This window comes from Ranitomeya variabilis, chromosome 5, assembly GCF_051348905.1.
Source record: "Ranitomeya variabilis isolate aRanVar5 chromosome 5, aRanVar5.hap1, whole genome shotgun sequence".
NCBI lineage: Eukaryota > Metazoa > Chordata > Amphibia > Anura > Dendrobatidae > Ranitomeya > Ranitomeya variabilis.
The window spans coordinates 445,378,387-445,450,475 of NC_135236.1; the positions used below are offsets into that span (position 1 = coordinate 445,378,387).

Genomic DNA, 72,089 nt, shown 5'->3' on the forward strand with positions numbered 1-72,089 from the left:
TCTATCTATCTATCTATCTATCTATCTATCTATCTTTCTGTTTGTGTAAACACTATTCTTCAATGAAGTATGTAAATGAAGAGGTTGGACAAGAAATAACATCACAATTCTTTTTTCTTTTTTTGTTAAATAATAGATATTTATTTAGCTTACAAAAACTCACAGAAATCCTCCTGAAAAAAAGGCATTAAAATCGGCATCAAAAACGCGTCAAAAATGCATAAAAAATGCATCAAATCCGTGCAGATTTTTACCTTTGTTTTCTGCCAAGAGATGCAGAATCTGAGCAGAAAATTCTACAGGCAAATCTGCAACTTGTGCACATACCCTTAAGGACAGGCATCAGTACAGAAACTCTTCCATATTACCATTTTAAAACAAACTGACCCCTTTCTACATTTGGACCTAACTATATGTCCATTTTACCAGTGACTTCCTGCAAACATGCAGAGTTACATCTAGTGAATGTCGACACTACCCAGTACAGATAATATACAGCCTATATGTTGCTGAAAAGATCACTATAATTATTGAAATTTAAGTCCCTTGGATTCGTCGGTCAATACTGAAGATGAGCGGATCGAGCTGTGGAGTCTGAGATTTTCCTGAAATTCACAGTTCCATACAAATTCAAACACTTTGACATAAAAAAGTCTCCTGGCATCATTTCCCTTACTGGCGAAACATCAGTTTACGTGGCCGACTGGGCTTCCCCATCATGTCCAGCAGCTATGACATTATATCCCTATCCCAGCTTATAAATTGGATTTATAAAATGGTGATCAGTAGATGGGAGATCAGTGGATCGCAGTTGAGCATAGTGGAGAGTTGGATTCCATCTTCAGATTCAATAAACTGATCACAGTGAAACAAAATGTCTTTCTCTCTGCTCCTTCTACCTATCCACCAATCCCCATTCCTGACCAGTACTGAAATCTGCACAAATTTATATGTTCCTTAGCATCTAAGAAAGCAGCTTTATTTCTGATTAAAAAGCTATGTTTTGTGAAAGTGGGTAAGTGACATTTATCATGGCAGAAAAAACAGGATGCCACAGGACAGTCTCCATGAACTCTATCATATGAATCTGCCAACAAATATTTCATGTGTGTTTCTTGCTTATGTACCAGTAACACATGTTCTGCCTACTTTCTCTCTACACTTGAGCTTCTATCTTGAATCTAAGGGGCTGATTCATCAAAACTGGTGTAGCAGATGCTCACGCTATGCACGTTTTTATTGGAATAGAAGAGGCGCCAAATTCAATAAGTGGCACCTACCACTTAAAGGGTATCTGACTGCAGATTTTTGTCGTAAAATCTGAGGGCAGTATGAGGTAAGGGCTGAAACACTGATTTCAGCGATGTGTTCCTTATTGGGCTGTATGCTGTTTATGTTTTAACAGCAGGAGATTAACACTACAGGACTACATCTCCCATGCATTTAAGTCCAACCACGTCCCCAGTACTGATAAGCAGCTCCCTGTCAATAGACAATGTACACAGAAAGCTGTGGTCAGAGTGGGGTTAACTTTCTGAGTTCTGCTTTATGCTGCATCTAAAAACTCTGTTTGTATCACAACCCCTGCACCCAGTAAACTAAGTGATGCATCAAAGGAATTAGGGTCTCTTTCTTTACATTATGCTGCTCTCAGTTGAGATAGAAAAAAATGATTATAGATTCCCTGTTTGTTAGGCAATCTCTGCATGTGCTCAGGCAGTCTAACAGCCACAAATCATGCAGCAGCAGGGCCAGGAACATAATATTTGAGCACTCCCAGATGCTCAGATAACACCCGAGTGGTGCGGCACCTCAGGGTCCTGGTCGTCCCAGTGGTATTACTTTCCTCTTGGGGGGAGTGATGCTATGTTTGGAGGCAAAGAAGGATAACTGCATCCAGGTATCACAAACATGCAACACATTTCATACTCCAGGCCACCAGGGGGAGCTCCTGACCCTATTTATTAGGTCACTCCCCACACGTATATAACTGGTAGTCTGTAGGAAAAGTTAGTGAGTTCCAGACCAGAGTCTGAGGAGGATGGAAGGGTAAAGGAGCTGTGCATGCCCTCAGAGATGCAGCTCCTGGGAAGAGACATTGAAAGGCAGAACTGTATTGCAGCGAGCGTGAAGGGAGTCGCAGCAAAGGAGACGATACCAGAAGAGGACCAGCCCTCATAAAGCTGTCTCCTTCTGATGCGCAACATCCCAGTAGCCAGAACACCGAGGGAGTAAAGACCGCTATGCCTTATTTCAGAGACCAAAATAGATCAATGGCCACATTCGTCTGTGCTAAAAACTAAGGAAATGTGAAATATGTGAAATGTGAATAGCATACTGGCTTATGAACTTTATGAAAAAACACATGAGATTTTTAGCACAAGATTTGCAAACGTTGTGAGCCCATTCACCAAAACGTCAAGGTAATCTCAGATCGAATGGGTAACTACACTGACTGCCTGGTGTGAACACTTACCTATGGTATCTGAGCTGACTGACTAATGTGAACACTTACCTATGGCTAATAACAGGATAAAGCCTACTTATATAGGAGGCTCAGAACCAACTGTGTTGAGATGTAATTAAAACCTGGAGAAGGGCGGGACGTTCAAGTCAGAAAATAGTATATAGTAAAATAGATCAACTGACCGAACAAAATATATATATATAAATAATTTGTAGCCAAAAAAAGTCAAATACAAAAATAGATCAATGGCCACATTTGTCTGTGCTAAAAACTAAGGAAATGTGAAATATGTGAAATGTGAATAGCATACTGGCTTATGAACTTTATGAAAAAACACATGAGATTTTTAGCACATTTTAACTACACTGACTGCCTGGTGTGAACACTTACCTATGAATAGGTAAGTGTTCACACCAGGCAGTCAGTGTAGTTACCCATTCGATCTGAGATTACCTTGACGTTTTGGTGAATGGGCTCACAACGTTTGCAAATCTTGTGCTAAAAATCTCATGTGTTTTTTCATAAAGTTCATAAGCCAGTATGCTATTCACATTTCACATATTTCACATTTCCTTAGTTTTTAGCACAGACGAATGTGGCCATTGATCTATTTTTGTATTTGACTTTTTTTGTCTACAAATTATTTATATATATATATATATATTGTTCGGTCAGTTGATCTATTTTACTATATACTATTTTCTGACTTGAACGTCCCGCCCTTCTCCAGGTTTTAATTACATCTCAACACAGTTGGTTCTGAGCCTCCTATATAAGTAGGCTTTATCCTGTTATTAGCCATAGGTAAGTGTTCACATTAGGCAGTCAGCTCAGATACCATAGGTAAGTGTTCACACCAGGCAGTCAGTGTAGTTAGCCATTCGATCTGAGATTACCTTGACGTTTTGGTGAATGGGCTCACAACGTTTGCAAATCTTGTGCTAAAAGTCTCATGTGTTTTTTCATAAAGTTCATAAGCCAGTATGCTATTCACATTTCACATATTTCACATTTCCTTAGTTTTTAGCACAGACGAATGTGGCCATTGATCTATTTTTGTATTTGACTTTTTTTGGCTACAAATTATTTATATATATATATATATATATATATATATATATATATATATATATATATATATATATATATATTGTTCGGTCAGTTGATCTATTTTACTATATACTATTTTCTGACTTGAACGTCCAGCTCTTCTCCAGGTTTTAATTACATCTCAACACAGTTGGTTCTGAGCCTCCTATATAAGTAGGCTTTATCCTGTTATTAGCCATAGGTAAGTGTTCACATTAGGCAGTCAGCTCAGATACCATAGGTAAGTGTTCACACCAGGCAGTCAGTGTAGTTACCCATTCGATCTGAGATTACCTTGACGTTTTGGTGAATGGGCTCACAACGTTTGCAAATCTTGTGCTAAAAATCTCATGTGTTTTTTCATAAAGTTCATAAGCCAGTATGCTATTCACATTTCACATATTTCACATTTCCTTAGTTTTTAGCACAGACGAATGTGGCCATTGATCTATTTTTGTATTTGACTAATTTTGGCTACAAATTATTTATATATATATATATATTGTTCGGTCAGTTGATCTATTTTATTATTTCAGAGACCGGCAGGACTGTTATGATCCTTAGTGGTTGAGGATCACGAATTACTCCAGCTAAGTAACAAACATAGGACAAGCTCTAGGGAGGTGGCATACTGGACTGACCGCAAATCTGAACCTATCGAAACACACTAGAAGTAGCCGGTGAACGTGTCTAAAAATCCTAGACGTCTCGAGCAAGCCTGAGGAACTAACTACCCCTAGAGAGAAAGAAAGACCTCTCTTGCCTCCAGAGAAATAATCACCAAAGATATAGAAGCCCCCAACAAATAATAACGGTGAGGTAAGAGGAAGGCACATACACAGGGGTGAAAACAGATTCAGCAAATGAGGCCCACTAATACTAGATAGCAGAAAATAGTAAAGGGGTCTGTGCGGTCAGTAAAAAACCCTTACAAAATATCCACACTGAGATTTCAAGAACCCCCGCACCAACTAACTGTGTGGGGGGAGAAACTCAGTCTCCTAGAGCAACCAGCAAGCGAGGAGATCACATCTTAGCAAGCTGGACAAGAAACATGATGAATGCTGATAATCAAAAAATGAACTGACAAAAACTTAGCTTGTCTTGGAGAGGCTGGGAACAAGGTAATCACAAGGAATCTGAAGAGCACTGAATACATTGATAGCAGGCAAGGAACTGAGTATCCAGGTGAGTTAAATAGGAAACCAACCAAGGATAACGAACCAGCTGATGCAGCCAACCTGCAGAAAGACAACACTACACAGTACCGCTTGTGACCACTAGAGGGAGCCTAAAAATAGAGTTCACAACACAGGACAGCTAATTGCAAGTTACCTGTCCACACTTACACCCAGGAGGCACGGTGACAACTACAGAGCCGGGTTATCTAAGAGACCCTATAAACAGGCTCAAGTCACCAGTCATACGGGTTTTGTCTTATCCTATATGGGGGACAGAGAGAGCAAAGCATTGCATTTGTGAGACCCTTATGTGAAGCCATAGGCAGTAAGGGACTACACCACTGCAGCGCAGAGGAAAGCTACTGATTTCCACCTGGACAAGGGAACTCTGGACTTGCCTCCAAACTTTATTATGATAAGTGATCATATATAATAATATGATAAGTTTGATCATTGTTATACATCACCCCAGCGGACCCCTTAAAGGAGCATCGGTCACCCTGACCGAATACCACAGGTGGCGTCACAAACATTCCCCTTAAAGACCTTTCCCCTTTTACACGGACGTCCCAGGGCCACGGACCGGGTCAGCCACTGTGAAATCCCCCTGTGAACCGAAGGACCCGGTACCGAGTACCCCACGGCCCCATGGGGGCACATCATATGCTTAACCCCTTAGTGACGGAACCAATTTGCAGCTTAATGACCAGGCCAAGTTTTACAATTCTGACCACTGTCAATTTATGAGGTTATAACTCTGGAACTCTTTAACGGTGATTCTGAGACTGTTTATTTGTAACATATTGTACCTCATGTTAGTGGTAAAATTTCTTCGATATTACTTGCTTTTTTTTGTGAAAAAATTGAAATATGGCGAAAATTTTAAACATTTTTCAATTTTCAAACTTTGAATTTTTATGCCCTTAAATCAGAGAAATATGTCACACAAAATAGTTAATAAATAACATTTCCCACATGTCTACTTTACATCAGCACAATTTTGGAAACAAAATTTTTTTTTGTTATGAATTTCTAAGGGTTAAAAGTTGACCAGCGATTTCTCATTTTTACAACAAAATTTACAAAACCATTTTTTTTAGGGACCATCTCACATTTAAAGTCACTTTGAGGGGTGTATATGACAGAAAATACCCAAAAGTAACACCACTCTAAAAACTGCACCCCTCAAGGTGCTCAAAACAACATTCAAGATGTTTATTAACCCTTTACGCGCTTTACAGGAGCTGAAGCAATGTGGAAGGAAAAAATTAACATTTAACTTTTTTTTACAAACATTTTATTTCAGAACCATTTTTTTTTTATTTTCACAAGTGTAAATAGAGAAGATGAAAAACAAAATTTGTTGTGCAATTTCTCTTGAATACGATGATACCCCATATGTGGGGGTAAACCATTGTTTCGGAGCACGGCAGAGCTTGGAAGAGAAGGAGTCCCGTTTTACTTTTTCAATGCTGAATTGGCTGGAATTGAGATCATACGCCATGTCGTGCTTGGAGAGCCCCTGATGTGCCTAAACAGTGGAAACCCCCCATAAGTGACACCATTTTGGAAAGTAGACCCCTTAAGGAATTTATCTAGACATGTGGTGAGAACATTGAACTCCCAAATGCTTCACAGAAGTTTATAACGTAGAGCCGTGAAAATAAAAAAAAATATTTTTTCCACAAAAATGATCTTTTCACCCCCAAATTTTTATTTTCACAAGGGTAACAGGAGAAATTAGACCACTAAAGTTGTTTTGCAATTTGTCCTCAGTACGCTAATACCCCACATATAATGGGTAAACCACTGTTTGGGCACACGGCAGACCTCGGAAGGGAAGGAGCGCTGTTTGACTTTTTCAATGCAGAATTGGCTGGAATTGAGATCAGACGCCATGTCGCATTTGGAGAGCCCCTGATGTGCCTAAACAGTGAAAACCCACCACAAGTAACACCATTTTGGAAACTAGACCCCCCTAGGAGCTTATCTAGATGTGGGGTGAGCACTTTAAATGCCAAAGTGCTTCACAGAAGTTTATAATGCAGAACCGTGAAAATAAAAAAAATAATGTTTAGCCCCCAATTTTTTATTTTCCCAAGGGTAGCAGGAGAAATTGGACCCAAAAAGTTGTTGTCCAATTTATCCTGAGTACGCTGATGCCCCATATGTGGGAGAAAACTACTGTTTGGGCACACGTCGGGGCTCAGAAGGGAAGTAGTGATGGTTTGGAATGCAGACTTTGATGGAATGGTCTTTGAGCGTCATGTTGCTTTTGCAGAGCCCTTGATGTGCCTAATCAGTAGAACCCCCCACAAGTGACCCCATTTTGGAAACTAGACCCCCCAAGGAGCTTCTCTAGATATGTGGTAAGCACTTTGAACTCCCAAGTGCTTGACAGTAATTTATAATGCAGAGCAGTGAAAATAAAAAATCTTTTTTTTCCACAAAAATGATTTTTTTATCGCCCAATTTTTTTATTTTCCCAAGGGTAACAGGAGATACTGGACCCCAAGAGTTGTCCAATTTGCTGATGCCCCATATGTGGGGGTAAACCACTGTGTGGGCGCACAGCAGAGCTCAGAAGGGAGGGAGCACCATTTGACTTTTAGAATGCAAAATTGGCTGGAATCAATGGTGGAGCCATGTTGCGATTCGAGACCCCCTGATGTACCTAAACAGTGGAAACCCCCCAATTCTAACTCCAACCCTAATCCCAACACACCCCTAACCCTAATCCCAACCTTAGCCATAACCCTAATCGCAACCCTAACCCCAACACACCCCTAATCCTAATCCCAACTCTAACCATAACCCTAATTAAAACCTCAACACACCCCTAATCCTAATCCCAACCGTAACCATAATCCTAATCTCAAACCTAACCCTAATCCCAAACCTAATCCCAACACACCCCTAACCCTAATCTCAACCCTAACCATAACCCTAATCTCAAACCTTACCCTAATCCCAAACCTAAACCTAATCCCAACCCTAACCCTAATCTCAACCCTAACCTTAATATTAACCCTAACCCTAATACAAACCCTAATGCCAACCCTAACCCCAATCCCAATTCTAACCCTAACTTTAGCCCCAACCCTAACCCTAACTTTAGCCCCAACCCTAACCGTAACTTTAGCCCAAATCACTTTAGCCCAACGGTAACCCTAACTGGAAAATGGAAATAAATACATTTTCTTTACTTTATTATTTTTCCCTAACTGGGGGTGTTATTTACTATTTTTTTATTTTGATCACTGTGATAAGGTCTATTACAGTGACCAAAATGAACCAATAGGAAAAATCTTCCTATTGTTGCTGGGTGCCGGCCGGCAGATCTCGGTGGGGGCACTGCGCATGTGCCTGCTATTTTCTTCCCAGAAAAAGATGGCAGTGCGCATGGAGGGAAGGAGGGCAGAGGAGTACCGGGAAGTACCGGGGGGAGATCGGGGACCCTCTTTCTGTCTCCTCTGATATGCGATCACATTAGAGGGGAGAGAAATGAAATTTCACATTGGGCTCTTTTTTGTTGCCGCCGCTAGGCGGTTAATAACGGTGATCGCAAAACCGGGATCGGTAAAAACCAACCTGAATCATGTTCTCTGGGTGTCAGGACTCTGAACATTTTTTACCTTTTGTGCATTACTGCCCTTTTCCAAGATGGCGTCTTTGGTCTCATGTGCACTGTGTCTTCCTGCTATAAAACTCCACCCCAGCCTTCAGTCTGTGCTAGAGTATTCTGCCTTGCATCCAGCTCCTGATCTCTGATTACTCCCTGGCTATACACCTGCTCCTGTGAACCTGTTTGGTGATCCTGCTACTCTGCTCTGAATTCCTGCTGCATACACAAGTTTCCAGTAATCCTCCTTCATCTGCTGCTCGTGTTTACTTCCACCTGCATTTGCTGGACATGTAAGCTGCTGCTGAGACTATTAACCAGGCCTCCCTGGTTGAGCTAAGATATGATTTGAACTGCCTATAAGCATATCTATCTGTGTCTGGACTAAGACAAGGATTTATTTGTGTCAAGTATCCTCAAGAATAACTGTGCTTCATAGACTTTCTGCTTGATTGCATTTTCCTCTGAAGTTTCCTATAGACTGCTAAGCTGCGTTTATTATTTGCACCAAGTGTTGTGGACTTGAGTTTCTCTCTGCACCTGTTTGAATCACCGTGTGATAATATAGACTTTACAACTTATAAAACTGTGTCCTGTAGTTGTTTTGTTCCACGCAAAGTGTCTCCTGAGTTATCCCCTATAATTATTACAGGATACTCTAGCCTAAAAAAAAAGGAGACTGCTGGAACAATGACTGCAGAAAGCAGATTAGAGCAGGTGTTTTCCATAATTAGATCACTGCAGAAAGATGTGGAAGGTCTGCAAAAGAAGTTTGGAAGCTTTGAACTCATTCCAATCAACAAGTGTTTGGACAGACTTTGCAGGACTTGAGCAACCACATGGCAGCCCAGGAAAACAAACTTGCTGGCATAGAGTCCCAGTATGGACGGGCTTTTCAGGACATAAGCACGCAAATAGCTGCACAAGTGACTTTACCCTCTGGGCAACCGCCACCAGCTAGCACACCTAAGTTGCCCCCATTCAGATTTAATGGTGATCGCGACAAATTTTGTGGCTTTGTGAATCAATGTATGCTATATTTTGATGTGCATGCTGACCGTTTTCCTACTGATAGATTCAAAGTATTGTGTGTAATAATGCTACTGACCTCACGAGCACTCGCCTGGGCGAATCCGATGATTGAGTCTCGTGACCCACGGTTAAATGACTTGGATGATTTCTTGGCCGCTATGGCATTAATGTTTGATGACCCTAATCGCTGTGCAACCGCAGAATCTGCTTTGTTGTCTTTACACCAGGCTAAACGTTCTGTTATTGAGTATGCCACTGAATTCAGGAGATTGGCGGTAGATACCAATTGGGACAGTTATGCACAATTGCCTATTTTTAAAAGGGGTCTGTCTAGTATTGTAAAAGATGAACTAGCCCGCTCTGAGTCACCACAAGAGCTAGAGACATTTATACAGCATTGTGTGCGCATAGACATTCGCCTTACTGAGCGTAGGCAGGAGAAATTTGCTACATATAACCGTGTGTCTAACTTTTCCCTTCCTTCCAAAGAGCCTGCACGTAAAACCTCTCGGGAGGTGGAGGAGGTGCCCATGCAAATTGATTCCGTTCAGAGGTGCGAGATCAATGAGCGCTGGGAGCATCGCCTTCGCGAAAGTCTATGTTTCTACTGCGGGCAGTTTGACCACTTCTTGATCAATTGTCCTAAGTGTCCTAGACGGCCTAACAAGGTGCTAGCAGCAATAGGGGAGTATGACAACTGTGATGATGAATCTGACATCTCTGAATGTAGCCTGCCTTTAAACGCTGTATTCCATTCACTTTCTATTACTTTACCCCCCAAGGAGCTAAAGGAAAAGAACTCTCACTGTTCTCTCCCTATTAAGATCCTGTGTTCAGGACAGTGGATTTCCAGTTCAGCTATGATTGACTCTGGTGCAGGTGGCAATTTCATGGATATTGCATTTGCCAAGGAACATGGTATTAAAATTCAGCAAAGAGCTTCTCCAATTACCATGGAAACAGTGGATGGGTCACCTTTAATCTCTGGGCCTGTGGATCAGGAGACCGTACCCCTTGAAATTTTGTTGGAGCCTAATCATCAGGATCAACTTTCTTTCTTGCTAATTTCTTCTCATTTTCCTGTGATTTTAGGCATTCCTTGGTTGCGTTCTTAGAACCCAATTATCAACTGGGAGACCAAGGAGATTATCTTTCCAACAAGGAGCAACTCAGCGTTAACAGAAGCTGTCCCTGAGTCCACAACTACAGAACCACATGTACAGGTATTTTCTTTACCTCCAGCTTATAAAGAGTTCTCCGACATCTGTGACAAGAAGAATGCAGATCAGCTTCCTCCACACAGGCTTTATGACTGTCCCATTGAGCTGCTTCCCGGGGCAGCCATTCCTTTTGGTAGCGTATACCCTTTGGTGGCACCTGAGTGTCATGAATCCCAATGGATAGGGATAGCAAGGGACAAGCAAAGTAATACAAAATATCGGACGAGCTCTAGGGTGATGGAACCTGGGCTGACCGCTGCCCTACGCCTGACAAACGCAACTAGAGATAGCCAGGGAGCGTGCCTACGTTGGTTCTAGACGCCACGCACAAGCCTAAGAGCTAACTAGTACTGCAGAGAAAATAAAGACCTCACTTGCCTCCAGAGGAATGAACCCCAAAAGGTACAGTTGCCCCCCACATGTATTGACGGTGAAATGAGAGGAAGGCACACACATAGAGATGATATATATAGGTTCAGCAAATTGAGGCCCGCTGTAAACTAGAAAGCAGAACGATACAAAAGGGGTCTGAGCGGTCAGCAAAAAACCCTAATCAAAAACCATCCTGAGATTACAAGAACCCATGTGCCAACTCATGGCACATGGGGAGAACCTCAGTCCACTAGAGCTACCAGCTAGCATAGAGACATAATAAGCAAGCTGGACAAAAAACCAAACAACTGAAAATCAGCACTTAGCTTATCCTGAAAGATCTGGGAGCAGGTAGGCAGGAACCAAACAGAGCACATCTGAATACATTGATAGCCGGCAAGGGAATGACAGAAAGGCCAGGTAAAATAGGAAACACCCAGCCTCTGATGGACAGGTGGAAACCAAAGGCCGCAACCCACCAAAGTCACCCAGTACCAGCAGTAACCACCAGAGGGAGCCCACAAACAGAATCCACAACAGTACCCCCCCCTTGAGGAGGGGTCACCGAACCCTCACGAGAACCCCCAGGGCGATCAGGGTGAGCTCTATGGAAGGCGCGGACCAAATCAGTCGCATGAACATCGGAGGCGACCACCCAGGAATTATCCTCCTGACCATAACCCTTCCACTTAACCAAATACTGGAGTTTGCGTCTGGAAACACGAGAATCCAAGATCTTCTCAACAACATACTCCAATTCTCCCTCCACCAGCACCAGAGCAGGAGGCTCAACCGAAGGAACAACGGGCACCTCATACCTCCGCAACAACGACCGATGGAACACATTATGAATAGCAAACGATGCTGGGAGATCCAAACGAAAAGATACAGGGTTAAGAATCTCTGAGATCCTATAAGGACCGATGAACCGAGGCTTGAACTTAGGAGAAGAGACCTTCATAGGGACAAAACGAGAAGACAACCACACCAAATCCCCAACAAGAAGTCGGGGACCCACGCGGCGACGGCGATTAGCAAACTGCTGAGTCTTCTCCTGAGATAACTTCAAATTGTCCACCACCTGGTTCCAAATCTGATGCAGCCTGTCCACCACCACGTCCACTCCAGGACAATCCGAAGACTCCACCTGACCAGAGGAAAAACGAGGATGAAACCCCGAATTACAAAAAAAAGGAGAGACCAACGTGGCAGAACTAGCCCGATTATTAAGAGCAAATTCGGCCAGTGGCAAAAAAGCAACCCAGTCATCTTGATCAGCAGAAACAAAACACCTCAAATAAGTTTCCAAGGTCTGATTAGTTCGCTCCGTCTGGCCATTCGTCTGAGGATGGAATGCAGACGAGAAAGACAAATCAATGCCCATCTTGGCACAAAACGTCCGCCAAAATCTAGACACAAACTGGGATCCCCTGTCAGAAACGATATTCTCCGGAATCCCATGCAAACGAACCACGTTCTGAAAAAATAAAGGGACCAACTCAGAGGAGGAAGGCAACTTAGGCAAGGGCACCAAATGAACCATCTTAGAAAAGCGGTCACACACAACCCAGATAACGGACATTTTCTGTGAAACCGGGAGATCAGAAATAAAATCCATGGAAATGTGCGTCCAAGGCCTCTTCGGGATGGGCAAGGATAACAACAACCCACTGGCCCGAGAACAGCAAGGCTTAGCTCGAGCACACACTTCACAAGACTGCACAAAGGTACGCACATCCCTAGACAAGGAAGGCCACCAAAAAGACCTGGCCACCAAGTCTCTAGTACCAAATATTCCAGGATGACCAGCCAACACAGAAGAATGGACCTCGGAGATGACTCTACTGGTCCAATCATCCGGAACAAACAGTCTTTCTGGTGGACAACGATCCGGTTTATCCACCTGAAACTCCTGCAATGCACGTCGCAAGTCTGGGGATACGGCGGACAATATTACCCCATCCCTAAGGATACCAGTAGGCCCAGAGTCTCCAGGAGAGTCAGGCACAAAACTCCTGGAAAGAGCATCTGCCTTCACATTCTTTGAACCTGGCAGGTATGAAACCACGAAATTGAAACGAGAAAAAAACAACGACCAACGAGCCTGTCTAGGATTCAAACGCCTGGCAGACTCAAGGTAAATGAGATTCTTGTGATCAGTCAAGACCACCACACGATGTTTAGCACCCTCAAGCCAATGACGCCACTCCTCAAATGCCCACTTCATGGCCAAAAGCTCCCGATTACCCACATCATAATTGCGCTCGGCGGGCGAGAATTTTCTAGAGAAGAATGCACATGGCTTCATCACCGAGCCATTAGAACTTCTCTGTGACAAAACCGCCCCCGCTCCAATCTCGGAAGCATCAACCTCAACCTGAAAAGGAAGTGAAACATCTGGTTGACACAACACAGGAGCAGAAGAAAACCGGCGCTTAAGTTCCTGAAAGGCCTCCACGGCCGCAGGAGACCAATCAGCAACATCAGCACCCTTTTTAGTCAAATCAGTCAAAGGTTTAACAATACTGGAAAAATTAGCAATGAACCGACGATAAAAATTAGCAAACCCCAAGAACTTCTGAAGGCTCTTAACAGATGTAGGTTGTGTCCAGTCACAAATCGCCTGAACCTTGACGGGATCCATCTCAATAGTAGAAGGAGAAAAAATGTACCCCAAAAAAGAAATCTTCTGGACTCCGAAGAGACACTTTGAGCCCTTCACAAACAGAGAATTGGCCCGCAGAACCTGAAACACCTTCCTGACCTGTAGAACATGAGACTCCCAGTCATCAGAAAACACCAAAATATCATCCAAATACACAATCATAAACTTATCCAGATATTCACGGAAAATATTGTGCATAAAGGACTGAAAGACTGACGGAGCATTGGAGAGTCCAAAAGGCATTACCAAATACTCAAAATGGCCCTCAGGTGTATTAAATGCGGTTTTCCACTCATCACCCTGTTTTATCCGCACCAGATTATACGCACCGCGAAGATCTATCTTAGTGAACCACCTAGCCCCCTTAATGCGAGCAAACAAATCAGTCAATAATGGCAATGGATACTGATACTTGACTGTAATCTTATTCAGAAGGCGATAATCTATACAAGGCCTCAGGGAACCATCTTTTTTTGCCACAAAAAAAAAACCTGCTCCCAGAGGGGACGAAGATGGACGAATATGTCCCTTTTCCAAGGACTCCTTAATATAATTCCGCATAGCAGTATGCTCTGGCAGTGACAGATTAAATAAACGACCCTTAGGGAACTTACTGCCAGGAATCAATTCTATAGCACAGTCACAATCTCTATGCGGAGGGAGCGAATTGAGCTTAGGCTCCTCAAAAACATCCCTATAGTCAGACAAAAACGCAGGGATCTCAGAAGGAGTAGATGAAGCGATTGAAATCGGAGGTGCATAATCATGAACCCCCTGACATCCCCAGCTTAACACAGACATTGTTTTCCAGTCCAGGACAGGATTATGAGTTTGTAACCATGGCAGACCAAGCACTAGTACATCATGTAAATTATACAGTACAAGGAAGCGAATCACCTCCTGATGAACGGGAGTCATGCGCATGGTCACTTGTGTCCAATACTGCGGTTTATTCATAGCCAATGGTGTAGAGTCAATTCCCTTCAGAGGAATAGGAACTTCCAGAGGTTCCAGACTAAAACCGCAGCGTTTAGCAAATGACCAATCCATAAGACTCAGGGCAGCGCCCGAATCCACATAGGCATCGACGGAAATGGAAGACAGTGAAAAAATCAGAGTCACAGACAAAATGAACTTAGGCTGCAGAGTACCAATGGCAAAAGATTTATCAACCCTTTTTGTGCGTTTAGAGCATGCTGATATAACATGAGCTGAATCACCACAATAAAAACACAATCCATTTTTCCGCCTATAATTTTGCCGTTCACTTCTGGACTGAATTCTATCACATTGCATAGTCTCAGGTGCCTGTTCAAAAGACACCGCCAACTGGTGCACGGGTTTGCGCTCCCGAAAACGCCGATCAATCTGAATGGCAAAAGCCATCGACTCATTCAGACCTGTAGGCGTAGGGAACCCCACCATAATATCCTTAATGGCCTCGGAAAGACCATTTCTGAAGTTTGCAGCCAGGGCGCACTCATTCCACTGAGTAAGCACCGACCATTTCCGAAATTTTTGACAATATATTTCCGCTTCATCATACCCCTGAGAGAGGGCTAATAAAGCCTTTTCAGCCTGAATCTCCAGGTTGGGTTCCTCATAGAGCAATCCCAATGCCAGAAAAAACGCATCCACATTGAGCAATGCAGGATCCCCTGGTGCCAATGCAAATGCCCAATTCTGAGGGTCGCCTCGCAGGAAAGATATTACAATCTTGACCTGTTGAGTGGGGTCTCCAGAGGAGCGAGATTTTAAAGAAAGAAACCATTTACAATTGTTCCTGAAATTCAGGAAGGTAGATCTATCTCCAGAAAAGAACTCTGGAATAGGAATTCTAGGTTCAGACATGGGAGTGTGAACAACAAAATCCTGTATGTTTTGAACTTTTGCCGCGAGATTACTCAGGCTGGAAGCCAAACTCTGGACATCCATGTTAAACAGCTAATATCAGAGCCATTCAAGGGTTAGGAGGAGGTAAGAAGCAGCTAGACAGCAATTAAGGGCTAGGCAGCAAAACTCTGAAGGAAAAAAAAAAAAAAAAAAAAGTTCCCTTAAACACTTCTTTTTCTCCTGCTTCAGCCCAAACAATTAACACTTTGTGGGCCGGCTATACTGTCATGAATCCCAATGGCTAGGGATAGCAAGGGACAAGCAAAGTAATACAAAATATCGGACGAGCTCTAGGGTGATGGAACCTGGGCTGACCGCTGCCCTACGCCTGACAAACGCAACTAGAGATAGCCAGGGAGCGTGCCTACGTTGGTTCTAGACGCCACGCACCAGCCTAAGAGCTAACTAGTACTGCAGAGAAAATAAAGACCTCACTTGCCTCCAGAGGAATGAACCCCAAAAGGTATAGTTGCCCCCCACATGTATTGACGGTGAAATGAGAGGAAGGCACACACATAGAGATGATATATATAGGTTCAGCAAATTGAGGCCCGCTGTAAACTAGAAAGCAGAACGATACAAAAGGGGTCTGAGCGGTCAGCAAAAAACCCTAATCAAAAAACCATCCTGAGATTACAAGAACCCATGTGCCAACTCATGGCACATGGGGAGAACCTCAGTCCACTAGAGCTACCAGCTAGCATAGAGACATAATAAGCAAGCTGGACAAAAAAACCAACAACTGAAAATCAGCACTTAGCTTATCCTGAAAGATCTGGGAGCAGGTAGGCAGGAACCAAACAGAGCACATCTGAATACATTGATAGCCGGCAAGGGAATGACAGAAAGGCCAGGTAAAATAGGAAACACCCAGCCTCTGATGGACAGGTGGAAACCAAAGGCCGCAACCCACCAAAGTCACCCAGTACCAGCAGTAACCACCAGAGGGAGCCCACAAACAGAATCCACAACACCTGAGCTTCAAGCCTTAAACGAGTATATTGATGAAAATCTGGCCAAAGGCTTCATACTGTTACAACCGCTACTCACCTTCGTCGCTCTGCTCCTGGCTCCCGGCGCGCTGTTCCTGCTTCTCCAGCTGTGTCCCTGGCCGCTCTTCTTCCGGGTCCCGGCGCGCTGTTCTCCCTTCTTCCTCGGCGGCGCCGACTCCTTCCATTGCTGCTCGTCCCTGCTGTCCGGCTTCCGGGAGGCGGCACGCTCGTCCTCGGCGGGCTCCTCCTCCACATTCTGCTGCCTGCTCTGCTGGAGTTGTGCAGCATCTGCGCAGGCGCACAAGCTTCGGCTATGGACGCACTCATCCCAGCCCTGGATCTTCTGCTTCCGGATGTTTAGATCCGGAGAGCCTCAGCAGCCAATCCTGGTAAGGTTCACAGTATTTCAGGCCACTTCCCTGCTAGGAGGTGCCTGAGTGTCATTTGCATCTGCCTTTGCCTCCGGCCACTTTACGTTCTGTGTATAGTACCTCCGTACTAGCTCTGTGTTATTCACCTTTCCTCGCGTTCCGTGCTAGCTGTGTTCTACACCTTGCCTCGCGTTCCTTGTGCCTCTACTTACTCAGCTCTCCATTTCTCTCTCCTTCTCTACAGTTCCATCTCCGTCTCAGTTTTCCTTCAAGTTCCAGCCAGACGTCCATTCCCCGTGTCCTGCTGTTGGTTCCACCTACCCCGTTCCTATGTTTCTGTTTTGTTCTCTTCTTTTGTTCCCTTCCTTCTGAGCCGTCCGTCTTGGTATCTGCTACTGTGGATTGGTGATCTCTGGGCCTGCTCCTGACAGCCCCTGTATAGGGGTTGGTTAACACAAGGTCAGCTCACCCAGGGGTAGGTGTTATGGTTCTCAATGGCAAGAGAACATAGCCCAGCAAACATACGAACTAGCTCTTGGAAGGATGGAAACTAAACTGACCATGAACTAAACCTGCCGCACAACTAACAGTAGCCGGGTAGCGTAGCCTGCGTTTTATCCCTAGACGCCCAGCGCCGGCCGGAGGACTAACTAATCCTGGCAGAGGAAAATATAGTCCTGGCTCACCTCTAGAGAAATTTCCCCGAAAGGCAGACAGAGGCCCCCACAAATATTGGCGGTGATTTTAGATGAAATGACAAACGTAGTATGAAAATAGGTTTAGCAAAATTGAGGTCCGCTTACTAGATAGCAGGAAGACAGAAAGGGCACTTTCATGGTCAGCTGAAAACCCTATCAAAATACCATCCTGAAATTACTTTAAGACTCTAGTATTAACTCATAACATCAGAGTGGCAATTTCAGATCACAAGAGCTTTCCAGACACAGAAACGAAACTACAGCTGTGAACTGGAACAAAATGCAAAAACAAACAAGGACTAAGTCCAACTTAGCTGGGAGTTGTCTAGCAGCAGGAACATGCACAGAAAGGCTTCTGATTACAATGTTGACCGGCATGGAAGTGACAGAGGAGCAAGGCTAAATAGCGACTCCCACATCCTGATGGAAACAGGTGAACAGAGAGGATGATGCACACCAGTTCAATTCCACCAGTGGCCACCGGGGGAGCCCAAAATCCAATTTCACAACAGTACCCCCCCCTCAAGGAGGGGGCACTGAACCCTCACCAGAACCACCAGGGCGATCAGGATGAGCCCTATGAAAGGCACGGACCAAATCGGAGGCATGAACATCAGAGGCAGTCACCCAAGAATTATCCTCCTGACCGTATCCCTTCCATTTGACCAGATACTGGAGTTTCCGTCTGGAAACATGGGAGTCCAAGATTTTTTCCACAACGTACTCCAACTCGCCCTCAACCAACACCGGAGCAGGAGGCTCAACGGAAGGCACAACCGGTACCTCATACCTGCGCAATAATGACCGATGAAAAACATTATGAATAGAAAAAGATGCAGGGAGGTCCAAACGGAAGGACACAGGGTTAAGAATCTCCAATATCTTGTACGGGCCGATGAACTGAGGCTTAAACTTGGGAGAAGAAACCCTCATAGGGACAAAACGAGAAGACAACCACACCAAGTCCCCAACACAAAGCCGAGGACCAACCCGACGCCGGCGGTTGGCAAAAAGCTAAGTCTTCTCCTGGGACAACTTCAAATTGTCCACTACCTGCCCCCAAATCTGATGCAACCTCTCCACCACAGCATCCACTCCAGGACAATCCGAAGATTCCACCTGACCAGAAGAAAATCGAGGATGAAACCCCGAATTACAGAAAAAGGGAGACACCAAGGTGGCAGAACTGGCCCGATTATTGAGGGCAAACTCCGCTTAAGGCAAAAAAGCAACCCAATCATCCTGATCTGCAGACACAAAACACCTCAAATATGTCTCCAAGGTCTGATTCGTCCGCTCGGTCTGGCCATTAGTCTGAGGATGGAAAGCAGACGAGAAAGACAAATCTATGCCCATCCTAGCACAGAATGCTCGCCAAAATCTAGACACGAATTGGGTACCTCTGTCAGAAACGATATTCTCCGGAATACCATGCAAATGGACCACATTTTGAAAAAACAGAGGAACCAACTCGGAAGAAGAAGGCAACTTAGGCAGGGGAACCAAATGGACCATCTTAGAGAAACGATCACACACCACCCAGATGACAGACATCTTCTGAGAAACAGGAAGATCCGAAATAAAATCCATCGAGATGTGCGTCCAGGGCCTCTTCGGGATAGGCAAGGGCAACAACAATCCACTAGCCCGAGAACAACAAGGCTTGGCCCGAGCACAAACGTCACAAGACTGCACGAAGCCTCGCACATCTCGAGACAGGGAAGGCCACCAGAAGGACCTTGCCACCAAATCCCTGGTACCAAAGATTCCAGGATGACCTGCCAACGCAGAAGAATGAACCTCAGAAATGACTTTACTGGTCCAATCATCAGGAACAAACAGTCTACCAGGTAGGCAACGATCAGGTCTATCCGCCTGAAACTCCTGCAAGGCCCGCCGCAGGTCTGGAGAAACGGCAGACAATATCACTCCATCCTTAAGGATACCTGTAGGTTCAGAATTACCAGGGGAGTCAGGCTCAAAACTCCTAGAAAGGGCATCCGCCTTAACATTCTTAGAACCCGGCAGGTAGGACACCACAAAATTAAACCGAGAGAAAAACAACGACCAGCGCGCCTGTCTAGGATTCAGGCGTCTGGCGGACTCAAGATAAATTAGATTTTTGTGGTCAGTCAATACCACCACCTGATGTCTAGCCCCCTCAAGCCAATGACGCCACTCCTCAAAAGCCCACTTCATGGCCAAAAGCTCCCGATTCCCAACATCATAATTCCGCTCGGCGGGCGAAAATTTACGCGAGAAAAAAGCACAAGGTCTCATCACGGAGCAATCGGAACTTCTCTGCGACAAAACCGCCCCAGCTCCGATTTCAGAAGCGTCGACCTCAACCTGAAAAGGAAGAGCAACATCAGGCTGACGCAACACAGGGGCGGAAGAAAAGCGGCGCTTAAGCTCCCGAAAGGCCTCCACAGCAGCAGGGGACCAATCAGCAACATCAGCACCCTTCTTAGTCAAATCAGTCAATGGTTTAACAACATTAGAAAAACCAGCAATAAATCGACGATAAAAGTTAGCAAAGCCCAAAAATTTCTGAAGACTCTTAAGAGAAGAGGGTTGCGTCCAATCACAAATAGCCTGAACCTTGACAGGATCCATCTCGATGGAAGAGGGGGAAAAAATATATCCCAAAAAGGAAATCTTTTGAACCCCAAAAACGCACTTAGAACCCTTCACACACAAGGAATTAGACCGCAAAACCTGAAAAACCCTCCTGACCTGCTGGACATGAGAGTCCCAGTCATCCGAAAAAATCAAAATATCATCCAGATACACAATCATAAATTTATCCAAATAATCACGGAAAATGTCATGCATAAAGGACTGAAAGACTGAAGGGGCATTTGAAAGACCAAAAGGCATCACCAAATACTCAAAGTGGCCCTCGGGCGTATTAAATGCGGTTTTCCACTCATCCCCCTGCTTAATTCGCACCAAATTATACGCCCCACGAAGATCTATCTTAGAGAACCACTTGGCCCCCTTTATGCGAGCAAACAAATCAGTCAGCAGTGGCAACGGATATTGATATTTAACCGTGATTTTATTCAAAAGCCGATAATCAATGCACGGCCTCAAAGAGCCATCTTTCTTAGCCACAAAGAAAAAACCGGCTCCTAAGGGAGATGACGAAGGACGAATATGTCCCTTTTCCAAGGACTCCTTTATATATTCTCGCATAGCAGCATGTTCAGGCACAGACAGATTAAATAAACGACCCTTAGGGTATTTACTACCCGGAATCAAATCTATGGCACAATCGCACTCCCGGTGCGGAGGTAATGAACCAAGCTTAGGTTCTTCAAAAACGTCACGATATTCAGTCAAGAATTCAGGAATCTCAGAGGGAATAGATGATGAAATGGAAACCACAGGTACGTCCCCATGCGTCCCCTTACATCCCCAGCTTAACACAGACATAGCTTTCCAGTCAAGGACTGGGTTATGAGATTGCAGCCATGGCAATCCAAGCACCAACACATCATGTAGGTTATACAGCACAAGAAAGCGAATAATCTCCTGGTGATCCGGATTAATCCGCATAGTTACTTGTGTCCAGTATTGTGGTTTATTGCTAGCCAATGGGGTGGAGTCAATCCCCTTCAGGGGTATAGGAGTTTCAAGAGGCTCCAAATCATACCCACAGCGTTTGGCAAAGGACCAATCCATAAGACTCAAAGCGGCGCCAGAGTCGACATAGGCATCCGCGGTAATAGATGATAAAGAACAAATCAGGGTCACAGATAGAATAAACTTAGACTGTAAAGTGCCAATTGAAACAGACTTATCAAGCTTCTTAGTACGCTTAGAGCATGCTGATATAACATGAGTTGAATCACCGCAATAGAAGCACAACCCATTTTTTCGTCTAAAATTCTGCCGTTCACTTCTGGACAGAATTCTATCACATTGCATATTCTCTGGCGTCTTCTCAGTAGACACCGCCAAATGGTGCACAGGTTTGCGCTCCCGCAGACGCCTATCGATCTGGATAGCCATTGTCATGGACTCATTCAGACCCGCAGGCACAGGGAACCCCACCATAACATCCTTAATGGCATCAGAGAGACCCTCTCTGAAATTCGCCGCCAGGGCGCACTCATTCCACTGAGTAAGCACAGCCCATTTACGGAATTTCTGGCAGTATATTTCAGCTTCGTCTTGCCCCTGAGATAGGGACATCAAGGCCTTTTCCGCCTGAAGTTCTAACTGAGGTTCCTCATAAAGCAACCCCAAGGCCAGAAAAAACGCATCCACATTGAGCAACGCAGGATCCCCTGGAGCCAATGCAAAAGCCCAATCCTGAGGGTCGCCCCGGAGCAAAGAAATCACAATCCTGACCTGCTGAGCAGGATCTCCAGCAGAGCGAGATTTCAGGGACAAAAACAACTTGCAATTATTTTTGAAATTTTGAAAGCAAGATCTATTCCCCGAGAAAAATTCAGGCAAAGGAATTCTAGGTTCAGATATAGGAACATGAACAACAAAATCTTGTAAGTTTTGAACTTTCGTGGTGAGATTATTCAAACCTGCAGCTAAACTCTGAATATCCATTTTAAACAGGTGAACACAGAGCCATTCCAGGATTAGAAGGAGAGAGAGAGAGAAAGGCTGCAATATAGGCAGACTTGCAAGAGATTCAATTACAAGCACACTCAGAACTGAGAGAAAAAAAAAAAAAAAAAAAAAAAAAAATCTTCAGCAGACTTCTCTTTTCTCTCCTTTCTCTGTCAATTAATTTAACCCTTTCCGGCCGGTCAAACTGTTATGGTTCTCAATGGCAAGAGAACATAGCCCAGCAAACATACGAACTAGCTCTTGGAAGGATGGAAACTAAACTGACCATGAACTAAACCTGCCGCACAACTAACAGTAGCCGGGTAGCGTAGCCTGCGTTTTATCCCTAGACGCCCAGCGCCGGCCGGAGGACTAACTAATCCTGGCAGAGGAAAATATAGTCCTGGCTCACCTCTAGAGAAATTTCCCCGAAAGGCAGACAGAGGCCCCCACAAATATTGGCGGTGATTTTAGATGAAATGACAAACGTAGTATGAAAATAGGTTTAGCAAAATTGAGGTCCGCTTACTAGATAGCAGGAAGACAGAAAGGGCACTTTCATGGTCAGCTGAAAACCCTATCAAAATACCATCCTGAAATTACTTTAAGACTCTAGTATTAACTCATAACATCAGAGTGGCAATTTCAGATCACAAGAGCTTTCCAGACACAGAAACGAAACTACAGCTGTGAACTGGAACAAAATGCAAAAACAAACAAGGACTAAGTCCAACTTAGCTGGGAGTTGTCTAGCAGCAGGAACATGCACAGAAAGGCTTCTGATTACAATGTTGACCGGCATGGAAGTGACAGAGGAGCAAGGCTAAATAGCGACTCCCACATCCTGATGGAAACAGGTGAACAGAGAGGATGATGCACACCAGTTCAATTCCACCAGTGGCCACCGGGGGAGCCCAAAATCCAATTTCACAACAGGTAGGTCTCTTCCACGGTCCAGAGGGTCCACTCTCGTTCTTGCCTCTGAAACCGTAACACATACGTCCTTCTTCCTAACCAGCAGGGGCACCTAACTTTTTTGTAAAGAAGAAGGATGGGACCCTGAGACCCTGTGTTGACTATCGGGAACTCAATAAGGTAACCGTACGAAACCGTTACCCTTTGCCTCTGATTCCCGAATTACTGGAAAGAGTCCGCCATGCTAAGATGTTCTCTAAACTGGATCTTCGCGGGGCTTATAATTTGGTGCGTATTCGTCCAGGGGATGAGTGGAAGACAGCATTCAGATGCCGGTATGGACACTTTGAATCTCTTGTGATGCCCTTCGGGCTTTGTAACGCCCCTGCAACATTTCAACACCTTGCTAATTACATTTTCAGAGATTTGTTGGACCAGTTTGTGGTGATCTATTTGGACGATATACTAATCTTTTCTGACTCTCTACAGGTACATGAAGAACATGTCAAAACTTAAGACGTCTGAAAGAGAACCATCTGTATATTAAGCCAGAGAAATGCGAGTTCCATCGTTCTGAGATACAGTTCTTAGGTTATATCATCTCTCCCCAGGGGCTGAACATGGAATCTGGTAAGATTCAGGCTATCCTTGACTGGCCGGGACCCAAGAACGATAAGGAGGTCCAACATTTTATTGGTTTTGCAAATTTCTACAGACGCTTCATTCGAAATTTTTCTGATATTGTCCGTCCCATTACTTCCTTGACAAAGAAGGAAAATCCCTTTAAGTGGTCATCACAGGCTCAAGAAGCTTTTGATCGGCTAAAGATCTGTTTCACATCAGCACCGTTGTTGATACGCCCAGATCCAATACTTCCTTTCATTGTGGAGGTGGACGCTTCTGATAATGCTTTGGGGGCTATTCTCTCCCAAAGAACTGGAGAGAACGGTCTGCTACATCCTTGTGCTTTCTTTTCCCATAGACTAACCTCAGCAGAGAAGAATTACGACGTGGGAGACAAGGAATTGCTGGCTATTATTGCGGCTTTCAAGGAATGGAGGCATCATCTGCAAGGAGCTGCACAACAGATCATAGTGCTAACTGACCATCGCAATCTAGAGTTCCTTAGATCCGCTAGATGTCTTTCTCCTCATCAGGCTCGTTGGAACTTATTTTTAAATCAATTTAACTTTGTTATCTCGTACCGTCCAGGTTCTCATAATGGGAAGGCTGATGCTTTATCCCGAATCCATGCTGCGGATTCCGTACCTGGAGCCCCGTCCAAGACCATTCTATCTGATGCCAATTTCACCGGAGTTATCCATGATCAGGACTTGTGGAAGGAGTGCAGGGAGGCCTATGAAGGTGATGTATTTATGGCCAACCCACCTGTGGATATTAATCTTGTCTTTAAGGGTGGCATGTGGTTCAGAGATCGACGTATCTACGTCCCGGAGGTCGTCCGTCTGCAGATCCTCAAGTTGGTACATGACTCCAATTTGGCTGGTCACAGGGGGGTACAGAAGACACAAGAGTTCCTGAGCAGATTCTTCTGGTGGCCAAGTTGCCTGAAGGATACCAAGGACTATGTTCTCTCTTGCGAGGTATGTGCCCGTTACAAGACTCCTCATGTGGCACCTATGGGTCTTTTACAACCATTACCTGTTCCGTCCCGCCCTTGGGGGTCTATATCAATGGACTTTATTGTGGAGCTGACTACATCAGGGGGCATGAATGCAATCATGGTGGTAGTTGATCACCTGACTAAAGCTGCTCATTTTGTTCCGTGCACCGGCCTCCCCTCAGCTAAAGATACAGTGAACTTGGTTATACAGAATGTCTTTTGGTTGCACGGGGTTCCGGATGAGATCATCTCTGAATGTGGAGTACAGTTCACTTCCAGATTCTGGAAGGGGTTTTGCTCTGCACTCAATATTAATGTCTGTCTCTCTTCTGCTTACCATCCCCAGACAAATGGTCAGACTAAGCGTACCAACCAGACGCTGGAACAATATCTAAGATTCTATGTCAGCCATCTCCAGGATGATTGGTTGGAGTTGTTGCCGTTAGCCAAATTTTCATATAATAATTCTCAGAGCTAGTGTTGAGCGATACCGTCCGATACTTGAAAGTATCGGTATCGGATAGTATCGGCCGATACCCGAAAAGTATCGGATATCGCCGATACCGATACCCGATACCAATACAAGTCAATGGGACACCAAGTATCGGAAGGTATCCTGATGGTTCCCAGGGTCTGAAGGAGAGGAAACTCTCCTTCAGGCCCTGGGATCCATATTACTGTGTAAAATAAAGAATTAAAATAAAAAATATTGATATACTCACCTCTCCGGAGGCCCCTGGACATCACCGCTGGTAACCGGCAGCCTTCTTTGCTTAAAATGAGCGCGTTTAGGGCCTTCCATGACGTCACGGCTTCTGATTAGTCACGTGCCGCTCATGTGACCGCCACGCGACCAATCACAAGCCGCGACGTCATTCTCAGGTCCTAAATTCCTAGAATGAGGAGTTTAGGGCCTGAGAATGACGTCACGGCTTGTGATTGGTCGCGTGGCGGTCACATGAGCGGCACACGACCAATCAGAAGCCGTGACGTCATGGAAGGCCCTAAACGCGCTCATTTTAAGCAAAGAAGGCTGCCGGTTACCAGTGGTGATGTCCAGGGGCCTCCGGAGAGGTGAGTATATCAATATTTTTTATTTTAATTCTTTATTTTACACAGTAATATGGATCCGATACCGATTCCCGATACCACAAAAGTATCGGATCTCGGTATCGGAATTCCGATACCGCAAGTATCGGCCGATACCCGATACTTGCGGTATCGGAATGCTTAACACTACTCAGAGCGCCTCCACTAAATTTACACCTTTCTTTGCCAATCTGGGTTATCATCCGTGTATTTTACCTAGGTCTCCAATTAATTCTCCGGTTCCGGCAGTGGAGGAAAGGCTGACTGCGATGAGACAAAATCTGGAGGTTCTGAAGGAATCCCTGACCACAGCTCAAGAACGTTATAAGAGATCAGCTGATAGATTCCATAAACCTGCACCCATGTTCAAGGTAGGAGATTCGTGTGGTTAGCAACTAAGAATCTGAAGTTAAACGTTCCTTCACAAAAACTTGGACAGAAATTCATTGCCCCTTTCAAGATCAACGGTATTGTGAGCTCTGTGGCCTGCCGGCTGAAGCTGCCTAGGACAATGAAGGTACACCCAGTTTTTCATGTATCTTTACTAAAGCCTGTATCTCCTAATACCTTCCAGGGACGTGTTGTGCCACCTCCGCAGCCTGTGGTGATTGATGGACAAGAACAATTTGTGGTGGAGGAAATTATTGATTCCAGGATTTGCAGGAATCAGCTCCAATATCTGATAAGATGGCAGGGATATCCCCCTGAGGAAGACTCTTGGGAACCTGTGGAAAACATCAATGCCAACAGAAGATTTCTCGTTTTCATCAGAGATTCCCTGAGAAACCAGGTCCAGGATCATCCTGAGGCCGCTTCTAAGAAGGGAGTAATGTCAGGACTCTGAACATTTTTTACCTTTTGTGCATTACTGCCCTTTTCCAAGATGGCGTCTTTGGTCTCATGTGCACTGTGTCTTCCTGCTATAAAATTCCACCCCAGCCTTCAGTCTGTGCTAGAGTATTCTGCCTTGCATCCAGCTCCTGATCTCTGATTACTCTCTGGCTATACACCTGCTCCTGTGAACCTGTTTGGTGATCCTGCTACTCTGCTCTGAGTTCCTGCTGCATACACAAGTTTCCAGTAATCCTCCTTCATCTGCTGCTCATGTTTACTTCCACCTGCATTTGCTGGACATGTAAGCTGCTGCTGCTTTGCATTAACCTGAGACTATTAACCAGGCCTCCCTGGTTGAGCTAAGATATGATTTGAACTGCCTATAAGCATATCTATCTGTGTCTGGACTAAGACAAGGATTTATTCGTGTCAAGTATCCTCAAGAATAACTGTGCTTCATAGACTTTCTGCTTGATTGCATTTTGCGCTGAAGTTTTCTATAGATAAACTGCATTTATTATTTGCACCAAGTATTGTGGACTTGAGTTTCTCTCTGCACCTGTTTGAATCACCGTGTGATAATATAGACTTTACCACTTATAAAACTGTGTCCTGTAGTTGTCTTGTTCCATGCAAAGAGTCTCCTGAGTTATCCCCTATAATTATTACACTGGGGTCTCAGCTACCCCCGGCAGATACACTTAAACCACAGTGCCATTAGTTAACGTGGTTTAAGTACCCTTAATTGTCGCCATGAAAAGGCGTATCGGCGGTCGTTAAGGGGATAAATAAGATGTTATCCGAGCACGTTTGCTCATCACTATTCAAACTTTCTCTCACTTCCGGTATTTTTCCCTCCTCATTTAAGCATGCCATCATACATCCATTACTTAAAAAAAATCCCTTGATCAAAACTGTGCCGCTAATTATAGACCTGTCTCTAATCCTCCCTTCATCTCTAAACTCCTTGAATGCCTGGTCCACTCCCATCTTACCCGCTATCTCTCAGATAACTCTCTTCTCGACCCTCTTCAATCTGGTTTCCGCTCTTTACACTCTACTGAAACTGCCCTCACTAAAGTCCCTAATGACCTACTAACAGCTAAATCTAATGGTCATTACTCCATGCTAATTCTCTTGGATCTCTCCACAGTATTTGACACTGTGGATCATCAGCTCCTCCTCACTATGCTCCGCTCCATCGGCCTCAAGGACACCGTTCTCTCCTGGTTCTCCTATGTCTCTGACCAATCCTTCACTGTATTTTTTGCTGGTTCCTCCTCCTCTCTCCTTCCCCTTACTGTAGGGGTTCCTCAAGGATCAGTCCTAGGCCCCCTCCTCTTCTCTTTGTATACTGCCCCTATTGGACAAACAATCAGTAGATTTGGTTTCCAGTACCATCTCTATGCTGACAACACCCAATTAAACACTTCTTCTCCTGATATCACGCCGACCTTTTTAGAAAACACCAGTGATTGTCTTACCGCTGTCACTAACATCATGTCCTCCCTCTATCTGAAACTGAACCTGTCAAAAACTGAACTCCTTGTGTTTTCTCCCTCTATTAACGTACCTTTGCCTGACATTGCCATCTCCGTGTGCGGTTCCACCATTACTCCAAAGCAACATGCCCGCTGCCTTGGGGTCATACTTGATTCCGAGCTTTCATTCACCCCCCACATCCGATCACTAGCTCGCTCTTCTTATCTGCATCTCAAAAACATTTCAAAAATGTGCACTTTTCTTACTTTCGACTCTGACAAAACTCCTACTGTTTCACTTATTCATTCTCGTCTGGACTATTGTAACTCTCTACTAATCGGCCTCCCTCTTACCAAAACGCTCCCTGCTCCAATCTGTCCTGAATGCTGCTGCCAGGATCATATTCCTCACCAACCGTTACACCGATGCCTCTACCTTGTGCCAGTCATTACACTGGCTACCCATCCACTCCAGAATCCAGTACAAAACTACTACCCTCATCCACAAAGCACTCCATGGCTCAGCACCACCCTACATCTCCTCTCTGGTCTCAGTCTACCACCCTACGCGTGCCCTCCGCTCCGCTAATGACCTCAGGTTAGCATCCTCAATAATCAGAAGCTCCCACTCCCGTCTCCAAGACTTTACACGTGTTGCGCCGATTCTTTGGAATGCACTACCCAGGTTAATACGATTAATCCCCACAGTTGTAAGCGTGCCCTAAAAACGCATTTGTTCAGATTGGCCTACCGCCTCAACGCATTAACCTAACTATCCCTGTGTGGCCCATTCAAAAAAAAAAAAACTTAAACCATAATCAGGTTCCTCGTATCATGTTCTCATACACTGTATACAGTTAATAGCCCTCTGTGTCTGTACTGCTACATACTTAGGCAGTTAACTGGTTCATGCAGCTTTACATGAACACCCGAGCCTTACACTATGGCTGGTCCGAATAACTAAAGCAATTGTTACCATCCACCTCTCGTGTCTCCCCTTTTCCTCATAGTTTGTAAGCTTGCGAGCAGGGCCCTCATTTCTCCTGGTATCTGTTTTGAACTGTGATTTCTGTTATGCTGTAATGTCTATTGTCTGTACAAGTCCCCTCTATAATTTGTAAAGCGCTGTGGAATATGTTGGCGCTATATAAATAAAATTATTATTATTATTATTATTGATTACTTTTTGTTAAAACTCTGTTTCTTTCTTATTCCCCTGGTCAAACCAGTATGTTCCTTTGCAGTCTGAAACATGCAACACGTAACACAAGCAGATATATCCTTTTTAAATCCAGTTCACCTGTTGCTCAGTGAATGAAAAATGGTGCTAGCTGATTCTGTATTCCATCCTGGTATATCATTTGTGTATAGCGCCACTTACAGGCTGATATTGGTCACATATGAACTCTGTCAGTAAATAGACACTTCTCCTGGTTGCTAGGTTGCTCAGTGAGTATCTTACCTCTCATGCACATAGTCCCTGTGTTGTACAGAGTTGGAAAGAAAATGGTATTTTGCTGTGCAATTAGCCGTGTGCTGTTCCTCTCCAGGGTAATGGATCTGGAATGTGCTGTTGCTATGTAGTCACAGATTTACAGTAGCTGTAGAAATTGGTCAGTAAGTGACATGGCGAAGAGATATGTGGCCCCACGGCATCTTCATGGCACGCACTGTTGTTTTTCTTAATATTTGATATGTTTTCACCTTTTCGGAGGATAGGTGTAAGGGGAGCTAGAAGATAGTGATAATGGGAATGCCTATCCCCTTTAAATTATCGCAGCAAAGCTCTTCACGCTTGGCAGGATTGAAGTCTGAACAATACATCCCTAGGGCAACTCTGAAAAGGAATTTATTCATGATTGCAAACATACTAAAGGATGAGAATGAAAGAGAGTGGGATACACACAACAACATAGGTGGTGGGAGGGGGATGGGTAGCAGTGCTCGTAGACATAGGCAGCAGCATCTGTGCTGTCTGTGCCCTCTTCAGCCAGCTTTGTATATTTCTCCATGCTGACTGCAGCCAATCACAGGCACAGGTGAACAGAGGCTGGGCAGGCTCAGCTCTCATATACGCTTGTGTCTTGGATGCGAGCAGCCTTCACCAGTTGGGATAATGTCGCACACAGCACACAACCTGTTTCCCTTCCGCTTTCTTGAAAACTTCTTTGCTGTCAACCTTCACAATAGCAAACAATGAAGACAAAAAGGAATGGTCACAGACCAGGACTCCGATGCACTGGTGCAGAAATCAGCTAGTGAATGCTGCAAAATAGCAGGTAATAATATTTTACATCTCCCTTTATATTATGTATTAGCTTCATCCATAAATTCCTGATTTCTCGAAGGAGATGCAAATCATGTGCATCTGTTTCGCCGCTTGCTATGTCTTTTGAACTTTCAGAATATTTATCAATTTGAAATAGAACATTGCGGACATTTTATTTTATTTGGAATGATTAATGTCATTTTTGTGGAGCTGCCTTAGTTTCCTACACTAAATACAGTTTGTTTAATTTTCAGTGCCAGTGTGAATACTGCTACAAGATTTAGAATTGACGTATCATGTTCTCTTAAGATCCCTCCAAGACTTAATACATGATTTGTGGGAGTAGGAAAGCAGAGGCTGAGAAAGATCCATAATGCCTTTCTTTGATTCATCTTTGTCAATGGAGCTTGGAAACGTCCACACAAAAAGGAAAAGCATTGCCTATGTGTTTCTGCTTCTCATCATCAGCTTTGTTGGTGGTGCTCCTGGGGTGTGTCCTCCAGCCTGCATTTGTGCCAGTGATATAGTAAGCTGCACTAATAAGAACTTATCTATGGTGCCCAGGACAATCTTCAAGTTTATCAGAAAACTAGATCTAAGCTACAATAAAATAGGGTTCCTGGACCCAGACTGGTTCCCGGTCATGTTTGATAAATTGCACACTTTAATATTAAATCATAACACCATAAGTAGCATTTCTGGTGGAAGTTTCTCCACATTAAGAAATGTAAGACATCTTGATTTATCATCAAATAATCTACGAACCCTGAGCAATCCGGTTTTCCAAGAACTTAAAATGCTAGAAGAACTCCTTCTGTTCAACAATCAGTTAAGCAACATTGATTCTGGGGCATTTGGAGGACTCCATAATCTTCAGAAATTGTATTTGAGTTACAATGCCCTGGCACATTTCCCACTGGACTTGTATGTTGGCAGAAATAAACTGTCAGAACTTGTGTTATTGGACGTTTCTCATAATAACTTGCAATCAGTGCCTGTTCAGGACTTAAGTTTAATTTCAGCAAGGCAGCTTAGTGGAATCTACCTTCATGAGAATCCGTTTTTATGTGACTGCCATTTGAATACAATGGTAAACTTTTGGTATCGTAGACACTTTTCTCCAGTTGTGGATTTCAAAAGTTATTACACCTGCAATTCACCATTGGAATCTAAAAAATTGTTTCTTATTCAAGAGAACTTCCTCAACTGTTCCGAAAGTGCTGTGAACGAGTCATTTCATGCGTTCGGCCTGTTATATGAGGTTCAGATTGGAGAACGGCTGGTGGTACATTGTGACAGCAAAATCATAGATAAAGATACCCAATTTATTTGGAGAAGTCCAGAGGACATTACGCTCGAACCGGAGCAAAAGATGGACCATTTTCGTGTCTTTTTCAATGGAAGTTTAGAAATTGAAGAGACACAAATTGCAGATTCGGGTGTTTATTCCTGCACGGCTATGAACAAACTGATTAACGAAACCATAGATATTAGGATAACAGTGGGCAACTTTACAAGTCACAAGTCTCATTCGCATGAGGCATTTAACACGGCCTTCACTACACTTGCTGCATGTGTAGTCAGTATCATTTTAGTTCTTCTCTACCTTTATCTCACCCCTTGTAGATGCTGGTGTAAATCTAAGAAAAATAGAAAAAAACAGACCCCAAACAGTGCTCACTCCTCCATCTTAAGTGCCACGCCATCACATGAACCCCAAGGAGAAAGAAAATCCAGCACAGGAAAACGGGTGGTGTTCCTGGAACCAGTCAAAGAAACCGAGCAAGGCCAAAATGGGAAAGTCCGACTAATACCCAATGAGAATCTGACGGCAGAAAGCATCTTAAAGAATAGCCGACCAAAGTCTGACTCAGACTCCGTCAACTCTGTCTTCTCAGAGGCTCCTTTTATCGCACCAGTGAAACAATTTGCTTGAATCATTTTACTTACAGTCTGCAGATTTTACAGTGACTCCTAGCTGACTTGCAACGTACAGATGCCTTTGTAAAGCTAATATCTAATAAGGAAAATGAATGTACAGTTCTATATTTCACTGGTTACAAGCACATACAGAAAATTTGTTTGAGTCAGGAATTTAATAAGTTTTTATCTATACCTACCTGTCTTTTTTAACCAGTGATTCTTCTGTTTTAGGAAGACCAGTTTGTATTATTCAGCTCTGGAATTTGTTGTGGGCTTACAATTGCATTTGAGAGAATTGCAATTGGAGATGTTACCTGGACCTATCAACTGAATTAAGTCTTAGATTGTAGTAGAACAGATGGAAGGAACATGGGTGTAGGGTTTAATGTAGCAACATGTAGTGGTATGCAGTCATTTTTCGGGAATTTCATTCCTATTGTTGCTTATTTAGTGGAAATATAAGGACTACTCCACTATTTTCTACACGAACCCAACTTTCCTCACGTACTATGACAAAACTAATTTATTTACTGATATACAGAATATGGGCAGAGCTTAAGTATCCAGTGTGTTTTATGTAAAATTATTTCCTAAGGATAATTTTATAATCATTTTTATTTTTTCTATTTTAGGTATAGAAGGAATTAATTACAAAAAAATATAAAGCCTTTGCTGTGCAAAGTGATTATCTTAAGCTAAATGTTAGCCCAGGCAGAACATCATCCAAATAGGACTTCTTGTCTTGTGTCTATGATTACTACTGCAGATGTTCGCTTACAAGAGTTAATATTCTCGAGTAGACTGATATATCCCCTTAATCGGGCAAAGCTGATATTTAGACCATGACGAATGAATTTGCAATTGATGTTGGCTTTATTACATAATATTGTTTACAGACGTACTGGAATATATTTCTTATTGTAACATCTTTTATTGCGCACAGCTATTTTTTTGCACTACTTATTACAGATTAACCAAATATCTGGAAGCAAGTAAATTGCTTGTAAATCTTCATTTCATTTAGTTAAGAAGATTGTGGGATAACTATTTAGGTAGGGTATCTACATTTGATACCAGTGTAACATCTTAGGTAGAGTTTAGTGTTTGGTAGATGGTTAGTATCTGCCTTGGATATATACAAATAAATATATATATATATATATCAACTATTGGATAGCTTTACTCATTTTTAATGATATACTGTACTAGCAGCAATGTAATAGCCATAAAGCTAACTTAATGATGTTGGGTCATCATGTTGTCCTATTGAGAAGGCATTTATTAGATAAAATATAGCGTACCCCCTCATTATAAGATTACGTGTACTTTGCCTTCATATACCATATGTGTATTTTTCACTTTGAAGGACTTTGTATGTTTATATCTTGTATTGTTCTTTGACAAAAATTGGTAGGTTTATGTATGTTTGAGGCAACATCATCATAAAAAAGATGTCAATGTCAAAGTGGGGTGCAAAAGAAATGTCATTATTTCTGTTTAGCATAATAACATGCTAGAAAATAAAATATTGCCTGAATTTATTTAACATTGTGCTTATTAAATATTTTTTTCAACATGTATTATTAATGCATAGTTTGCAATACTAAACATTTCCTTAGAACTGAGGACGCCATACATTTTTCCATACTTTCTGGCCATAACATTTGCATTCTGCCCTTGGCTTTACTAAAATAACAGCGCAAATTTCCGCTTTCTTCTTGATTGCTGCTGTAAATACATATAATCCTTTACAAGGTACCTGCTATGACCGGAAGTACAGTACATTACTATACTGTTCTTAACACTTTAGACTTTATTATGTTGATGAAAAAGGGTTAATATTCCTAATACCATTTTCCTTTGTCCTTACTGGAAAAATAAAACCGTGATCTTCTTGTCATCGGTTAATCGTATTATAAAACGGCTATTATCTGCATTACAACATTTTATTGCTTTCATATTTCAATATTCAGCTGTTCTGTTTCTTGTTAATGAGGTTACAGGACATCAGCAGTGATCTTTACATTGTTATTATGCTCCATGTGCGCCACTCGGACAGCTCAGGTAACAGCAGCATTTAGGTTAACTCTACATGGTGTATACCTCTTTTAAGCAAAATACAGTATACCAGCAGATCAAGACACCAAGAAGGAACAAGCAAAAGGATAATATTATGCTGCAAACACTGTCATGTTTTTAAAGCAGACGGTGAGTGCTATCATTACTATCCCAGATCCCAAATAGATTTTTGTCTAGTTGGTAAAATCATTAATGTAATTATGCATCCAGAATGTGTAGCATAAATTAATCTTTGTAGGTGTATTCACATGATATGGCATCTTGTGGCAGAGTCTTGCACCAATATTGTTCCTGTGAACCTGTGCAAACACAATATATGGGCCCCAGCATACCCCTCCAGCAACAAACACTATCCCTGGTACTCTATGGCAATGAAGGGGGGTAATGGTTACATCCATTGTGATTTAGGGCATTAAATGGGTTAATAACATCCCAATAAAAGAGTACAGAGAAGGGGATACTTATAACATTTCTTGAGGTCTAAAGCAGTGGAAAAATTTAAAAGAGTTTACCACTTTCAGGAAAATGGCTACCAAATGGTCTAAAATATGTAAATGTAACCTGTCATGTTAAAAAAAACACTGTTATCCTGCAGATATGGGGTTAATCTGCAGGATATGGGGTTAATCTGCAGGATAATAGCATTCTTAACCTGCACCCGCAGAGAGAGTCCCGCTGCTGGGAGGAAATTAACGTTTTCCCTGCTGGCAGGCTCGGGTTTTCAGTCATAGGGGTGGCGACGGCACAGCATTAGTCATCGCTCAGTGAATTGTGCTGTAACCACCGCACTCCTGACACTGACCGACAATCGGCTATAATGTTGGGGCTCTCTGTGCGGAGTCCAGGCAGAGTCATAACACTATTAATATGTAGATTAATCCCATGACAGGTTTTCTTTAAACAAACAAACAGAGCTGGTACTCACCCTCCAGGGTTCCAGTGCTGACTTCCAGGTGTGGCTCAGGTCTTGGTGTTTTGGCTGCAGCGGTAGTATCACATTATCAGCACTCATCTCTGCTGTAGCCCCCTCAGAATAGCTGCTGAGCTAAGTAATTGGCTACAACAGTGATGCGCATTGTCGACATGACATCACTGCCACAACCAAGACATGGAGCAGCAGTGAGGAGTCGGCGCTGGATCTAGGAGGTTGAGTGCTTGTTTTGCTTCTTATTTTACGTACATTAGAGCATTTGGGGTTCACTTTTCTGAAAGTTAAAAAACTTCCTTTAATGGCAACAATCCCAAGTGGTTTAAAGTTAGTGAAGAGGGCTAATTACCAGTGCTGAAAGTGGTAAAATAAAACTAACCTCTTGCTCCTCCATCTGCGACTGTAGAGGAATGAGACACAAATACAATATCAACAGCTATCAGCCTAGCACTGACCAACTCAGACAATGTTAGAGTCTCGGTGAATGGCTGGCTGGGATGATACAATGCATGAGTAGGGCTAACTTCACATTGTGTTTGTAGTTCACCCAATAATAACTGCCAGCACACCCTCCAACCCATTACCAATATGTATAAGAAATAATACAACTAACACCAATTGATGGGTGAAGGCCGGTCACAGCTTTATTAACTTATTTAACTTGAACCAATAGAAAGGCACTTAAATTTAATTAAAAACCACGCTTGCCGCCAAATGCCCTGTTGCATATTCACAGGCAAGTCAGCCGACGAGCGGTACCCATGTGTCCTTTCTTTCTTTACCACTGTGACTTGGATTCTAGAAAATAAACAGAATTCAACATTAACATAAAACTTTAAAAACAGGGAGGGAGGGTGGAACAAGCACCTCCGGGACCCAAAACAGAGGGAGAAGATGAGGAGAGGGCGGCAACAAGCCACTATATATATATATATATATCTCCTGAAGAGGCTGTAATGTACTTTCCACCCCTTTCATTGGCTCTACAAATTTAAGCCCCGCCCCCTCGCCCCATTCGCTAGTTGGCAGGAGGGAACCTCAAGGGAATGAGTGGGAGGGGGCGCCGCAGTCAGAGGCAGCACCCTCCTTACACAAGACGGTGCCTGCCATTCTGGAAACTGCAAATACTTTTCTTTTTATTGTGGAGTATATAATTTTAATATAGGATTATTAGAGAGATGTAATCTCATCTGTCAGGGTTATAGGTCAGGAAACTCTCCCAACATATTCCTTTAATGCACAATGCAAAAAATGTAAATAGATCTTAATCTATGAGATACTGTTAGAGATGAAGAACATGGATACAGGGAGAGAGAAGGATATTTGTATTTAAGGATCTAGACATTAGATTGATTAGACCACAGGTAGAGCGCAGGCTTCTAGAGCTATTATTATTGTGAAGCCACAGCATGGGTAGGCATAGAGCATGACCAGTCTGTCATGTGCACAGGGGAAGGAGCGACCTGGAAATCAGCACAGAGCTGATAGTGCTGTTCCAAATGTGTGGTCAAGTTAGAGAAGCGGAGATAATCTCTGCCCATTGTAAAAAAAAAACACATAGCAGCAGAGAAAGGTAAAAAAAAACTATACAAACCCAATATCCAGCTGTTCTAGTAAAATATTACATATATCCACATGACCACTGTAGCCAGTCATACATATGGGCAACGTAGCCAGGCTCTGATTCATGCAGCCTGTGGTTTGGGCAACATTAATCTAGTGAGAGGTAAGAGTTCAAGCAATCTTTGTAGAGCAAAATTAGAATTTTAACATGCTGTATTGAATATGTCTTGAAATAAGTACGCTGTATCTAAATTATTCTGCTCCTCTGTTAAAGGGAATCTGTCAGTAAGTTTTGGATACCTCATCTGAGAGCAGCCTAATGTAGGCAAAGAGAAGCTCAATCCAATGATGTATCACTTAGATTACTGGGTGCAGCCGTTCTGACATAATCAGAGTATTTAGATTTATAATGAAGCAGAGCTGAGCAAGCTAACCCCGCCCACACCAGGCTCTCCATATACAATGCTTATTGACAGTGATCATCATTGGAGGGAGAGTTGCTGGACTAGGAGCCATGCTCTGCTGCATCCAAGCTATGCTAAGCTACTGGTGATAAAATAATTATTGCAAGCAAACAAAACCACTGAGCATGATAAAAGAGGCATTGCTGAAATCTATGTTTTAACCCTTACCACATGCTGTCTTCAGATTACATAGCAAAAACTTGCTGAAAGGCTCCCTTTAATTGTCCCCCAACCTCTCCCGCTTCAACATAAATTTATGAATAAATTGACAACTTGCCATTAAAATTGGACGGAGGTTTGGGCAGGTTGGTCCCGGGTTGGTCCCTCTACACTCTAACACCGTGCAATCAGTTCTGTCAATCTCAGACTGAATTTGACAATGATTATGCATACATTTCAAGGAAGAATAACAGAGGATTAACAGACGCACAGTTCTATGTAAAGATGCTCCATAGTTTTTTCTTTATGGGCAATATTTACTAAAACAGTATGCCAGGAGCGCTAATATATCCCATATAAAAGGATAACAATTATACAGCTATTACTAGCTTGCGCCTCTATAATGAATTTAGCATTTTTAAAATATATTGCTACACTACCAGAAATGTATGCCTTGCAGAGACTGAGGTCCTTTTCTGTCACAATTGATGCCTCATTTGTAACATAAAAAATGACTAATTTCTTGAATGCACTTGGCCTCACCTCGTCCTGTCTTAGCTTGGCAAACTTTTCAAAAACTTGGCTTGGCACCACTGGCAGTGTCACTTGCACCTGTGCAAGTGACATACACGTCTCTGCTATTCCCGCGCAGGCGCAGTAACAGCCACAACTGAGTGGTCTACCCGCTCTACCTGCACATGCGTGGTAATGACACGGTTGTTGCTGTGCCTGCATGGGGAATAGCGGTGACGTCTATGTTGTGGTGCAGTGACCCACATTACAGCTAGGGGGCGCTGTGTGTGTGCTTCAAGATGTGCTTGGAGGCATAAATGTGATGAGACAAAGTCCGGCAGGAGTGTAAATGGCCTGTGTGTGTGTTGCAGAGGAAGATACTGTGTGCTGTCAGTCTGAAGTTAGGTTGGTGTGCTGGGACCTGTAGTCTCACAAGTAATTATGTAATGCTAATGGAAGACTGGCAGGGCTAGCTATGAGAGATGGGAGGGTCAAACTAGCCACCCACACCCACACTCTCACCCAGGGGAGTGGTTACACCTAGATAATGTGACCAGGGTGTGGGTCACATGGTCAGACTGCATGGATCTTACATAGTTATTAATGTTGAGGGAAGACTTTAAGTCCATCTAGTTCAACCCATAGCCTAACCTAACATGCCCTAACATGTTGATCCAGAGGAAGGCAAAAAAAAAGCCATGTGGCAAAGAGTAAGCTCCACCTTGGGGAAAAAAATTCCTTCCCGACTCCAGATACGGCAATCAGACTAGTTCCCTGGATCAACGCCCTATCAAGGAATCTAGTGTATATACCCTGTAACATTATACTTTTCAAGAAAGCTATCCAGTCCCCTCTTAAATGTAAGTAATGAATCACTCATTACAACATCATACGGCAGAGAGTTCCATAGTCTCACTGCTCTTACGGTAAAGAATCCATATCTGTTATTATGCTTAAACCTTCTTTCCTCCAGACGTAGAGGATGCCCCCTTGTCCCTGTCTCAGGTCTATGATTAAAAAGATCATCAGAAAGGTCTTTGTACTGTCCCCTCATATATTTATACATTAAAATAAGATCACCCCTTAGTCTTCGTTTTTACAAACTAAACAGCCCCAAGTGTAATAACCTATCTTGGTATTGCAGACCCCCAGTCCTCTAATAACCTTGGTCGCTCTTCTCTGCACCCGCTCCAGTTCAGCTATGTCTTTCTTATACACCGGAGACCAGAACTGTGCACAGTATTCTAAGTGTGGTCGAACTAGTGGCTTATTCCCATACGGTATATACTGTGCACAGGTCCTATCCAGGATGCTAATAAACGTCTCCCATTTTCTTTGTGTATTTTTATGTCTCAGGATATCATCCCAGTTAATTGCACCAAGATCATCTCTCATCCGTTGGAAATTTGCCCTCCTGAAGTTTAGTGTCCTTGTCACCCCTCTACTACACATCTTATTAAAGGATACACGAAAACTTATTATTTTGTGATCACTAGTCCCCAAGTGACCCCCAACCCTTATATTTGATATGCGGTCTGGCCTGTTGGTTAATATTAGGTCTAGCAGTGCCCACCCTTCATGTTGGGTCCTGAACCAGTTGTGAAAGGTAATTGTCTCTCATAGTTGTCAAAAACCAATTACCTTTGCTGGAACTGCAGGTTTCTGTTCCCCAATCAATTTTAGGGTAGTTGAAGTCCCCCATAATAATGACTTCTCCTTGAGTCGCAGCTTCATCTATTTCCTTTACTAGGATATTCTCCATTGCTTCCATTATTTTTGGAGATTTATAACAAACCCCTATCAGTAATTTATTATTTTTTCCCCCTCCCCTTATCTCCACCCACAGGGACTCTACATTTTCATTAAATTCACCTATATTATCACACCGGATGGGTTTTAAGGACAATTTTACATACAGACACACCCCTCCCCCTAGCTTATCTGTATGGTCATTTCTGAAAAGGCTATAGCCCTGCAAGTTAACAGCCCAGTCATGGCTCTCATCCAGCCATATTTCAGATATCCCCACCATAACATAATTATGCTCCAACAACATTAATTCTAATTCGTCCATTTTGTTGGTGAGGCTTCTGGCATTAGTATACATGCACTTGATGTTCCTCTCTGTACCTCTATTCTTTCTTAAATTATTAACTGTTCTAACCCCCCCATGCCACCGCCATCCCCAACTTCCTTATTTGTGCCCAGGTCTTTATCTGCCCTATCTTCCCCTCCTATAAATTGAATACCCTCCCCCCCAATCCCTAGTTTAAACACTCCTCCAACCTTGTAGCCATTTTCTCCCCCAGCACAGCTGCAACTTCCCCATTGAGGTGCAGCCCGCCCCAAGCATAGAGCCTGTAGCCAACTGAGAAGTTGGCCCAGTTCTGCAGGAACCCAAACCCCCCCTTCCTACACCAATTCTTGAGCCACTTATTAAACTCCCTAATCCCCCGTTGCCTCTCTGGCGTGGCACGTGGTACAGGGAGTATTTCGGAAAATACCACTTTGGAGGTCCTTGCTTTCAGCTTGCAGCCTAATTCCCTGAGATCATCTTTAAGGACCTTCCACCTACCTCTAACTTTGTCATTTGTGCCAATGTGCACCATGACCGCTGGGTCCTCACCAGCCCCTCCCAGTAATCTGTCCACCCGATCAGCGATGTGTCGGACTCGAGCACCAGGTAGGCAGCACACCGTTTGATGATCCCTGTCTTTGTGACAGATTGCCCTATCTGTTCCCCTAATAATTGAGTCCCCCACTACCAGCACCTGTCTGGCCTGTACTGCTCTCCTATTTCCCTTCTTACTGTAGCAGTCACTCCTCCGGCTTTCAGAGGACATGCCTGGCTGCAGCAGTGCTACCCCTGTATTGGCACCCCCCTCATCTGCCAACTTAGCAAACTTATTGGGGTGTGCCAGATCAGGACTAGCCTCCCTGGCACTCTTCCCACTACCCCGTTTTCTGAATGTCACCCAGCTAGCTACTTCACTGTCCTGCAGCTCCATCCTACCATCCCTCCCCTCATCTATCCCATTGAGCGTCTGCTCAGTGAGCAGAAAACTCCTCTCCATATTGTCTATGGATCTCAGTGTTGCCAGCTGCACATTTAGATCCAGAATCTGGGCTTCCAAATGCTCAACGTACCAGGAGACAGGAGAAAACAGACAAGGTCTGATAACAACGAATCCAGGCACAATACTGAGTATCCAGGAAGTTAATATAGGAACACCCAGACCAAACGAAGCAGGTGAGTGCCAACCTGGGGAAAGAAACTCCAATTGCCATACCACTAATGACCACAAGAGGGAGCCAAGAACTATAGTTCACAACAGTACCCCCCTTTAAGGAGGGGTCACCGAACCCTCACCAAGACCACCAGGGTGATCAGGATGAGCAGCGTGAAAGGCACGAACCAAATCGGCCGCATGAACATCAGAGGCGACCACCCAGGAATTGTCCTCCTGACCATAGCCCTTCCATTTGACCAGATACTGAAGTCTCCATCTAGAGAGACGAGAGTCCAAGATCTTCTCCACCACATACTCCAACTCGCCCTCGACCAACACCGGAGCAGGAGGCTCAACAGCAGGAACCATAGGCACCACGTACCGCCGTAACAAAGACCTATGGAACACATTGTGAATGGCAAACGACACCGGAAGATCCAAACGAAACGACACCGGATTAAGGACTTCCAAAATTTTATAAGGACCAATAAAGCGAGGCTTAAATTTAGGAGAGGAAACCTTCAGAGGGACATACCGAGAAGACAACCAAACCAAATCCCCAACACGAAGTCGAGGACCCACTCCGCGGAGGCGGTTGGCAAAGTGCTGAGCCTTCTCCTGTGACAACTTCAAGTTGTCCACCACAAGATTCCAAATCCGCTGCAACCTATCCACCACGGAATCCACCCCAGGACAGTCAGAAGGTTCAACATGACCCGAGGAAAACCGCGGATGAAAACCAGAGTTGCAGAAAAATGGTGAAACCAAGGTGGCGGAACTTGCCCGATTATTAAGGGCAAACTCAGCCAGTGGCAAGAAAGTAACCCAATCATCCTGATTTGCAGAAACAAAACATCTCAAATAAGCCTCCAGCGTCTGATTAGTTCGCTCAGTTTGGCCATTAGTCTGAGGATGAAAGGCAGATGAAAATGACAAATCGATGCCCATCCTAGCACAAAAGGATCTCCAGAATCTGGACACAAACTGGGATCCTCTGTCAGACACGATATTCTCAGGAATGCTGTGCAAATGAACCACATTCTGAAGGAACAAAGGAACCAAATCGGAAGAGGAAGGCAACTTAGGCAAGGGCACCAAATGGACCATCTTTGAAAAACGATCACAGACCACCCAGATGACAGACATTCCTTGAGACACCGGAAGATCTGAAATGAAATCCATGGAAATGTGCGTCCAAGGCCTCTTCGGGACGGGCAAGGGCAAAAGTAACCCGCTGGCACGAGAACAGCAAGGCTTAGCCCGAGCACAAATCCCACAGGACTGCACAAAAGATCGCACATCCCGCGACAGGGACGGCCACCAAAAGGACCTAGCCACCAAATCTCTGGTACCAAAAATCCCAGGATGCCCTGCCAACACTGAGGAATGAACCTCGAAAATAACTCTACTGGTCCATTTATCAGGAACAAACAGTCTGTCAGGTGGGCAAGAGTCAGGTCTACCAGCCTGAAATCTCTGCAACACACGTCGCAAATCAGGAGAAATGGCCGACAAGATTACTCCCTCTTTAAGAATACCCGCTGGTTCTGCGACTCCAGGAGAGTCAGGCACAAAACTCCTAGAAAGAGCATCAGCCTTCACATTCTTTGAACCAGGCAGGTACGAGACCACAAAGTCAAAACGGGAGAAAAACAATGACCAACGAGCCTGTCTAGGATTCAGGCGTTTAGCGGACTCGAGGTACATCAGATTTTTATGATCAGTCAAGACCACCACACGATGCTTAGCTCCCTCGAGCCAATGACGCCACTCCTCAAATGCCCACTTCATAGCCAACAACTCCCGATTACCAACATCATAGTTCCGCTCAGCAGGCGAAAACTTCCTAGAAAAAAAAAGCACATGGTCTCATCACAGAACAACCAGAGCCTTTCTGCGACAAAACAGCCCCTGCACCGATCTCAGAAGCGTCTACTTCAACCTGAAAGGGAAGTGAGACATCAGGCTGGCACAAAACAGGCGCCGAAGTAAACCGGCGCTTCAGCTCCCGGAAAGCCTCCACGGCCGCAGGAGCCCAATTAGCAACATCAGAACCCTTCTTGGTCATATCCGTCAAAGGTTTTACAATGCTAGAGAAATTAGCAATAAAACGACGGTAGAAATTAGCAAAACCCAAGAACTTCTGAAGACTCTTAACGGACGTGGGTTGAGTCCAATCATGAATAGCTCGGACCTTGACTGGGTCCATCTCCACAGTAGAAGGGGCGAAAATAAAACCCAAAAAGGAAACCTTCTGCACTCCAAAGAGACACTTTGAGCCCTTCACAAACAAAGCATTATCACGCAAAACCTGAAACACCATCCTGACCTGCTTTACATGAGAATCCCAATCATCAGAGAAAACCAGAATATCATCCAGATAAACAATCATAAATTTATCCAGATACTTCCGGAAAATGTCATGCATGAAGGACTGAAACACTGAGGGGGCATTAGAAAGCCCAAAAGGCATCACCAAGTACTCAAAATGACCTTTGGGCGTATTGAACGCAGTTTTCCATTCATCTCCCTGCTTAATGCGCACAAGGTTGTACGCACTGCGAAGATCTATCTTGGTGAACCACTTGGCACCCTTAATCCGGGCAAACAAGTCCGACAATAGTGGCAAAGGATATTGAAATTTGACAGTGATTTTATTCAAAAGCCGATAGTCTATACACGGTCTCAAAGAGCCGTCTTTCTTGGCCACAAAAAAGAATCCCGCCCCAAGAGGGGAAGAGGATGGACGAATATGTCCCTTCTCCAAAGACTCCTTAATATAAGCACGCATCGCGGCATGTTCAGGTACAGACAGATTAAATAGTCGTCCCTTAGGAAATTTACTACCAGGAATCAAATCAATAGCGCAGTCACAGTCCCTATGAGGAGGAAGGGCACTGGACCTTGACTCACTGAATACATCCTGATAGTCCAACAAATACTCAGGGACTTCAGAAGGAGTAGAAGAAGCAATAGACACCGACGAGGAATCGCAATGAATTCCCTGACAACCCCAACTTGACAAGGACATAGCCTTCCAATCCAAAACTGGATTATGGGTCTTTAACCATGGCAGACCCAGAACGACCAAATCCTGCATTTTATGCAAAACAAGAAAACGAATCACCTCCCGATGTTCAGGAGACATGCACATGGTCACTTGTGTCCAATACTGCGGTTTATTCTCCGCCAATGGCGTAGCATCAATTCCTCTAAGAGGAATAGGATTTTCTAGAGGCTCTAGGACAAAACCACAGCGCTTGGCAAATGATAAATCCATAAGACTCAGGGCAGCACCTGAATCCACAAATGCCATAACAGGGTAGGAAGATAATGAGCAAATCAAAGTCACAGACAAAATGAACTTAGGCTGCAAATTACCAATGGCGACAGGACTAACAGCCTTTGATGGCCGTTTAGAGCATGCCGAGATAACATGTGTAGAATCACCACAGTAAAAACACAACCCATTCTGACGCCTATGATTTTGCCGTTCAGTTCTAGTCAGGATTCTATCACATTGCATTGAGTCAGGTGTCCGTTCAGACAACACTGCCAGAGGATTAGCAGTTTTGCGCTCCCGCAACCGCCGATCAACCTGGATGGCCAAGAGCCATAGAATCATTCAGACTTCTAGGAATGGGAAAACCCACCATCACATTTTTAATGGCTTCAGAAAGGCCATTTCTGAAATTTGCGGCCAGAGCACACTCATTCCACTGAGTGAGCACGGACCACTTCCGAAATTTTTGGCAGTACACCTCAGCTTCATCCTGGCCCTGAGAAATAGCCAGCAATGCTTTTTCTGCCTGTATTTCAAGATTGGGCTCCTCATAAAGCAATCCGAGCGCCAGAAAAAACGCATCAATATTTGCCAATGCCGGATCTCCTGGCGCCAATGAAAAAGCCCAATCCTGAGGGTCGCCACGCAAGAAGGAGATAACAATTTTAACTTGTTGAGCTGAGTTTCCAGACGAACGAGGTCTCAAAGATAGAAACAATTTACAATTATTCCTAAAATTCCCAAATTTAAATCGATCTCCAGAGAACAGCTCTGGAATAGGTATCTTAGGTTCTGACATAGGACTGCTAATAACAAAATCCTGAATGCCCTGCACACGTTCAGCAAGCTGATCCACACTAGTAATCAGAGTCTGAACATTCCTGTCTGCAGCAGAGCTTCAAGCCACTCAGAGATAAAGGGGAGGAAGAAAAGGAAAAAAAAACAAAAAAAACTCAGACTTCTTTTCTTATAGTCCCGCTTCAGCAATGCACTTTTCAGGGCCTGGATTACTGTTATGATCCTAATGGCAGAGGATCTCAGGAGTACCAGCTAAGTCTGCAAACACAAAAACTGGCTCATAGGGAAGTGGTAACTTGACTGACCGTATACCTGATCCTAGCACAAACAACTAGCAGCAGCCAGGGAACGTACCTACGTTGGTTCTAGACGTCTCGCGCCAGCCGGAGAACTAACTAACCCTTTCAGAGAAAATAAGACCTCTCTTGCCTCAAGAGAAAGGAACCCCAAAGTTAAAATACAAGCCCCCAACAAATAATAACGGTGAGGTAAGAAGAAATGACAAACGTAAGAATGAACTAGATTTAGCAAAGAGAGGCCCACTGACTTAATAGCAGAAAATAGAAAGATGACTTATACGGTCAGCAAAAACCCTACAAAATATCCACACTGAATATCCAAGAACCCCCGCACCGACTAACGGTGTGGGGGGAGGATAACAGCCTCCCTTGAGCTTCCAGCAAAAACAGGAATCACATTTTAAACAAAGCTGGAACAAAATAAGGGAAATTCAAATGCACAAAAATAAGAAAGCAGGACTTAGCTTATCTTGCAAAATCAGGAGACCAGGAGACAGGAGAAAACAGACAAGGTCTGATAACAACGAATCCAGGCACAATACTGAGTATCCAGGAAGTTAATATAGGACAACCCAGACCAAACGAAGCAGGTGAGTGCCAACCTGGGGAAAGAAACTCCATTTGCCATACCGCTAATGACCACAAGAGGGAGCCAAGAACTATAGTTCACAACAGATTGTCCTTGGAAGGACTGGAGTCCGGTAAGCACTTGGTAAGATCATGGACTGATGGCCTGTGTGTTGGAAGTGCCTGTGATTGGACTTCCTGGAAGCGCATGGAAAGGCTGCATCTACAGAGCCTGAGACGGTTTCTGTGTTGGGGAAGCTACAGTTCCTACTGTGGGTCTGGACTATCCGAGTTCTCTGGGCACAAGGATGGTGATCCCAGTGAGGCAGTTTCCCTGTGAACCAGCACTGGCGGGAGTCAGTGTGTGGAGCCGGAGCTCCTGAGAGGTAACCCCAGGTATGAGAAAAAAACTGTAATATACGGCAGAGACGTATCTGCCATTGGAACAGACTGCTGGTGGTTAATATGTTCCGTTGATGCATACAATGAACTGTAATAAACTGTGCAGTCACCTGGTGACTGGAGAGATAAGGCATGACTATTGAATGCTTTGTAAAGCCACACGTATTAAAGTAACAGACTATGTAAGCTGGTGATGTGTAACCTGGCTTACGGTGCGGTTTATGATGCTTTAATAAACCAGAATGGACTTAATTTGTGTGAGATACCATGCCTGTATGCGTTATTCCCATGCAAAGCGAGTGTCCCCCAAGACCCGAAGTAAGGGAAACGCTGCAATTGGTGGAGAATTAACACACAACCAGAGAACATATTACCGACAAAACCGGCACAAAAAGGGGGCAAATTAACACATAATAGTGCAGAAAAACCCCAGGCCTATACAAAAGGCCACCCACTCCATAGCAATACTAAGAATAAGGAGAACAGAAGGAGTATATTGGGTATCAAAATTTATTAAATATTTATTAAATATATAATGTGTAAATACGCACATAAATTAAATTAGTACAAAACATAAATAGAAACTGCATGTAAGGTGCATAAAGGATGGGGAAAGACGGTACCGCTGGTGAACGGGGCCCAATTAATCCAATGTGCTGCAGAAAACCGCAGGTAGAAAGTAAACGTAGCCGCAAGCTAACAATAAGCTAAGTAGGTGCAATGCAGTGACCGCAGTCACCGGTAATAAGCACCGCAAGTATGCTTACCGCTGAATGATGTGGGCTACCCAGGATACCAGGCTGGGACCGGAGAAGAAAAAGACAAAGACCCCCGACGCGCGTTTCGCTTACGCGGTAACCAGCTTTCTCAAGGGGAGGTGGAGAATGCAGGCAAGGAGCACATGTGCAGTGCTGGCTGAGCCAGAGGAGTCGACGGTCTGACAACCATGTGTTATGCTGATTGGGATCAGTGAGAAAGTGTGTTTGTGCAGTAATGCCTGTAACTCGGTGGGGTTACGAAGGGGACAAGCATCTTGCTGTAACTCGGCGGGGTTACGAAGGTGACAAGCATCTTGCTGTGGATCGGCAGGTCCACAAAGTTTGCGGTGGAGCCGTATGGAGCATTGTGAAGTGTAGCTGTAGTTGCAGCAAAAGAAAAGAAAGAGAGAAAAAAAAAACATTGCGGGTCCAGAGCGTACAGACTCTTAAAGGGCCAGTGCAAGGCCAGAGTCACATTGGTGTACTGTGCGAACTGGGGCCTGAAAATACTGTGGGGAGTCCACGGGGTGTACCCCAGGGAAGGGGTGGTGTCCCAAACAGGGCTGATTGCTAAAAAGGGTGGAGTTCCAAAAGGGGGCGGTAACCCAAATAGGGGTGGTGGCAAAAAAAGGCGGCGGCGAATGTACCATTGGACTGTAGTCGGGAACAACGTAGTTCATGCTATACAGGTCCGTGCTATACGGTGAATCGCTCAATGTTTTATCACGACAGTGCTCCTTTTCGTTGGATGGAGAATGTGTAATGGCGCTCATAGACTCAGGGAGTGGAGTGTCTTGGATGAGGACCCCTCATGAGTGCACTGTGTCACCTGGGATAGGGACAAGAGTGAATGACACAAGTGGGGACATTAAAGGACGCTTGACAGCCTGCCTCTACATTGACTGTGACGTGTCATTGCCAGTAGGAACCACTAGCGCTGAGTATAATGTTGTGCTGATAGAAGCACTGATGCAGTGGAATGATAGTTCTCCACAAGGTGACATCAGGATGACGGTGGTAGCCATGCCAGACTATATGACCAGACAGAAGTGTGGGTCTGACCAACTCTGGGACTTGGCAGAGGTGAGCAAAGATGTTGACCAGAAAGGGTCTAGTGACACAGACGGATGGTGACTCAAGGGTTAAAGCCCAAGGCCAACAAATTGACAGCTGGGAGCAGTTGGAGGCCTGTCAAAGATGACGTAGGTACAGGGTATTGGGACCCCAGGTTTATGTCATGTGTCCACCCCAATAGGGTTGAACAAAGGGGGAGGTATGTGGTGCAGTGACCCACGTTACAGCCAGGGGGCGCTGTGTGTGCTTCAAGATGCGCTTGGAGGAATAAATGAATGGCCGGTGTATGTGTTGCAGAGGAAGACACTCTGTGCTGTCAGTCAGAAGTTAGGTTGGTGTGCTGGGACCTGTAGTCCCACAAGTAATTGTGTAATGCTAATGGGAGACTGGCAGGGCTAGTTATGAGAGATGAGAGGGTCAAACTAGCCACACACACCCACACTCCCACCCAGGGGAGTGGTTACACCTAGATAATGTGACCAGGGTGTGGGTCACATGGTCAGACTGCATGGATCTGTTGGATCCATGTGCAAGGTCCTGGACGGTTGGTGTTGGAGTCTGGTATGGAGAAGTCCTGGAAGAACCTGAGACCGGGGACCTAGTGGACAGTCAGTGTTGGAGTCTCCTGGCAGTGGAGACATCCTGGAAGCACTGAAAGGTGAGTCCTGCAATAGCCTGTGTGTTGGATTGTCCTGAAGTGGGCTGGAGTCCTGGAAGCACTGCTGAGGCTATGGACTGAATGCTAGAGGTGTTGGATTGTCCTGCTAGGGACTGGAGTCCTGCAAGTGCCTGGTAAGAGTGAGTCCTGCAATAGCCTGTGTGTTGGATTGTCCTTGTAGGGACTGGAGTAATGGAAGCACTGCTGAGGCTAAGGACTGAATGCTCGAGGTGTTGGATTGTCCTGGTATGGGCTGGAGTCCTGCAAGCACCTGGTAAGAGTGTGAGTCCTGGAATGGTCAGAGTGTTGGATTGTCCTGGGAAGGACTGGAGTCCTGTAAGCACTTGGTAAGATCATGGACTGATGGCCTGTGTGCTGGAAGTGCCTGTGATTAGACTTCCTGGAAGCGCATGGAAAGGCTGCATCTACAGAGCCTGAGACGATTTCTGTGTTGGGGAAGCTACAGTTCCTACTGTGGGTCTGGACTATCCGAGTTCTCTGGGCACAAGGATGGTGATCCCAGTGAGGCAGTTTCCCTGTGAACCAGCACTGGCCGGAGTCAGTGTGTGGAGCCGGAGCTCCTGAGAGGTAACCCCTGGTTTGGGAAAAAACCTGTAATATATGGCAGAGACGTATCTGCCATTGGAACAGACTGCTGGTGGTTAATATGTTCTGTTGATGCATACAATGAACTGTAATGAACTGTGCAGTCACCTGGTGACTGGAGAGATAAGGCGTGACTATTGAATGCTTTGTAAAGCCACACGTATTAAAGTAACAGACTATGTAAGCTGGTGACGTGTAACCTGGCTTACGGTGTGGTTTATGACGCTTTAATAAACCAGAATGGACTTAATTTGTGTGAGATATCGTGCCTGTATGCATTATTCCCGTGCAAAGCGAGTGTCCCCCAAGACCCGAAGTAAGGGAAACCCTACAATGTATACATGGATGTTAATTTCATCGCTCTCCCGATGCGATAGCATCAGGCCTATTTCTAGTAGTAATATAAAGGTAAAATATCACAAATCTGTTGTTTACATAGATTCTTAAGAATGGGACAGAGTGATAGTTATGAAGTTATGACCATAGGGCTAATAGCCAAAAAGTAACCTTTTTTTTCTAATTTTTTTCTTTTCTGATATCAGCGATATTCTTCGTCACCACATGACTGCTACCTAGACCTGATATGCTTTCTCAGTGTAATTGCATTGAGAAAATCAACTTTTGGTCCACACAGATGAGGTGTGATCTGGCTAATCCCAATTATGTTCACATGATACACAAGAGGACCAGAATTGCACTGGTATCAGGAGAAGATGGTGATCAACAACTATATGAGCACATTCACACTGTACAACATGCAAAATGCTAAGGGATGTACAAATCGAAGTATTCTTGGGAGTGCTTCTCTTCGCTTGCATGCTTGATCATAAGCAGACAGGAAAAGAAGGAAGAATAAAGAGACACTTGGCATGGGAGCAGGGACAGGTGAGAAATGTTACTGGTTTTTTAAACAGTGTTGTGAGGAGCACTGTGGGGCGCACTGCGGTGGCATAAGAGGGGCATTACTACTAGGTAGGGGCAATATAGGTGGGCAATATTACTGTATGAAGTGTAGGGATTTGCTCAGGTGAGCAGTGGTAGCAGTAATGAGGCAACACACAGGCTTCCAGTCCAAACTTCAGTGGTTTACTGACACTTTAAACAGTCCGAGACAGAAAGTAAGAAGAAAAACAAATATACTCCAGCTTGGAGAACCACTGGTCTCAGACACAACCTTACAAGGGACGGGCTTAACTAAGCGGCTGCCAAGTCAGCGGCTTCCACCAGGTGCCATTCCCAGGGTTGTTAACAGTCAAGTCACCAACCTTTGTGGCATATGTGGCAGAGAAAAACAGTTCAGGCTCGTTCCAGCCCAGCTCCACACGCAGAATAACATGTGCCAAACAAAAGAAACTCCATTACATAGTCTATAGCCACACCCACAGGTGAGGTACCATCACATGGGCTGATCATGTGATCGTGACATCACTGCAGGTCCTCAACCTTAGGAAAATAACAGGCCAAAACTTATCCTGCTGGGAGAAATATATCTTCCGTCCAGCACTACACCTTTTACTGCACCACAGAAGGCAACACAGCAGGATATTATTATTGTTTTTAGGCCACATAGGTGGACATTATTCATGTATTGGAACCTATAGATGGATATTGTTAATGGGGCCACAAAGGCGAATATTACATCTATATTGAGCATCACAAAGGGAGATGTTACACCTGTGTGGGGGCATAATGAACAATGCTACTGTATGTCACATCTGTGAGGGGACATAAAATGTATACAATGAATGGCATGCTGGGGTTAATTTTAATATATTTGTTCACAAAGGTTAGATAAGCCTTACCACTGTATGGGAAACACACACATCATTACTGTATTGTATTTTATTTTTGTGGATACTATTAGTTGGTACAAAAGGAAGAGAGTGTTAATGTAATGCCGGGGTCACACTTGCGAGTTCAATGTGAGAAACTCACATGAGTCTCTCGCATCAATACCCGGCACTGCCACCGGCACTCGGGACCGGAGCGCTCAGGTGCATAGAAATACAGTGGGGCAAAAAAGTATTTAGTCAGTCAGCAATAGTGCAAGTTCCACCACTTAAAAAGATGAGAGGCATCTGTAATTTACATCATAGGTAGACCTCAACTATGGGAGACAAACTGAGAAAAAAAAATCCAGAAAATCACATTGTCTTTTTTTTGATCATTTTATTTGCATTTTATGGTGGAAAATAAGTATTTGGTCAGAAACAAACAATCAACATTTCTGGCTCTCACAGACCTGTAACTTCTTCTTTAAGAGTCTCCTCTTTCCTCCACTCATTACCTGTAGTAATGGCACCTGTTTAAACTAGTTATCAGTATAAAAAGACACCTGTGCACACCCTCAAACAGTCTGACTCCAAACTCCACTATGGTGAAGACCAAAGAGCTGTCAAAGGACACCAGAAACAAAATTGTAGCCCTGCACCAGGCTGGGAAGACTGAATCTGCAATAGCCAACCAGCTTGGAGTGAAGAAATCAACAGTGGGAGCAATAATTAGAAAATGGAAGACATACAAGACCACTGATAATCTCCCTCGATCTGGGGCTCCACGCAAAATCCCACCCCGTGGGGTCAGAATGAGCAAAGAACGGTGAGCAAAAATCCCAGATCCGCACGGGGGGACCTAGTGAATGAACTGCAGAGAGCTGGGACCAATGTAACAAGGCCTACCATAAGTAACACACTACGCCTCCATGGACTCAGATCCTGCAGTGCCAGACGTGTCCCACTGCTTAAGCCAGTACATGTCCGGGCCCATCTGAAGTTTGCTAGAGAGCATTTGGAAAACCCAGAGGAGTTTTGGGAGAATGTCCTATGGTCTGATGAAACCAAACTGGAACTGTTTGGTAGAAACACAACTTGTCGTGTTTGGAGGAAAAAGAATACTGAGTTGCATCCATCAAACACCATACCTACTGTAAAGCATGGTGGTGGAAACATCATGCTTTGGGGCTGTTTCTCTGCAAAGGGGCCAGGACGACTGATCCGGGTACATGAAAGAATGAATGGGGCCATGTATCGTGAGATTTTGAGTACAAACCTTCTTCCATCAGCAAGGGCATTGAAGTTGAAACGTGGCTGGGTCTTTCAACATGACAATGATCCAAAGCACACCGCCAGGGCAACAAAGGAGTGGCTTCGTAAGAAGCATTTCAAGGTCCTGGAGTGGCCTAGCCAGTCTCCAGATCTCAACCCTATAGAAAACCTTTGGAGGGAGTTGAAAGTCCGTGTTGCCAAGCGAAAAGCCAAAAACATTACTGCTCTAGAGGAGATCTGCATGGAGGAATGGGCCAAAATACCAACAACAGTGTGTGGCAACCTTGTGAAGACTTACAGAAAACGTTTGACCTCTGTCATTGCCAACAAAGGATATTTTACAAAGTATTGAGATGAAATTTTGTTTCTGACCAAATACTTATTTTCCACCATAATATGCAAATAAAATGATAAAAAATCAGACAATGTGATTTTCTGGATTTTTTTTCTCAGTTTGTCTCCCATAGTTGAGGTCTACCTATGATGTAAATTACAGACGCCTCTCATCTTTTTAAGTGGTGGAACTTGCACTATTGCTGACTGACTAAATACTTTTTTGCCCCACTGTACATGCAGCCACATGCTCAGGTCCCGAGTGGCGGTGGCAGTGCCGGGACTTGATGAGAGAGACTTGTGCGAGTTTCTCGCATTGAACTCGCAAGTGTGACCCTGGCCTAATACTGGGGGGAAAGTGGGGAGAATGCTCTAGATGTGACTAACCATATACTGTATGTCTATGTGTTACATTCTGCAGTGACAGGTTGGAAGAAGTCACAGCGGTCTGCATCGGATGAAGAAGAAGGGAGATAATGAATGTCTTCAATTGGAGATGTGCACTTAGACTACAGTGGGGCAAAAAAGTATTTAGTCAGTCAGCAATAGTGCAAGTTCCACCACTTAAAAAGATGAGAGGCGTCTGTAATTTACATCATAGGTAGACCTCAACTATGGGAGACAAACTGTGAAAAAAAAATCCAGAAAATCACATTGTCTCTGTTTTTTTTATCATTTTATTTGCATATTATGGTGGAAAATAAGTATTTGGTCAGAAACAAAATTTCATCTCAATACTTTGTAATATATCCTTTGTTGGCAATGACAGAGGTCAAACGTTTTCTGTAAGTCTTCATAAGGTTGCCACACACTGTTGTTGGTATGTTGGCCCATTCCTCCATGCAGATCTCCTCTAGAGCAGTGATGTTTTTGGCTTTTCGCTTGGCAACACGGACTTTCAACTCCCTCCAAAGGTTTTCTATAGGGTTGAGATCTGGAGACTGGCTAGGCCACTCCAGGACCTTGAAATGCTTCTTACGAAGCCACTCCTTCGTTGCCCTGGCGGTGTGCTTTGGATCATTGTCATGTTGAAAGACCCAGCCACGTTTCATCTTCAATGCCCTTGCTGATGGAAGGAGGTTTGCACTCAAAATCTCACGATACATGGCCCCATTCATTCTTTCATGTACCCGGATCAGTCGTCCTGGCCCCTTTGCAGAGAAACAGCCCCAAAGCATGATGTTTCCACCACCATGCTTTACAGTAGGTATGGTGTTTGATGGATGCAACTCAGTATTCTTTTTCCTCCAAACACGACAAGTTGTGTTTCTACCAAACAGTTCCAGTTTGGTTTCATCAGACCATAGGACATTCTCCCAAAACTCCTCTGGATCATCCAAATGCTCTCTAGCAAACTTCAGACGGGCCCGGACATGTACTGGCTTAAGCAGTGGGACACGTCTGGCACTGCAGGATCTGAGTCCATGGTGGCGTAGTGTGTTACTTATGGTAGGCCTTGTTACATTGGTCCCAGCTCTCTGCAGTTCATTCACTAGGTCCCCCCGCGTGGTTCTGGGATTTTTGCTCACCGTTCTTGTGATCATTCTGACCCCACGGGGTGGGATTTTGCGTGGAGCCCCAGATCGAGGGAGATTATCAGTGGTCTTGAATGTCTTCCATTTTCTAATTATTGCTCCCACTGTTGATTTCTTCACTCCAAGCTGGTTGGCTATTGCAGATTCAGTCTTCCCAGCCTGGTGCAGGGCTACAATTTTGTTTCTGGTGTCCTTTGACAGCTCTTTGGTCTTCACCATAGTGGAGTTTGGAGTCAGACTGTTTGAGGGTGTGCACAGGTGTCTTTTTATACTGATAACAAGTTTAAACAGGTGCCATTACTACAGGTAATGAGTGGAGGAAAGAGGAGACTCTTAAAGAAGAAGTTACAGGTCTGTGAGAGCCAGAAATCTTGATTGTTTGTTTCTGACCAAATACTTATTTTCCACCATAATATGCAAATAAAATGATAAAAAAACAGACAATGTGATTTTTTGGATTTTTTTTTCACAGTTTGTCTCCCATAGTTGAGGTCTACCTATGATGTAAATTACAGACGCCTCTCATCTTTTTAAGTGGTGGAACTTGCACTATTGCTGACTGACTAAATACTTTTTTGCCCCACTGTATATGTCCCCCATCCTGGTATATATATCCCTCTGGTATGGCAGATACATCGATGACCTGCTCATCATATGGGGGGGAGATGTGTCTGCCATACCAGAATTTGTTAAATACATGAATAACAATAGTTTTAATATTAAATTCACTCACAGGTGCGATAGGAAACATATTTCATTCTTGGATCTGGAGTTACTAGGCACAGAAGGTGATACCATTATTAACAAAACGCATGTAAAACAAAACGCATGTAAAACCTATCAGTGGGAATACTGTCCTGCATGCTACAAGTAGCCACCCCAAACACACCATTAAGTCGATACCAGTGGGGGAGTACAGTAGACTAAAAAGAAATTGTAGCAGAACAGATGATATGAACAAAGAATTTAAAGAACTGGAAATTAAGTTAGGTGCAAGAAATATCCCAGATGGTCTTTAAAAAGAGCAGAAAATATAGTAGATAAAAAAGATAGAGAAAGTATGTTAGTACCTAGGAGACAGGATAGGAAAATAAAAGATCACAGAAAATAGAAACCATTCATCTGTTTACAATATAGCCCACAATTTAATCAAATAAAACATATTATTAATAAACGCTTGCCAATTCTCTATGAGGACACTACACTATCCAAAATATTGGGGGAGGGCATTAATGTGGTAGCTAGGAGAGCACCTACAATAGGAAACTTAATCTACCAGGGACTATTTCTGACCAGAACCAAATCGAGTACATGGCTGGAAGTCAATGGCTTCTATAAGTGTGGAACCACATCGTGCAGTACATGTGAACATGCATTTACAAGTAAAACCTTCACTGACAAGAAAAATTCATCAATGTATAATATAAAGCAATTCATAAATTGTCATACGACTAATGTGGTCTATGAAATAGATTGTGAGATCTGTAATTTAACATATGTGGGTTGCACCACAAGAAAATTCAAGACGTGCATATCCGAACATTTGAGAGCTACACTAAAAGGAAATAGTAATAATCGCAATATCTCCATGGTAGCAAAACACTTTATAACCCACCATGCTGGAAATATATCAGCAATGAAAGTCCAAGGTTTAGAACAAATAAAAAAATCACCGCGAGGTGGAGATATAAAAAGACGCCTCTTAACCAGAGAGGCATTTTGGATTTATAATCTAGAAACAAGAAATCCAAATGGCCTGAATAGGAGAATTGAATTAATGTACCATTATTTGTAACTAGTTGTTGTATTTATTAAGTCATTTGTATGTATTATGATGACTAGTGTTGAGCGATACTGTCCGATACTTGAAAGTATCGGTATCGGATAGTATCGGCCGATACCCGAAAAATATCGGATATCGCCGATACCGATACCCGATACCAATGCATTTCAATGGGACGCAAAGTATCGGAATGGTTCCCAGGGTCTGAAGGAGAGGAAACTCTCCTTCAGGCCCTGGGATCCATATTCATGTGTAAAATAAAGAATTAAAATAAAAAATATGGATATACTCACCTCTCCGGTGGCCCCTGGATCTTACCGCTGTAACCGGGAGCCTCCGTTCCTAAGAATGAGCCCGTGAAGGACCTTCGATGACGTCACGGCTGACGTCGCGGCTTCTGATTGGTCGCGTGACCGCTCACGCGACCAATCAGAAGCCGCGACGTCATCGAAGGCCCTTCACGCTCTCATTCTTAGGAACGGAGGCTCCCGGTTACATCAGTAAGATCCAGGGGCCGCCGGAGAGGTGAGTATATCCATATTTTTTATTTTAATTCTTTATTTTACACATGAATATGGTTCCGATACCGATTCCCGATACCACAAAAGTATCGGAACTCGGTATCGGAATTCCGATACCGCAAGTATCGGCCGATACCCGATACTTGCGATATCGGAATGCTCAACACTAATTATGACGTTTTAAAGATTTGTAATTTTTCTGTGAAATTTGATAGGTGCAGACTCTGTAATTAATACCAGGTGATCAAATCAGCTGTGTAAGAGTAGATGGAACACCTTATAAGAACTAGAAGGTAGATGTAGGATTAAGCTGTGACAAAGATCTTAGTTGATCGAAACGCGTTGCTTATACCTTTCTTTTTCGCTGCCTATGCATCCATGATGTACAAGGATTATTTGATGACTATGAAGTTTTAACTTGGAAAATAAAGACTTTGAATTTTAAGGAGCTGGAACTACCACTTCATGCCATATATTGTATCCACTGCACGTTGGGTCAGGACGAGTTCCGCGCACCTGTGGTATCAGTGAGCTGGCAGAGGCTTAGCCTCTTTTTCTTTTGTTTTAATATATATCCCTTATCCTGGGCCTCACTCTGGTAACATGTACCTTATCCAGATATATGTCCCTTATCCTGGTATTTTGTCCCTTATTATCCTGGTATTTGTCTCTTATCCTGGGCCCTATCCTGGTAATATGTCTCTTATCCTGGTATTTGTCCCTTAACCTGGTAATATGTCCCTGATATACGTCCCTTATCCTAGGACCCAGGCTGATATACATATATATCCCCCATCTTGGTACATGTCCCTTATTCTGGGCCCCATCCTGGTATATATATCCTCAATTCTGATATAGAGTATGCCTCTTATGCTGTGCCCCATCCTGGTAATATGTCCCTTATCCTGGTAATATGCCCCTTATCCTGTCCCTTATCCTAGTAATATGTCCCGTATCCTGATATATGTCCCTTATCTTAGGCCCCAGGCTGGTATATATATCCCCCCCATCCTGGCATATGTCCCTTATTCTGGGCCCTATCTTTGTTTATATATCCCCCATCTTGCATACTATATGTTCATTGTTCTGCCGCTGTTCTTTAATGCATAGAATAAAATAAACAGACACTTACCTTCCTTCAGCTTCCCCAGTGTCCTGTTCTGAAGCTGGCAGCTAACTTCAGCAGTCAAGCAAAGGAGCGCATGCACGCTGATGTCAGCTACTAGCCTCTGATTGGCCAGCAGTGGCATTGCTGCGCACGGATCTGACGAGTCTGTGCGCTGCAACATACTTCAACTGGATGTGCGTTTGTTTCTACTGGCGTCGACAGACCCCTCACCCGCACATGCCGCCACCCACCCGGGACCAATCCCAACCACTTCAACCACGGTCATTATGCCCTTGTCAGAATTAGTAACTGAAAACCCCATGAGCAATCATCCACTTTGGATTTTTTAATTGATCATGAAACACTAGATTTTGCAGAACAACGATGCTACCTGTGAGCAACTAAGAAGAAAATGAAGTATGCAATATGCTGAGGGTTCACAATCTAGAAGAATATATTATATTAACATGGAAAGATGACACAAAATGGATAATACACAAGCAATTTTAAAAAAATTAAAAAGGCTAAAAGTTCCCAAAAATACAAACAGGGTGTAAGTCTATAATAATACTAACATCTGTCCTCATTATCCATAAAATAACACACAAGGTATCTGTAGGTCAAAGTGAAGGAATACAGAGGTGGCAACAAGAGCAATACCCAGAATGAACGGGATGATCAATATGTTATTTAGCACAAACACTATCGTCATATAAGAAGACTAAATAAGCAGAGCAGGCCAGACATACATTGGGGACAAAAGGTATTTAGTCAGCCACCAATTGTGCAAGTTCTCCCACTTAAAAAGAAGACAGAGACCTATCATTGACATCATAGGTAGAAAACAACTATGAGAGTCAAAATGAGAAAACAATTCCAGAAAATCAACTTGTCTGATTTGGCAAGATTTATTTTGCAAAATATAGTGGAAAATAAGTATTTGGTCACCTAAAAACATGCAAGATTTCTGGCTCTCATAGATCTGTAACTTCTTCCTTAAGAGGCTCCACTGTCCTCCACTCATCACTTGTAGTAATGGCACCTGTTTGAACTTGTTATCAGTAGAGTTGAGCGACTTTTACTTTTTTAGGATTGACTCGGGTTTTGCGAAACCCGACTTTGTCAAAAGTGGGGTTGGGTGAAATCTGCCGATTATTTTGAAAAGTCGGGGATCTGACTGAAACACGAAACCCAATGCAAGTCAATGGGGAAGCAAAGTCGGCAGTGAGTGGAGGACAGGAAAACACCTACAGTGCCCATTTTAATTCCAAAAACATCAATTCTTGTTACTTAAGCTTGTCAATCTTAATTTACCTTATAATAATAGTTAGGCATTGAAAATTGGGGGTCATTTGACTAAAGTTGTGGGGGGGGGTAGGGCTGGCTCAAGTTTTTCGTGGGCCCAGGAAACGCGGACTACGTCACGGCGGTGGAGCAGGGAGAGGTAAGTATTTCAACTTTTCAAGTGCTGTGATCCTGAGCAAGGGGGGCACACTGGTTTGCATTGGCACTGGCACAGGGCCCCTCAAAGTACGGCGGTGTGTTTGACGGCGGGGGTGCCTCCCACCGGCAGAGACACTTTTTCATACTATGAGGGGTCCTGTGCCAGTGACGTCGCCAACGAGTATGCCCCCCCACCTGATGAAGGAACCTGCACTTTCATCTGCACCTTCCTCTTTGTCCCCGTGTAAGGTGGTATAGTATGCGGGAAGGGGAACCAGACTTTCAGAAGGGTCAGATACTGGCTGTGTAGAGTGCAAGGGGAATGTAGTGGTCTGGGTCAATGTACCAGCAGACTCATCTAGCAGTGGCTGGGCAATGGGCAGGAGGAGGAGGAAACACAGATATAGGCACAAAGAATAAAGTAGGCTAAATGCAGTTCAAAATTGGTAACAGGACTAAACAGGTGGCATTGCTTTGTTCAGTGGAGGACAAATGTAATGAGAGGCTGACATAGTGAGTAGGCCCAAATAAGTAACTAGGCTAAATGCAATTCAAAATTGGTAACAGGACTAACCAGGCGGCATTGCTTTGTTCAGTGGAGGACAACTGTAATGAGAGGCTGACACAGTGAGTAGGCCCAAATAAGTAACTAGGCTAAATGCAGTTCAAAATTGGTAACAGAACTAACCAGGCGGCATTGATTTGTTCAGTGGAGGACAACTGTAATGAGTAGCAGACGCAGTTAGTAGGCCCAAATAATAAAGTGGGCCAAATGAAGTTCAAAATTGGTAACAGGAGTAAACAGGCGGCACTGCTTTGTTCAGTGGAGGAGAAATGCAAGGAGTGGCAGACACTGTTAGTAGGCCCAACCAAACAAGTAGCCCAAATGCAGTTTAACACTTTTTATAGGCTGAAAGCCTGAAAATTGAAGCTCAGCTTTTTTCAGTGGAGGACAACAACAAGCAGCGGCAGACACCGTTAGTAGGCCCAACCAAACAAGTAGCCCAAATGCAGTTTCATATTGTAAATATAGGCCGAAAGCCTGAAGATTGAAGCACAGGAGAAAAGCACAGGAGAACACCAAGGAGCGGCAGACACCGTTAGTAGGCCCAACCAAACTAGTAGGCCAAATGCAGTTTCATATTCAAAATATTGGCCGAAAGCCTGAAGATTGAAGCTCAGCTTTGTTCAGTGGAGGAGAACACCAAGGAATGGCAGACACCGTTGGTAGGGCCCAACCAAACTAGTAGGCCAAATGCAGTTTAAAATTTCCTTTAGGCCGAAAGCCTGAAGATTGAAGCTCAGCTTTGTTCAGTGGAGGAGAACACCAAGGAGCGGCAGACAACGTTAGTAGGGCCCAACCAAACAAGTAGGCCAAATGCAGTTTAAAATTTCCTGTAGGCCGAAAGCCTGAAGATTGAAGCTCAGCTTTATTCAGTGGAGGAGAAAAGCAAGGAGCGGCAGACACCGTTATTAGGGCCCAACCAAACTAGTAGGCCAAATGCAGTTTAAAATTTCCTATAGGCCGAAAGCCTGAAGATTGAAGCTCAGCTTTGTTCAGTGGAGGAGAACACCAAGGAGCGGCAGACACCGTTAGTAGGCCCAACCAAACAAGTAGCCCAAATGCAGTTTCATATTGTAAATATAGGCTGAAAGCCTGAAGATTGAAGCACAGGAGAACACCAAGGAGCGGCAGACACCGTTAGTAGGCCCAACCAAACTAGTAGGCCAAATGCAGTTTCATATTCAAAATATAGACTGAAAGCCTGAAGATTGAAGCTCAGCTTTGTTCAGTGGAGGAGAACACCAAAGAGCGGCAGACACCGTTAGTAGGGCCCAACTAAACTAGTAGGCCAAATGCAGTTTAAAATTTCCTAAAGGCCGAAAACCTGAAGATTGAAGCTCAGCTTTGTTCAGTGGAGGACAGCTGTATTGAGTGGCGCAGACAGACACAGGTAGTAGGCCTAAAATAAAAAAGTAGGCTCAATGCAGTTTAAAATAGGTTACAGGGGTAAACAGGCAGCATTGGTTTGGTCAGCGGAGGACGATTGCAAGGAGTGGCGCAGACTTACTAGGCCTAAAATAATAAAGTAGGCTCTATGCAGTTCTAAACTGGTAACAGGAGTAAACTGGCGGCACTGCTTTGTTCAGTGGAGGACAACTGGAAGAAGTGGCTGACACAGTAAGCTGGCCAAAATAGTAAAGTGGGCTAAATGTCTGCCAAAAAAATGTTCCTAAATAAACAGGTGGCAAAGCTAGGTACAGGGGTGGGTTCCTCTGTTGAGTAGCAGACAGTGGTAGTTCGCGCACAGTATTCACAGTTCTAAATGGAGGGCAGGGCCCCTGTATATTTTTTTACTATCATCTATCATTTCAACAAATTTGTATTGGCAGTGCCATTGAAGGATTTAACAGCACAGACTAAACAGTGGTGGAGCAGTGAGAGGTAAGTTTTGCAAGTGGTAGAGCACTGTTTGAGCTGGGGGGGAACACTCTCTCGTGAGCGGCGGTACTGGCCCAGGGCCCCTCATATTACGACGGTATGTCTGATGTTGAGTGTGCACCACCACCGCCAGAGACACTTCATTGTACTATGAGGGACCCTGTGCCAGTGCCGTCCGCCAAAAGTGGGCACACCCAACTGTCCAGGCAAACGGCACTCGCACGGGTGCTTGCGCCAAATGGTGACCACAGCTCCACGGTGGGAGTCAGTCCATTTAGGGAGGTGTAAAAATGGCCTATGGTGGACATTCAGCAGCTGCAAATGGAGGAATTGGAGCAGTCAGTAAGAGGAGTCCAAAATCAAGACCTTTTTACAGGAAAGCTACGTGTCAGCAGGGGAAGGTGGGTCAAAATAATTAGAAATCCATGATTGGTTCATTTTAATGAAGGTTAGATCATCAACATTTTGGGTAGCCAGACGAGTCCTTTTTTCGGTCAGTATTGAACCAGCAACACTGAAGACTCTTTCTGATAGCACACTAGCAGCTGGGCAAGCGAGCTCCTGTAATGCATATTCTGCCAATTCAGGCCAGGTGTCTATTTTAGATGCCCTGTAATCAAAGGGGAATGACGTGTAAGGGAGAACATCGATAAGGGAGGAAAAATAGTTCGTAACCATACTGGACAAATGTTGTCTCCTGTCACTTTGAATTGATGCAGCAGTACCTGTCGTGTCTGCGGTCATTGCGAAATCACTCCACAACCTGGTCATAAAACCCCTCTGTCCAACGCCACTTCTGATTTGTGCACCTCTAACACCTCTGCCATGTTGCCCCCTGCAGCTCATGTGAGAACCATCACCACCGCTGTGAGCTGGGAATGCCTGAACCAAACGGTCAACAAGAGTTGATTGTTTGGTAGCCAATATTTGTTCAAGGTACTCATGTGGCATGATATTTTGCAATTTCCCTTTATAGCGTGGATCCAGGAGGCAGGCCAACCAGTAATCGTCATCGGTCATCATTTTGATAATGCGGGGGTTCCTTTTTAGGATACGCAAGGCATAATCAGCCATGTGGGCCAATGTTCCAGGTGTCAAATCACTGCTTGTGCTGGGTTGAGGAGCACTTTCTGGCAAATCAACATCACTTGTCTCCAGCAAAAACCCTGTACTTGACCTTGCAACGCCACCAGTTTCTATTGCACCCTGAGAAGCTTCCTCCTCCCATAAATATTCATCCCCATCATTCTCCTCCTTCTCCTCCTCTTCGTCCGCCACCTCATCCAGGAGAGTTCCATGAGCAGACAATGGCTGACTGTCATCAAGGCTTCCCTCATCCTCGGCTGCAGACGCCTGCTCCTTAATGTGCGTCAAACTTTGCATTAGCAGACGCATTAGTGGGATGCTCATGCTTATGATGGCGTCGTCTGCACTTACCAGCCGTGTGCATTCCTCAAAACACTGAAGGAATTGACAGAGGTCTTGTAGCTTTGACCACTGCACACCTGACAACTCCATGTCTGCCATCCAACTGCCTTGCCATGTATGTGTATCCTCCCACAAATACATTACAGCAAACCTCTGTTCGCACAGCCTCTGAAGCATGTGCAGTGTGGAGTTCCACCTTGTTGCAACGTCGATTATTAGGCGGTGCTGGGGAAGCTTCTACGATTGCTGATGGTTCTGCATATGGCTGGAGTGTACGGGCAACCGGCGGATGTGCGAGCAAAGTCTGCGCACCTTCAGGAGCAGGGCTGGTAACCCCGGATAACTTTTCAGGAAGCACTGCACCACCAGGTTCAAGGTGTGAGACAGGCAAGGTATGTGTTTCAGTTGTGAAAGGGCTATGGCAGCCATAAAATTCCTTCCGTTATCACTGACTACCTTGCCTGCCTCAAGATGTACACTGCCCAGCCATGAATGAGTTTCGTGCTGCAAGAACTCAGCCAGAACTTCCGCGGTGTGTCTGTTGTCACCCAAACACTTCATTTCCAACACAGCCTGCTGACGCTTAACACTAGCTGTTCCATAATGGGACACCTCGTGTGCAACACTGGCAGCTGCGGATGGAGTGGTCGTGCGACTGCGGTCTGTGGACGAGCTTTCGCTTCTGCTGGAGGAGGAGGAGGAGGGGTGGTGAACGCCTACAGCCAACTGTTTCCTAGACCGTGGGCTAGGCAGAACTGTCCCACCATGGCTGTCCCCTGTGGACCCTGCATCCACCACATTAACCCAGTGTGCCGTGATGGACACGTAACGTCCCTGGCCATGCCTACTGGTCCATGCATCTGTTGTTAGGTGCACCTTTCTACTGACAGATTGCCTGAGTGCATGGACAATGCGGTCTTTGACATGCTGGTGAAGGGCTGGGATGGCTTTTCTCGCAAAGAAGTGTTGACTGGGTAGGTCATAGCGTGGTACTATGTAGGCCATCAGGGCTTTGAAAGCTTCGCTTTCAACCAACCGGTAGGGCATCATCTCTAACGAGATTAGTCTAGCAATGTGGGCGTTCAAACCCTGTGTACTCGGATGAGAGGATGAGTAGTTTCTTTTCCTAACGAGAGTCTCTTGCAGGGTGAGCTAGACTGGAGAGTTGCATATGGTGGAACTAGCAGGGGTGGTGGTGGACATGGCAGATTGAGAGAGGGTTGGTGAGGGTATTCTTGCTGTTGGCCTACATGCAGTATTTCCCACCAACAACCTGGTGATTCCCTGACTGCTTTGGCTTTGCGACGATACCTCCACATTTACTGCAGGTGGTGTCCTAAACGGTGGGCTTACAGTGAGGGAAGCAATGTAGCGATGCTGACTAGCTTCATTCTGAGTGGCTGCACCTACGTTACGGAACGTTTGGTAGTTAGTCCAGGCTTGCAAGTGTATGCTGGTTAAATGTCTACGCATGCAAGTTGTATTTAAATTTTTGGCATTCTGCCCTCTGCTAAAGGTCCTTGAGCATTTCTTACAGATAACTTTGCACTGATCATTCGGATCTTGGTTAAAAAATTGCCAGACTGCACTCTTCCTACTATCGAATACCTTTTCAGGCATTGCACGCTGTGCTACTTTCACTGGATGGCCACGCTGTCCTAAAACTGTTTTTGGTTTTGACACACAGTTTTGGCCAGATACGGGCCTGCCAGATGAAAGCTGTTGCGATGTTGATGCCTGCTGCGGCTCATACTCCTCCGCCTCAGAGCTACTGCCAGCGGCACCATGTTCCCCCAATGGCTGCCAATCGGGGTCAACAACTGGGTCATCTATCACCTCCTCTTCAATGTTCTGTGCACCTTCCTATGTGTCACCGTGTAAGGTGCTATAGCGTTCGGGACGGGGCACCATAGTCTCATCAGGGTCAGATTCTGGCTCTGTACACTGCGAGGGCAATGTTGTGATCTGAGTCAATGGAACAGCATAATAATCTAGCTGTGGCTGTGCATCTGTGCACTCCATGTCCGATTCATCTTGTAATGGCCTGTTAACAATTTCCCTTTCTAACCCAGGCACAGTATGTGTAAAGAGCTTCATGGAGTAACCTGTTGTGTCGCCTGACACATCCTTCACTGTTGTTCTGGGTGAAGGACACAAGGAAGCGACTTGTTCCAGACCGGGAGCATCCACTGACGACTCGCTTCATTTAAATTTTGAACTTTCCGAAGAGGAGGCGAAAGAGCTAGAGGCTGAGTCAGCAAGGAAAGCCAAAACTTTTTCCTGCTGCTCCGGCTTTAAAAGCGGTTTTCCTACTCCCAGAAAAGGGAGCAATCGAGGCCTTGTGTAGCCAGACTATGACGCTGGCTCAACAACTTGAGCCTTAGGTGCTATTTTGCTTTTCCCACTACCACCAGATGCTCCACCACCATCACCACCATCATTACCAGCTGGCAATGACCGCCCACGTCCATGACCTCTTCCACCAGACTTCCTCATTCTTGGGAAAATGTAACCAAACTAACAACCGTTATATGGTACTGTATAACAAGGTAGCAGGTGTATGTAAACTTGTTGTGAATTTAAATCTCCCTTTCTATATGTGTGGGAGACTGCTGCAAAAATCAGGCCCACTGTATTACACTACAGAGTGTACGTGGCAGAAAGTGGCTGGCAGATACTGTATATGCCAAACAGAACTGACGCAGATGCACTTAGTGGCAATATAAATCTCCCTTTTTATGTGTGGGAGACTGCTGCAAAATTCAGGCCCACTGTATTACACTACACGGTATAAGTGGCAGAAAGTAGCTGGCAGATATACGCCAAACAGAATGGACGCAGATGCACTTAGTGGCAATATTAATCTCCCTTTTTATGTGTGGGACACTGCTGCAAAATTCAGGCCCACTGTATTACACTACACGGTATAAGTGGCAATAAGTGGCTGGCAGATATACGCCAAACAGAACTGACGCAGATGCACTTAGTGGCAATATAAATCTCCCTTTTTATGTGTGGGACACTGCTGCAAAATTCAGGCCCACTGTATTACACTACACGGTATAAGTGGCAGAAAGTAGCTGGCAGATATACGCCAAACAGAATGGACGCAGATGCACTTAGTGGCAATATTAATCTCCCTTTTTATGTGTGGGACACTGCTGCAAAATTCAGGCCCACTGTATTACACTACACGGTATAAGTGGCAATAAGTGGCTGGCAGATATACGCCAAACAGAACTGACGCAGATGCACTTAGTGGCAATATAAATCTCCCTTTTTATGTGTGGGACACTGCTGCAAAATTCAGGCCCACTGTATTACACTACACAGTATAAGTGGCAGAAAGTGGCTGGAAATATATATATATAAAAGGGACTGTACTACAGTAACAATCTCCCAACAATGATCTCAGGACAAGTATGGCAGCCAGCAATAAAAAGTACTGCTGCACACAAAAGTGTGGACAAATAAACAATAGAACTGTGCAGAAAGGAGCAACAGGACTTTTGCTTTTAAAAAAGCAGTTGGTTTGCACAGCAGCGTACAAACAGCAATGCAGCTATCAGGGAGCCTTATAAGCTACAGAGCTGATGCAGAGAAATCTAGCCTCCACTGTCCCTGCAAAGAAAAGGTGGTGTTGGACAGTGGAAATTGCTACAGCACAGGCAGTTTGGGGGTTAATATTTCCTCCCTAACAATATCCCTGCTTCTGACGAAGCTGCAGCAACCTCTCCCTATGCTCAGATCGGCAGAAGTAAGATGGCGGTCGGCGTGCATGCCCCTTTATAGCCCCTGTGATGCCGCAGAAAGCAAGCCAATCACTGTCGTGCCCTTCTCTAAGATGGTAGGGACCGAGACCTATGTCATCACGCTGCCCACATTCTGCGTCCACCTTCATTGGCTGAGAAATGGAGCTGAAAGCGTCATACAAAACGCGACTTTGGCGCGAAGATCGCCAACAGCATGGCCGATCCCACGTTGGGATCGGGTCGGGTTTCACGAAACCCGACTTTGCCGAAAGTCGGCGATTTTTTAAAATGTCCGATCCGTTTTGCTCAACCCTAGTTATCAGTATAAAAAAAGCCTGTGGACAACCTCGAACAGTCACACTCCAAACTCCACTATGGTGAAGACCAAAGAGCTGTCAAAGGACACCAGACACAAAATTGTAGCCCTGCACCAGGCTGGGAAGACTGAATCTGCAATAGGTAGGCAGCTTGCTGTGAGCTATAATAAGAAAATGGAAGACATACAAGACCACTGATAATCTCCCTCGATCTGGGGCTCCACGTAAGATCTCACCCCATAGCGTCAAAATCATCACAAGAAAGGTGAGCAAAAATCCCAGAAACACACGGGGGGACCTAGTGAGTGACTTGCATAGAGCTGGGACCAATGTAACAAATCCTACAACCAGTAACACACTACACCAGGGACTCAGATCCTGCAGTGCCAGACATATCCCCCTACTTAAGCCAGTACATGTCCGGGCCCGTCTGAAGTATTCTAAAGAGCATTTGGATTATCCAGAAGAGCACTGGGAGAATGTCATATGGTCTGATGAAACCAAAGTTGAACTGTTTGGTAGAAACAAAACTTGTCGTTTTTGGAGGAGACAGAATGCTGAGTGTCATCCAAAGAATACCTTACCTACTGGGAAGCATGGGGATGGCAACATTATGCTTTGGGGCTGTTTCTCTGCAAAGGGACCAGGATCACTGATCCATGTACATGAAAGAATGAATGGGGCCATGTATCTTGAGATTTTGAGTGTAAACCTCCTTTCATCAGCAAGGGCATTGAAGATGAAACGTAGATGGGTTTTTCCAGCATGATAATGATGCCAAGCACACCACCAAGCCAACGAAGAAGTGGCTTCGTAAGAAGCATATGAAGGTCCTGGAGTGGTCTAGCCAATCTCCAGATCTCAACCCCATAGAAAACCTTTGGAGGGATTTGAAATTCTGTGTTGCCCAGTGATAGGCCCAAAACATCAATGCTCTAGAGGAGATCTGCATGGAAGAATGGGCTAACATACCACCAACAGTGTGTGCCAACCTTGTGAAGATGTACAGAAAACGTTTGACCACTGTCATTGCCAACAAAGGATGTATAACAAAATATTGAGATGAACTTTTGTTAATGACCAAATACTTATTTTCCACCATAATTTGCAAAATAAATCTTGCTAAATCAGACAAGGTGATTTTCTGGATTTGTTTTCTCACTTTGACTCTCATAATTGGGTCTACCTATGATGTCAGTTACAGGCCTCTCTCATCTTTCTAAGTGGGAGAACTTGCACAATTGGTGGCTGACTAAATACTTTTTTTCCCCACTGTGTATATGTATATATATATATATATATATATATATATATATATATATATATATATATATATATACACACACACACACACACATTAGGAAGGTCCTCACACCCACCATTCCTCACACAGCCTCTCTTCATCCCCCCTTCTCAACACAATTTCCCCACACAGCCCCTCATCACCCCATTCTCCACACAGCCCCTCATCATCCCCCCATTCCCCACACAGCCCCTCATCAGCCACAATTCCACACACAGCCCCTCATCACCCTCCATTCCCCACACAGCCTTTCATCATTCCCCATTCCGCACACAGCCTCTCATCATACCACCATTCCCCACACAACCCCTCATCATCCCAAATTCCACACACAGCCCCTCATCACCCTCCATTCCCCACACAGCCTCTCATCATTCCCCATTCCGCACACAGCCACTCATCATACCACCATTCCCCACACAGCCCCTCATCACCCCCATTCCCCACACAGTCTCTCATCATCCCCCCCCTTTCCCCACACTCAGCCCCTCATCATTCACCCATAGTTGTGGTCTACCTGTGATGTCAATTACAGGCCTCTCTCATCTTTTTAAGTGGGAAAACTTGCACAATTGGTGGCTGACTACTTTTTTCTCCACTGTATTGCACAATAAAGGATATACACTCACCGGCCACTTTATTAGGTACACCATGCTAGTAACGGGTTGGACCCCCTTTTGCCTTCAGAACTGCCTCAATTCTTCGTGGCATAGATTCAACAAGGTGCTGGAAGCATTCCTCAGAGATTTTGGTCCATATTGACATGATGGCATCACACAGTTGCCGCAGATTTGTCGGCTGCACATCCCAAAGATGCTCCATACAAGGCAGGATGGATCCATGCTTTCATGTTGTTTACGCCAAATTCTGACCCTACCATCCGAATGTCGCAGCAGAAATCGAGACTCATCAGACCAAGCAACGTTTTTCCAATCTTCTACTGTCCAATTTCGATGAGCTTGTACAAATTGTAGCCTCAGTTTCCTGTTCTTAGCTGAAAGGAGTGGTACCCGGTGTGGTCTTCTGCTGCTGTAGCCCATCTGCCTCAAAGTTCGACGCACTGTGCGTTCAGAGATGCTCTTAGGCCTACCTTGGTTGTAACGGGTGGCGATTTGAGTCACTGTTGCCTTTCTATCAGCTCGAACCAGTCTGCCCATTCTCCTCTGACCTCTGGCATCAACAAGGCATTTCCACCCACAGAACTGCCGCTCACTGGATTTTTTTTCTTTTTCGGACCATTCTCTGTAAACCCTAGAGATGGTTGTGCGTGAAAATCCCAGTAGATCAGCAGTTTCTGAAATACTCAGACCAGCCCTTCTGGCACCAACAACCATGCCACGTTCAAAGGCACTCAAATCACCTTTCTTCCCCATACTGATGCTCGGTTTGAACTGCAGGAGATTGTCTTGACCATGTCTACATGCCTAAATGCACTGAGTTGCCGCCATGTGATTGGCTGATTAGAAATTAAGTGTTAACAAGAAGTTGGACAGGTGTACCTAATAAAGTGGCCGGTGAGTGTATAAGCCTATAATATGCTGTGTGGGTCAAAGTAAAGGAATACAGAGGTGGCAACAAGAGTAATATAGAAAATAAACGTAATGCTCAATGTGTTACGAAGTATAAACACTGTAGTTATATAAACAGCCTAAAAAAAGCTGACTTATGCCAGACATAATACACAATAAAAAATATCTAAACCATTTATATGCTGCTATAGATATGCCTAAGGACAAAGTCAGAATGAGACTTAGGAGACCCAACTGTGAAGAACCTGTGATATAGCATAGGAATAAAGACCGAGACCCCATTATGGGACCATTACCCTTGAGGAAGTCACAACTTGTAGCTGTGCAGGAGCAGGCAAGTGACTTTAATTTGCCAGTATGTCACTGCCTTGCATTGAGCATCACTGGCAAGCCGATTTCTGCTGATGTCCTCTTAATGGCTGGAAGCATGTATTGCAGAGCAGGACCCGGCGAGACTCCAGGCTGCAGTACATTTCACCTGAATTTGCATCCTAGAACGTACAGCCAAGTAAAATTGGCATCGCCTGGCCCTTCTCCCGCATGAACCCAATTATGGCCACACTCTTTGTGACCGTATATCACCATGTCCCTGGATGCTGAAGTGATGGGCAATGGCACGCGTGCCCACTTAGAAGACTCTGAATTCCCCCCCCCCTTCCATAGGTTCACTACCACTGAACTACACTTTGGAGGACATCAGTAGATATATTGTGTCATGGGTTTGAGATATTGGAATTTAAGTTTTGTTTTTAATCATTGAATGTGTATCTTTTGTTTACACAGTATTTTATAATAAGATTTATATTTATGTATTGACTTTCTCTTCCTTTTACAGTATTGAGATAACACACAGTGATGCCACAGTACATAGATAAGCATATTGATGATGCATTATTGAGATAAAACATACAGTGATGTCACAGTGCAGAGTTAATAAACACACTCATGTCACAATATTGCGATAATACACAATGATATCATGGTACAGCAGATATGGGCAAGTGCGTCCCACAGGTCACATCTGGCCTTTTAGCTCTTACTGTCTGACCTACAGGCAGAGACAGCTGTATGTCTACAAATAGTAACTCGCAGCCACCCTGTACCCTCAACCGCACGCCCCAACTAACCTTGATTTCACCATATTCTGCCTCCTCAGTTTAATATCTGCAGCATATTAGTGAATGGAATGGTCGAGTAGTTGGTATCTCAATCTGATCATGCCCCACCACCGGCGCTATTTTGCTGAAGATTGTCAGGAGACTCTGAGACTCTATTGAATGCACCACATAGGAATGGATACATTGAGCATTTTCTATATAAATCACACAGGATACACCTAGATTGCTGTATATTCATCCCATATGATAAACTGAGACTCTGCTGTATGTATGATATAGGATACACTGAGACTCTGCTTTATACAGCACATAGAATACACTGTGACTCTGATGTATGTATCATATAGGAGACACTGCTACTCTGTTGTATATCTCACATAGGATACACTGAGAGTCTTCTGTACACCAGATAAAATACACTGATAATGCTTTACACATCACATAAGAAAGGCCGGGGTCACACTTAGCGTAAGAAAAATTGGTCCGAGTCTCCCTGCCGAGAGTCGCAAGAGTGTTCTCCGTATGGTCATCCGTGTATGATGCGTTAGCAATGCGATGATGCTATTTTCTCGCAGCTATATATCCATATGGAATCTGTATGACATGCGTATGGCTTTTCATTTCTCACTGCTTTTCACCATTGAATTTAATGGCTCAGTGGGCTGAAATGAGGAAAATGTGTGCGTATTTCTTGCAAGCTAAACTTGGTCCGTGTGGTGTCCGAGTTTTCCTCTGGCGA

At 44.4% G+C, this 72,089-nt stretch overlaps 1 protein-coding gene across 1 annotated transcript; it reads left to right on the top strand.

Annotated features, from left to right (window-relative positions):
- The first annotated feature begins 30,109 nt into the window (after nt 1-30,109).
- On the top strand, nt 30,110-33,852 carry AMIGO2 (adhesion molecule with Ig like domain 2). The gene is made up of 2 exons (XM_077265386.1): nt 30,110-30,399; nt 30,644-33,852. Exon 2 carries the CDS (start codon nt 30,763-30,765, stop codon nt 32,323-32,325), a length of 1,563 nt encoding a protein of 520 aa, XP_077121501.1. The 5' UTR covers nt 30,110-30,399; nt 30,644-30,762; the 3' UTR covers nt 32,326-33,852.
- Nucleotides 33,853-72,089: the final 38,237 nt, after the last annotated feature.

Bases quoted from the DNA above. Each gene is read 5' to 3' on its own strand.
- AMIGO2 (XM_077265386.1), top strand. From the start codon at position 30,763: ATGCCTTTCTTTGATTCATCTTTGTCAATGGAGCTTGGAAACGTCCAC.